A 71,598-nucleotide genomic window follows, 5' to 3' on the forward strand; every position below is an offset into this window, starting at 1 on the left:
CCAATGCTAGGGGCTTACCAACCTCCTTCCCAGGCTCCCACCATGTTCTCCTGCCCACAAGTCAGGGAGATGGCAGCGTGATTCCCTGACACCATGTCCAAAGCAGCCCCCTCCTCCTTACCTTGTTATACCATCCTGGTTTACTATTTTAGTACTTATCACTCTCTGAAAGTGTCACACTCATTTTTTTTTTTCTAGGTCATCATCTTGCCAAACTCCAAGGTCATTCTGGAGCAGTAGGCACCTGGACCCTTGTTCCCTGTTCTGTCCCCAGTGTTCCATCTCCTGGCACTTAGCAGATGCTCAGCACACACGGAATGGATACAGTTTTGCTCTTGGTATCAGCTTTATAGCTTCTAAGCCTCCGAGCCCCTCATCCTCCCAGATTAGGCCCCTCAGGAGTATGGTTACAGATCTGGAAGGAGCTGAGGGAGAGTAGAGCGAGCACTGGGGATTGGGCGGGCAGAGACTCTCTCGCTGGCCATATCCTTGGGGTTGTCACCCAAACTTTTGGGGTCTTGGTTACTTCATCTGTAAAAAGAGAGAGCTGGATTCAGTTGTCTCAAGGCTCTTTCCAGCTGGACCACCTTGTGATTCAAGTACTCTGTGTTTGTACTCGCTCCTCTGTTTTCAAACTGTTTGTTCAACTCCCTTTTATTAGGGGTTCTAGGGCTATTAAAACAGGAAGAAAAAAAAAACCCAACTAAGTAGCCTTGGGAAGTGAAGGGTAAACACAAGTGCAAATGGATTATTTTAATCCACATAACAAATTACAAGGACTGCAGGTAGTCCCCAAGGTAACTATTTAATTAAATGATCCCCAGGTTAAATATAGATAGTTTAACCCAGTCACAAATTAACAACTGAGGATGTTTTTTCCTGATATACTTTAGCCACCTAACAATGCACTCAGCTTCGACACACCTAATAATCTCTGATTTGAAATATATTTTATAAAGAGGTTTGTACAGTCTTCCTTCTCTTCGGCCTCTCTAGGAGATGGTGAGTAAACTTGGATGATTCCATTTTACTTGTGAGAAAATGAAAAATAAGATAACTTTTTATTTTATTTTATTTTTTTAAAAAGATTTTATTTATTTATTTGACAGAGAGGGAGACAGTGAGACAGGGAACACAAGCAGGGGGAGTGGGAGAGGGAGAAGCAGGCTTTCCTCTGAGCAGGGAGCCTGATGCGGGCCTCCATCCCAGGACCCTAGGACCATGACCTGAGCCGAAGGCAGATGCTTAACGACTGAGCCACCCAGGCGCCCCAGTAAGCTACCTTTTTAAAAAAATTTTATTTATTTGAGAGAGAGATAGAGATAGTGAAAGAGAGCACAAGCAGGGAGGAGAGGGAGTAGCAGATTCCCTGCTGAGCAGGAAGCCCCATGCGGGGCTCTATCCCAGGACCTGGAGATTATGCCCTGAGCCGAAGACAGACGCTTAACTGACAGAGCCACCCAGGCACCCCCCAAATAAGCTACTCTTCTGACACCATGAAAGCAGCCCCCTGCGGCCGTTTCTGGCTGCTGGCTTGTACAGATGAGCAAGGCCAGAGATGGCTAATTTTTTGGTGGTAGATATATTTGGGACTGGCCTCTGCATATTCCTCTTTCTTCCCTACATAGCGCTCTTTCTTTGTGTTTCTGGAAGAGAGTTCTTCTGTATCTTGGAGTGTTAACCCACATGCTACAAATTAAGAATTACCTCTGTGCCGAATCCGTCAACCTATAGATAGGTATTGGGTACTAATACGGTGTGAAAAGTGCTCGAATGGTTCGAAAGGACAGAAAATGTGATCCTTGTTCATAAAGAGTTTGCATTTCAGTTGGGGAGGTAAGGCGTACATTAATGAGACTGGATTTTGTGCTCTGATGGCATTCTATGCTGATACAACAAAAGACTAGCTTGAGATAATGAGGGGATAGCTCGCCTTGTGATACTGTGAATTGGGTGGTACATTTAGTGCCAACGAGTCAGAGGAGGGAGAGGCTAGCAAGGACCAGTGTCTGTCTGGAGAGATGCTAGCTTGTAGCTCCACACTGGCCTGGCTCTGGGGAGCACAGGAGGGACCCTACAACTGCTCTAAGCCATCCATCTCGAGGAACTGAATGTGAGTGGCGCCCCGTGGAGCAGTGTAGCACCGTGGCCCTGTATCAGGAAAGCTCACACTGTGGAGACCTAGACATGGTAAAAGGATGGAGAGGTCTCAAGGTCACTGTCCAAGGTTTGAGTCAGCCTTTGGGCCCATGAAAATGTACTGTGCCTTATACAATATTTCTAAATATTTCGAGCCAACAGTTAAAAATCAAGAGATTTAAAAAATAATAACCCAGTTTTCTGGCATTTCTTGAAACCTTGGTATATCTGGCCATGGAAGACTCATAGTCCCCTTTGGCATCAATTGAGGTGTCAGTCACGTGGATCTAAGCAGTGTCTTTTAAGACAGGGCTTGTGGTGTCTGGCTTGCCCCGGTCCCCACCATTCCCCCCAAGTCCCCAGGACCTCCTACACCTTTTTCTCCAATGGTAGAGAAATATTCCTCTGTACTCCCATCCCTACTAAGAGTAAGAAAAATAAAAGCCCAAGAGGGCTGTGTGTTTAAAAAAAAGGGGGGGGGGCAACAGGAAAAAGCCCAGTTCTTCCTAGAAACGAAGAACGTGCAAACCAAGGGCAGCGCTGTTGGAGGAATTCAGCCCACCGGCCTCACTCCAGTACATTCCCGCTGGGCCCTGTGCCAGGGGAGTTCGCGGCAAATACGGCCGACTGTATAACAGAGGTACCGCCTTAACAACAGTCCTAATAGCTGAGGTCTATTAAGGGCTTATAGGTGTCCGGGTTACCTCACTTAACCTTCCCAGCAGCCCTGCGATATAGGTACTGTCTCTAGCCACGTCTCAGGGTGGGGAAACAGAGAGGTTCAGCAACACGCCCAAGGTCACACAGCTTCTTGAGGGTGGAGACAGAATTTGGATACGGGTCTGCGTGACCCCGGAGCCCATTCCTGCTTCTGCTTCCTCCGTGCTGTGGGGCTCGAAGACAGATACCCCCGGCCTGGGGTGATAGATACGGGGCGCGTGCGCGCGTACACGTATGCGCCGTAGCTCAGCATCCGGAGCAGGCTTGGCAGCTGAGAGGCTCTCGCTGAGTATCTTTGAATGTGTGCGCTGGGCAGATGGCTCCGGAGTCCCCGGGGGCTGGGGCTGTTTGCGGAACTTCTTCCTCTGAGTACGACCTCCTGCTGGGGGCTCAGCTTGGGCCTTTTGCCAGATCTGGGCAGGGTAAGATAGGCGGGAGAGCCCCGCCCGCTCCACACCTTTCTGTTCCAAGACTGGCTCTTCCTCGTCTCTAAGTCTTTCCTCCTCCACCCACCTTCACCCTCCAGACCACGAGATGAGACAGTTGGTGGCTGGCAGAGTGAAGGACAAAGCAGCAACTGTTGACAAAGCCAGATGGTGAAGGAGATGGTTCTTCAAGCCACTAGGGCCCCGTGAGGGGCTGTCCTGGGCTGTTGGCGCGCAGGGGCGCTGGGGGTAGTGTCTATGCAGCTGGCTCCCTGACTGGAGTGGGGGAAGCAGTGGAAGCCGAGGTCAGAGGCTGAGGGCAGCAGTGATTCTGTGGGGAAGCCCCAGCTCAGTGCCCACTGGTCTTAGTGGCTTAGAAGTAAACCCCAAGATAAGGATCTGAGTGCTGCTAGTTAATTTGAGAGGTGATCCCAGGAAGCCCCAATAGGAGAGTGGGGAAGTGAGTCAGAGAAGGCAAGGCAGCCAATAAAGGGTTTGTTTTCAACTTAGTTATCACTGGGTTGGCTGGACCTTGATTTTGCTGGGTCCATCTAGGAACCAGTAAAGGACACATGCCTCAGAGAAGCATACCCAAGGGGGAAGGAAGCTGGGTATTCATACACCAATCTCTCAGTCATGGGTTGAGGGTCACTTGGCCCTTCTGGCCTGCTGTGGGGGGGGGGGGCAGGGGGGCTCTAGTGGCCAAAGAGAGCCCCCAGGCAGAGATTCAGGTGCTATTGTCGGCAGTTGGACAGGGATGCGCTGAAATGGGGAGGGTGAGGGGACGTGGGTGAGCACCAACCCCCCTGCCACTCTCCTTCTGTCCATGTAGATGGAGCATCATGTCTGGAGTGTGGGGTGCTTTGCAGAGGTTCTACACCTGTTCTGTATCAATTAGCTTTTGCTACATAACAGACCTCCCCCTAATTTAGTGGCTTAAAATAGCAATCGTTTATTTAACTCACAGTTGGGGGGGCGGGTGGGCAATTTGGGCTGGGCTTAGTGGGGTCATTCTGGCCTCAGCTGTGCTCACTCGTGTGTCTGTGACCAGCTGGAAGGTGGGTTGGGGGCTGGCCGGCCTGGGACCGTCTCTCATCCGCGGCAGGCTAGCTGCGGCTTGCTCTCTCGGCTGTGGCAGCACTCCAAGAGAGTGAGCGTAGGCAGGGGAGGGCTCTGGAAGCCTAGGCTGGGAACTGACACAGCATCACTTCCACCACATTCTGTGGGCCAGAGCAAGTCATCAGGCTTGCCCAGATTCAAGGGGTTGGGAAAAAGGCTCTGCCTCTCGGTGGGAGGAGCTGCAAGGTCACATTTAGGAGGATAGGAACATTTGTAGCCATTTTTACAAATGATCTATCACATGTCCCGTGCCTTTAGGCATCTTGTGGTCTGGTGGACAATCAAAACCAGTGTTTGTTCTACTCTTTTAGACATAGTAGGAGTCAGAAGCTATCTGGGTCAAGTGTGGGAACGTCTCAGTCCTATAATATCTCCTCCACTGATGCTTTCTGTTAAACATTGTCCTTTCTTTGGTCGTCTTTAAGAAAGCAATTCTTTCTGAGGGATAGCACATTAAGCCTCTACTTAGGAGGCAGAGGTTCTGTGTGGGTGGGGAAAGCAGCCATGAGCTGAGTGGCGCTGGAATCCGCGAACCGCGTTCAGGGTCTGAACCTTTCCGTGTGTTCAGGGAACGCCTGCCTTCCTGCTCCTACTGGGTGGCAGCAGAGCCCGCCCCTTCAGAAGATGCACGTGCCCTGCCTTCCCCCTCCCAGCCTCCCTTTACAGCCAGGCCATGAGCTTTGCCCATCCAACCCGCTTGCCCCCGTACTCAGAATAGGAGCTAGTGATGCGAAGACGTGGGGATCAGTAAAGCCTCCCTGGAGGCGGTGTGAGTTCCGGGGGCCAGCTCCAGCTGTGGGGCGAGGAGTGGGGTCCTGTGTCCGTGGCAGCCGTGTCCTCACTAGACAAGGCCCCGGGGTGTGTGTGAGGGGGCTGGATTCTGGCTGCCGAGTCTCAACCTTGGTTCTCTAGCTCTTCCACAGATTATGTGAAGGATGAAGTATCCTTTTAGTGAATTTCTATTTTGCGGGAATCAGCCAGACCCTATTTCTGTTGCTTGCAGATAAGAAACTCCAACTTGTATGGTGGGGGCGGAGAGGGAAAAATACAGAAAGAGCAGTGTGTTGGGGGTGGTTTGAAGGAAAGGAGAAACGGGTTCTGTGTCACCATTTTGCCTGATGAAGCCCCGTTGGGAACTGAAAAAGAAAACCAGCTAACTGTTTTTGAAAGCATGTGATAGTTCGTTCGTTTAAAAAAAAAATTCCAGAAGATAAAAGGTTTGCCCCTTTTCGAAGCCAGTTGAAAACTGACAGCTAGCCCTCTGAGAGTGAGGCGCAGATATGAGCCATAGGGAGGGTGTGTGCTTCCGGTTTGGAGCCCTGGAGCCAGACAGAGACGTCTGAGACTTGGTGGAAGGCCAGAGGGGCTAAGGGGGGGATGCGAGGCCTAGCTGTGCATCGCCGAGTGAAAGGACAGAGTAGGAAATTCATTTATTTTTCTCTGAAGAGCATCCAGAGTTGGATGGGGACACGCTGCAGCAGTGAAGTTGAGCAAAGAACACGTATTTTTTTAAGGCCTGGTACTTGCTTGGCTAATAAGCAAAATTTTTTTATAGAAAAAACATCGGTGAGTGGATCACGTAGGATATTACTGCTTCTGTTGGTTTATCAACCCTTAAGAGAAGTTTATTTTTCTTAAGATTTTATTTATTCATTTGAGACACAGAGATACAGAGAGAGAGAGAGAGAGAGAGAGAGAGCATGAGCAGGGAGAGAGGCAGAGGGACAGGGAGAAGCAGGCTTCCCGCCGAGCAGGGAGACCGATGCAGGGCTTGATCCCAGGATCCTGGGATCATGAGCTGAGCCGAAGGCAGATGCTTAACGATCTGAGCCACCCAGGCGCGCCAAGAGAAGTTTATTTCTGAGCTTGGGGAAATTTGGCAGCTATCTCAAATGTAGCTGGCATATCCAGGAGGTAGTAATTCACCTCCCCACGTAAAATGCAAAAGAAATACAGTTACAAAAGGCAAGTTAAAGAGCATCCAAACAGTGTACAATATGGCCCTGCTGTTTATCTTGAGTGGATAGTTCTTGTCAAGACGTGGCGAGCGTGGGGTGGGGAGGACAGGTGCCTAGCAGTAATATTTCTTGGGCTGCCTGGGGTCATACCACCATCTTTGGGCTACCCACCTCCCCACCATCGCACAAAGTGCCTCCCGCAGGCCCTTGGCTTTTTCTCTTCCACCACACTGCTCTTCCTGAGCTGCCGTGTAGAACCCCGTTGTGTTCCTGCAGCACCATCAGGCTCAGAAGAGAGCAAATTCAGGTGTTGTTCCGAGGGCTGGATCTACAGAACCAGAGTGGGCAGGGAGGAGAGAGACCCCAGGCCTTCACAGGGAGCAGATCCAGCCTGGAGAGCTAGACTTCCGTGTGAAGGAAGGCTGAGAGTCTCTGGCCCATCTGCGTTCACTGGTGGTGGGGGTTCGCTGAAGGGTGTGGAACACCATCGATATTAAGACATCCGATCTGCAGTGGTTGTATTGGAAGCCCCTCCTTCAACCCCAGGAAGTAGAACTGTTCTGCTTCTCCACACAGGACCAGCTGGGAGTGACCTGAGCATGCACAGTTCAAATACTCATGGCTCAGGATGAATCTGCAGTTCTCACTATGCATTCTGGGAGCCAAAGGGACTTTCTTAGCCCTTGGTGTCACTGACTGGGGATACTCAGTCAACCAGCCCATAGCCTTTGTGAACATTTATGGAGAAACTCTTTGCCTTGAAGGGCTCTCCTTCTTCCTGTTCTTCACCTCAGTCCCTGTTTTACAGGGATTTTTTACGGAAACTGAGGCTTCTAGAGATCAAATGGTTTGCCCAAGTTTACGGAGGTAGTAAGAAGTGGAAATCAAGTCATTTAATTCCAAGTGCAATGCTCCTATCTTAATACCTCACTATTAATCTCGAATTTGCTCAAATACTGCATTGAAGAGAAATGATTTAGAGTACAGATTTGTTAGTAGTCTTCCTTCAAGATGTCATACACTTTAGGAATGTTTCAGCCACATTTTGTATGGCATCACCTCTGTGAGGATTAATTTTATGTGTCAACTTGACAGGGCTAAGAGATGCTCACATAGCTGAGAAAACATGATTTCTGGGTGTGTCTGTGAGGGTGTTTCTAGAAGTGATTAGCATTTGAATTGGTAGACCCAGGAAAAAAGAGTGCCCTCACCAGTGCATCAAACAAAAAGATGGAGGAAGGGAGAATTTGCTCTTTGTTTGAGTTGGACTATCTTATCTCCTCCTGCCCTGAGACATTGGTGCTTCTGCTCTCAGACCTTCAGACTAGGGCTGGGGTTTACACCATTGGCCCCCCCCGTTCTCGGGCCTTTGGACTCAGAGCGGGACCAGAACTTACACCATAGGCTCCCCTGGTTCAGGCCCTTGGGTTTGGAACCACACCGCTGGCTCTCCTGACCTTAGGCTTGCCCGTGACAGATGGTGGGACTTCTCAGCCTCCATAATCCTGTGAGCCAATCCCTGATAATAAATCTCTTTCTCTATATCTCCATATATCCTATTGATTCTGTTTCCCTGCAGACCCTAATACAGACCTCCGTTCCCCTTCCCTATATGCTCTGCAAACACACGTTTCTCATTGCCTCCTGCCCACACGGCCTTTCCTTCTCCTGATGGGTACGGCCAGTGTCTCAGTACCCTTCCCTCGCCCCATCACTGCCTCTGGGTGGTTGGTGTACAACACAGCGGGGTGTCCAAGAGCTTGGGAAACCATGGTCAACAGGCCCATCTTCCACGGCTGTCAACTTTACTGGAAAAGTTTTGGGGGGAGAATCATAGTACAACATATATCTACCTATGCAGGAGAAAGTACGCTTTGAAGACGAGTGCTTTTTTATCTTTCAAATTAATGCAAAGAGATTCTTGCTTGCAGCAGCTGTTTCCGGAGATAGCCCTGGACCTTCTAGAGACAGCTCAGTCTCCTCAGCAGGCCATGGGGGTTATTTGCTGAAATACAACCCTCATTATCTGAAAGGCTTGTTGGGTGTCTACCATAGGCCCCAGGACAATGTACTGAGTTCTCGTGTTCCTCATGTGTTGTCAGATAACTCTTCTAGTCCATCCTGTTAGGTTACACCCATTTTGAAGCTTTTGTAGCAGTAACAGCAAGTACCTACTATGTGCCAGGAGGAGGGCTGGGACAAGGGTGAGGCGAGCAAGGCACCTAGGATATAAAACTTAAGGGCACAGCTGTTGCCAACCTTGTACTAACATGACCCCGAGAGACAGAGAGAGAGAGAGAGAGAGAGAGAGAGAGAGAGAGAGAGCCTTGTTGAATTTTACACCGCAGGCTCCTCCCCTTTCCTTGGTCCTGCCCTGACTGATTCTTCGAATCCATTTTCTCATATGTTCTGTTACAACAGCCACATTTTACGGATGGGGAAAATCTGAAGCCCATGGTGGTTAAGAAACTTGCCCGGGGATCCCACAGCTGGTTCCAGTACACTGTTGTCTGACGCTGACCTTAACCTCCTTTACTCTTCCCACCGCCCTGAGACGTAATCGGTCACCCATAGTATTGGTTCAAGAGGGCCGATGGCTAAATTTCCAGGAATTCTGTGAGTCAGCCATTAAACATGGCTCTTATTAAATAGCAAACGAGACAACCATAAGTAATTAAATAAACTCGATCCGAAGCGAATGTAATAAGTCCCCCCAGCCCATCGCTTTCTAGTTCTGGTTCCCCAGGGTCGGGAGGGAGTCCTGGCTCCACCACGTAGCAGCTGTGTGACTTGGGCTGTTCTGCGAAAGCCATGCCCTGAGGAGCCCTCCGGAGAGTGGAAGGGCAGGGAACGAGGCCCTCGCATCCAAGTCCCAGCTTCGCTCCAGCGATCGGTGTCCGTTTTCTCATCCGCAGACTGGGAGCAACGGGCAGACGAGCACATTGTCACCGATGGCAGTGTCTGCGGGATCTGTCACATGCTGTTGAACACAGAGCTCTGGAACGCTGGCTGACCACTCATTATGTGCCAACCATTGTTCTAAGCCCCTTGCTTATATTTTCTTACTAGCGTTCCAGCAACCCACTGAGATAAGGATTGTTTTTCTCCCATTTTTAGATGGGGAAATAGCCTCGGCACAATGGAGTCCCTTCCCCAAGGTCACACAGCTGGTACGTGGCAAAGGCAGGAGTCCCTCTTGGACAATCCCTGGGACCTAGGAGATGCTCAGTGAATGTTACTGATCAGCTCCCGCAGCCCCCCATCCGGGAGATGTCTTGGGCGCCAGTGCCATTTTCCCTGGCAGCCTCCAGGTCAAGTGTCAGAAAGCGTAAAGGCCCTTCAACTTTTCAGATGGTGGGTCCCAAAGCTGGCCGGACCCCCAGGCAGGCAAGGGGCAGAATCTTGCCGCTGCACCCAAACCCTCCTGTCCTCCCTGTCCGAGGGCACCTCGGCAGCTGCTGCTCTGGAGCAAAACATCCCTTCTCTTGAGGGCGGGAAGAGGCCAGCTCCTCCCTGAGCCGGCCCGGATGCCACTTCTTCCGGTCATTCTCCAGGGCGGATACATTGTGGGAATCAGCCACGCCGGCCACAAGGAAGAAAAACACCCGCTTCCCATACTCCCAGCACCAGTGGGGGGAAGCTCCAGGCTTGAGCTCCCTGAGACCTCTCCCTGGGTCCCAGCAGAAATCGGCTCCCCGCACTGGGGAGTCCGTAGCCCACAGGGCCCGAAGGGGCTGACGGCCGAGGCTGAGGAGGCAGTGGGCCCCAGTGAAGGACCTTGGCTCTGTGTACCAGGCAAGCCTGGGTTTGAATCTCGCCTCTGCCTCTTATGAGCTGGGTGTCCTCAGCTAACTTTTCTGAACTTCAGTTTTTCCTTCTGCAAAATGGGAGAATACCCAACTTATGGCGTCTTACAGAGTTGTGGTTAAAAGCCAAAGAAATGTGTACAAAGCACCTAAGACACAAATGGTGGAAGGAATGGAATACATGGGAAGTGAATGAATACTCATAGCCGCTGTGTGCCGGGCGGTGCGCTAGGCAAGGGAGGGCCCTGCAGAGGCAGAGAAACAAACCGAGAGAGAAGGTGCCGTGGTGGCAGGGTGGGGGAAGAGCAGGGAACATTAGGCCCCGTCCAGACACTCCCTGAGTTATTCCTGAGACCTACTGTGTGCCCGTGGGGATTATGGGGGATGCAGCTATGCACATAGCCCAGCCCTTCCCTCTCAGACACGACACTGACATGCACAGAAAATTAAATGACAGCACAGGTGATGAAAGCCTTAGAGACTGGGGCACCCGGCTGGCTCAGTCGGAGGAGCGTGCGATGCTTGATCTTGGAGTTGTGAGTTCGAGCCCCACGTTGGGTGTAGAGATTACTTGGGAAAATTAAATAAATGAGAAAAGCCTGAGAGACCAAGGTGCAAGGAATCAGAGAGTGAGAAATGTGGTGCTTGACCACCTGAGAGGGACGGGCAACAGGGAGGACCCTTGTTCAGACTTGCACTGGAGACCTGCAGGTGAGGGGCTTCCGGGGAGGCCTGAGTTTTTCTCCATTTGGTTTAACAAGGTGCAGGACAGAGGATGGGCCTGGCCAGAGCTTGCTTTCCTCTGCCCCAGCGGTCCTTCCCCCAGCGCCCCCTCTCTGCCTCCACTGCTTGGGCCCAGGGCTGAAGCACCATAGGAGCTGTCTCTATGGGACCTCGAAGCCAAGCTGGGAGCCTGCCTTGCTAGAGTGTCCCCACTCACGTGCCGCAGGAGCGCTGGTGCCATGCAGGGAGAGGGAGCGTGGAAGCTCAGGAAACAGAGCCAGTTCTTAAGTCCCTCGTGGGCTGGGGGGATTGGGATCGGAGCTGGCCCTTTGTCACTGATCTATTTCTCCCTCTTTGGCTTCCTCTTGTGCAACTTAGTCTCGGCTGAGTCAGGCGGACCTTCCTGGGTTGAAGAGACAGTTCCAGAAAGAGTATGGAGGCAAGTCAGAAGATGAGGCCCTCCCCAAACTTCCCAGGCGGGGCTCCTGCAAGGCCCCGGCAGGCATGGCCACCTTGCTTCCTTGGAGGCCTGGGTGTGTTCCTGCGACTCCCCTGCCCTCCCTTCGTGTGAGGTGAGTCTCTCTTACAGCACATTGTCTGCCGTGACAGCATGTTGGTGTCGGGGGACACAGCCTCTTGGTATGTGTGCCCTTATGCTTTACCAAGAGGCCGCTTTCTCCCCACCCAGTAACGATGAACCCGTAAGAAGCAATAAAGGAGACAGCATGGGGATAGCCCACTCCATGCTCCATGCCCACATGACATTAAAAAGGGATCTGTTTTTAAAATTAGGGGAGCAGATGAAAAGCCCAGTCCACTTAATCATGCGGGGTGAGGGGCCGTCCTGTCTCTGTGCTTGCCAAGCTCACACCTGTGTCGGCGGGAGCACTGTTCTGTGGCCCCTACAGGGGTGTGTTTCCCCCAAGTGCATTTTCATGTTACAGATCACATTACCCTCCGAGAAGGTGATTCTTTTTGGAAGAAATAGGCTGTTTCTCTGCTCCTTATGTGGGGGATGGGAAGGGAGGTAGTAAGGACTGGTGATTACAAGAGTGGGCTCTGGGGGCGCCTGGGTGGCTCAGTGGGTTCAGTGTCTGCCTTCAGGGTCCTGGGATCGAGCCCTGCATTGGGCTCCAGCCCCGCATTGGGCTCCCTGCTCGGTGGGGAGCCTGCTTCTCCCTCCCCCCACTTCCTGCTCCTGCTTTCTTTCGCTATCTCACTCTCTCTCAATTAAATAAATAAAATCTTTTTTTTTTTTTTTAAAGATTTTATTTATTTTTTAGAGAGCAAGCGAGAGAGAAACAGCATGAGAGGGGAGAGGGTCAGAGAGAGAAGCAGGCTCTCCGCTGAGCCGGGAGCCCAATGCGGGACTCGATCCCAGGACCCTGGGATCATGACCTGAGCCGAAGGCAGACGCTTAACCATCTGAGCCACCCAGGCGCCCTTAAATAAATAAAATCTTAAAAAAAAACCCCAAACCCCCCAAAACCAAAAAGAAACCAAGAGTGGTCTGGGAAGCTGGAAAGCCAGGTGTTTTGATCTGGACTTCGCCCTGTTACTCCTTGTATAACCTTGGGGAAGGCACTTGACCTCTTGGAGCCTCAGTAGCCTCATCATTGCAGATCCTAAGAATGAATGTCCTCGCAGAGAGCTTGTGGGCATTAGGTGAGGTCATGTGGGAGTGATGGAGCAGGAGGTCTGTGTGGGGGCCTCGGGGCCGCTTCTTGCTGTGTGTGACTCTGGAAAAAGCATCAGCCTCCTGAGGTTTGCTCACGTCTGCAGTGGGGTTTACACGTCTGACGTGTGAGTTAGTGGAGGGTCAGATGAGGTCTCTGCACGATGAGGAGCAGGAGGTAAGTGCTCAGTAAACACGGGCCTGTGACAGGCTGGTATGACGGGGTGGGGAAAGGACAGGAAGATGACATCCTTTCCCACTTGGCTCTTTCTGTGTTTCTCTTAGGAAGCCCGGTCCTGGGGCCTGGGGTGGTGAGCAGCCAGCCCCCTCCACCCCCCGGGGGGCACCCTCCCTGCTCCTTTCTTGAACGGGCCTGGCCATCAGTGGCGCTAGGTGGGTCCACGCCCTCGGCCACGACAGAACCACGCTCATTTTGCAGCTTCCTCCGTGTGGAGGCTTAAATTCAATGGCTCCGGGAGTGCGGGGCCACCTCCTCCCATGACCTGGCCATGTTTTAATTCCTAACCATCTTCACTAATCCAGAACACTTGGGATTCTCTTGTCTCCAGCAGAACCCCAAACACCTCCCACCCCCTTGTTGGTATAGTGGTTAATTAAGTGTCTGTCAGTCACAGAATCCAGAGGCAGATATCAGATGACTGTTCACTCAGCCTTTTCCCAAAAGGCCCATCTGGGCTGGTTTCTTCAGCTCAGCAACATCGGCGCTCCTCGACCACCTGTCTTCTTGGCCACTAACGGTGATGGCCCTGGGGCTGGTGAGCAGCTGTTGTCCATCTCCTGGAGCCAAGCGGGGAGCTCAGGCTGCAGTAGACAGCCATATCTGGTAGAGGCCAAAGGGAAACGGCCTGCTGATTATTGGGCTGCCGTGAAAACTTCACCCTGGAGGTCTTTCACAAACAGGATAGAGTTTCATCTTTCTGGAATGTGTTAGAGCAGCAAGGCCTACCCGACCTCTCTGCCCAGGTGAAATTCATCTTCCATGAAGGACTGGGCCCCACGTCTGAGCTGCACAGACCTACATAGACCTCCACGGATAGAACATAGAGCCCCATCCATGGTTGCTAAGGCCTTGAACGACTATCTTTCTCCAGGTATGTGTTTATTTCTTTAACTCCCTTGAAGGTGAGGATTATGTCCCACGTGATAGCCACACATCACTTAGCATGGCGCTGGATATTTCTTAAGCATCCACTGAGGCCCTGTGGTAGTTAGGCGGCTGCCCCTAAGAGGGGAGCAGAGCTTCGGAGGATGGCTCACTGCATTGGTAGGTTTTGAAGAAGCCAAGGAGGGCTGGAGTTTGGGGTGCTGCCTAAGGAAAGTGGGCTCCACAGTGGGGCAGGGCAGTGGGGCTCAGTGCTGGGGACAGCCAGAGAAGGTAGTAACCTGGGGAGAAAGGGCTGGAGCCTAAAGACAAGAAAGACAATCAACGGCCTTCAGAGCTTTGTTGAGAACCATCCCTGGAACCCCCCACATGGTGCCTCTCTTTGTGTCAGCGTGGGGTTCAGACCTGGTGACTGCTGACCTCCAGCTGGACGGGAAGGGGTGCAGGAGAAGTGCAAATGGGATGTGGTTTCAGGATAAATGGGGCCTCGGGTGGGCAGAGCCTCCAGGCCAGGAGTTTTACAGGGAGACAGGAACTCAGAATGCCCCAGACAGCAGGGCTTCCTGCAAGCCTGGGGATGTGGCCGTGCCCTGTGTCCTTAAGGAGGGATGGAGGCCTGGGGTTGACTGACCTGGGCTGACCCCTGGGGTGAAGGGGAGAATGAATAACAATGGTGGCCATAGCAATGCTTCACACACAAGTGTGGGGTTTCAGTTTTCAGAGGGCTTTTGCACCTGTTAGCTCAGGAACAGGGAGAGGGGGGAGAATTTCAGGTGCCTCTACCCCATCTATTCCAGGAGGGCCTTAACCCTGACCCTCGCATTTCTCCTCCCACTTTCTGGGACAGAGCACTTGTACTGGGATGTGCCGATCTGGAGCAGGGTGAGAGCAGGGACAGGCTCTGCACCTTGGGGCAGCCCTGCCTCCTCTCCCTTAATCCGGCCCCTCCTCCTTCCCAGAGGTGTGATCCCACACCTGGCTCACCTGGGTTCCCAGGAAGGCCAGGGAGGCGGAACCCCTCTTTCTATGTCTCCCAGAAGGGAGGAGCTCTGGGCTAGGAGCTTCTAGTACCTTATTGGCATCACAATAATCCGTTTCTTTCCTCACCTGTTCTTCCTACTGGGCACACCCCTGGCCTCTCCGTCTTGCTCTGCCAGTGGCTCTGTGGGCCTGCCGGCCCCAAGGTCAGAACCCGTTTCCCACACTGACTCAGATCTCAGCCTCCTTCCTGACAGATGGCACATGGGGCAGCCCCAATCCTGGCCTTGGTAAATGCCCCGATATTCCTCCACCAGCACACGAATCTTTCCAACTTAGGGATTCTAGCTTCAGAAACTTCACCCAGCATCTGCAGGCCCGCCCTGGGCTGGCAAGGGATGTAACAGAGTCAGAGGAAAGGTATACAGAAGCCCAGAAGACACATGTTTTTGACAAGAAACAGGGGCATGTATCAAAGAACAGGAATGGAGGGCCACAGGGGAGAACTGCCTCTTTCGGAGCGATGGGACAAAGGGGCCAACACGAGGCACTGTGAACTTCGTTGAGTGTAGGGTGAAGAAGGGGAAAGTCGGCTGGGCCCAGATGAGCAGATCTGGTCTGGCTACATGGAAAGCACAAATAAGTTTGTTGTATATGATTCTGAACTAACCAGAGTGGCAGATCAGGACATGGATGTAGTTTTTGAATGTCCAGTGGCCTCACCTAGAATTTTCAGGCTAGGACATAAAAGTGTGAGTTAGATGGTCCCACCTATTTAAAAAAATATCTTATTGCAACCCAGATCCACAAGACGTTGTCCCTTAGGAGTCACAAAAAGAAGTATGGGGTACTGTGAATGTAACAGTCAAGCATAATAAGTATTCATTCATTCATTCATTCATTCATTCATTCATTTAGAGTGTGTGAATGGGTAGGAGGGACAGACGGGGAGGGAGACAGAGAATCTTAAGCAGCCTCCACGTTCAGCACGGAGCCTGACACGGAGCCCAAAATGGGGCTCGACAGGGGGCTCGATCTCACGACCCTGAGATCATGACTTGAGCCAAAATCAAGAGTCGGGCGCTTAACTGACTGAGCCACCCAGGCGCCCCATGCATAATGAGAAGTCTTATGTGGAGGGCTGTGCCGCACAGGAAGAGTGGTAGAAGGTACTGCAGTCTGGAGAGTTTGATGTCATCCACTGGAATCAGGTGATCATTTCCCCAATGAGAGTCAGTGGGGAACTAGAAGAAAAGCATACAGTCAGCTTGGCTGGGACACAACTAGTGTGCAGAAACAGAGTCGGGGTATGTGCGGTTACGCTGTGGTAATAACCACAAAATCTGGGTGGCTCGTGATAACAAAGGTTATTTTTCATTTGTACCACATGTCTGTTGTGTGTTGGCTGTAGGTCTGCTCAGTGGTTTTCACTCCTGGGCTGATGGACAAACATTGGGACTTTTTGATCTGGGATTCTGACGGTTTCATAGCAGAGGGAAAAGAGACATGATGAATCACTTACTGATCCTCGAAACTTCTGTCTGGAAGTGACACCTGTCACTTCTGCTCATATTTCATTGGCCAATGTGAGTCATATGGCCTAGCCTAACCTCTCCTGGGAGAGCAAAGGATAATTCTCCTCTAATGAACAATAATAAATTGACCTCAAAAAAGTCCTAAAAGTCAGTTTCTGCTTTAGGCCATAACTGGGGTCCACCTCACTAATTCTTGTGAGATGTAGAGACCTCAGAATTTAGTTGTGGACAATTGTCTTAGGATGGAGTTATAGACCCGTTGCAGGAGTAGAAGCTCCCAGGAGGGACAAGTGTATTTCATTCACTGGTATATCCCAAAGGCTAAGAACACGCCCCTCAACATATCTTTATTGCCGAATGAATTATACATGGGTTCAAGACGCAATATGACCCTCCCTGCCTCAGCCAAGGAGTATCTGTGTCCCATGTACTGACTTCTTTGGGTGTGGAGATAAACACACTCAGAGAACCTGTGTCTCTCTGATGGATCCAGATGAGTTGGGGCTTCACCTTCTGCTTTGGGATGCTGTGTGTCCAGCCCAAGAGTCAGCAAACTTTTTCTGGAAAGGGCAGATATTAAATATTTCAGGCTTTGCACGCCATATCATATGGTCTCTGTCACAACTACGCAAGTCTCTTGTGGGGCAAAGCAGCCATCGACTGTATGTCAATGATCGAGGGTGGCTCTGTTCCAAGAAAACTTTATTTGCAAAGCCAGGCAATGGGCCAGAATCGGCTGGGGGCGGTAGTTCGCCTACCCCTAATCTAGCCACGAAGCTGGCTTCTCAAGCTTTGCTTTCCCCCGGGGGCGGGGGGGAGTCCTTTTCAGGACCATGTTAGAGGCATACATTTATCACTCTCATCTGCATAAAATGAAGTGCCATGAAATTGTAGTTTTGAAACGTCCTGATGTCTGGTTGGGGGTGTTTAGGGCTTCGGTTTATTTTCGTCCAGGGAGGCAGGTCCATCCCCAAACACCCTGATCTGGCCAGGTTTTGGCTCTCGCTGTGCTGTTGTAACTCCCAGGTGCTCCCCTCCCTCGGTATCCCCATCTGCCTTGCCTTTGGGGCATGCATCCACTCTCCCCATTTCACTTGCTCCAGGGACCCCCCCAGACTGCCATGGGGGGGAAGGGAAGGGCACATGGCTGGCTGAGGAGGAGGAGCTCGCCCCTCTCCTCACAGTTCAGTTGGTCTGAGAAGTACAGAAATCTATTTTCTTAGGGATGTGGCTCAGATATTTTCATTTCATGGAACCTGATGCCTCAGAATCACAGATTTTTTTTCAGGCCAGAATGCCTCTGGTATGATGTGACAGTCTGGAGGGTAATTAGCAGCCACCCCTTCTTTCTGGGTCAGTAGCAGGCTTATGTAATTAGAAGTCCGAAGACGAGATGGGGAGAAAGACTCACCCCGGCCAACAACCTTCCCCCCCGCAGCCTTCTAGCTGGTTGTCACAGAATTCTAGAGCAGGAAGAGACCTTATACCTGACGACCTCTCCTCCACCTGGCCCCAACTGGACATTTGAACATCATGAGGACCAAAATGCAACCCTCTTGTCCTAGGTATCAAAGGTGGGGCTTCAGACCCCATGGACACTCCACATCCTATCCTTCAGCTAACTTCCAGACTGCTGCCCGCCCCCGCTCCCCATCTCCTCCAACAAGATAAACACATCTGTGACCCCATCCTGAGGGGACCTGGGGGAAGGAAGGAGGGAGGAGGGAGCCTCCCCAGTGCAGACAGAGACTCGGCCTTGACTTGCGTTGTTATGATAGGACCTGCCTCTCTTCTCCAGCTGGTGGGAGCACTGACCCCAGGGAGCTCAAGTCCTGGGGGAGGAGAAGCTGGTCAGGGAGAAAAGATAAGGGACAGAGGGGAGGAGTCTGGCCAGCTCCCACCTCCTGGTTGCTGTTCCAACCAAGTTGCTGAGCTGGAGAAAGAAAACTGATAACAGATAAGGATGCTTGCTTTCCTGTGGCCTTGTTTACCTAAGCTTGGGTTCTTGCTGGTCCCTGGGGGTGGGGTGAAAGAGCTTTGTGGGTGGAAGGCAGTGCGGGGTTCCTGGACTGAGACTTGCTTTCAGCTGCCTGAGGTCTGGGTGGCATACAGATCTTCTCTTACCTCCCAGCCCCATCCCAGACTTCCTGTAAGAAGCCAGCTAGACAATGGCTTGACCTGAAATACGAGGCTCTCCACACTTGGAGTAGGGCCTTTCACCCCAAAAGCAGTGGGCTTGGTGACTCTGCCTCTCACCTGGCCTCCTGGGTGTCTGAGCACCTCGGTAAAGATCTCCAGCCCCAGGAAGCCTTATGGTAACCTGCTTGAGCTAATCCAAATATTCCCTACCTTGTTTTTTCTGCACTGCATTCCTCAGCCATCCTGAAGAAATGGAGTCTGAACTGAACTATTATCTGAGGAGCTGAAAACCATCAAAGAGCAGTTGCTATGTGCTAGGGAATAGGCACAGAGTAATGAAAAAAATAGACACAGTCCATGCCCTCATGGAGATTCAAAGCAGTTAAGTGATTCTGTGAAGCATGGGCTAAGGCAGGATGTGCTATGGAAGCACCTAGAAGACACCTAACCTTCCTGATGGTTGGGAGAGACTTTCTGAAGGTGAGTAGGATTGTCTCGACAACTGAGAGAGATACAGGGAAAGAGCATCCCAGGCGAGGAAACACTGCAGATGGAAGCACTGGGGGGAAGAGAAAGAAAGTGGGGTATTTGGGGGGTGGGGGGAGAAAATAGTAGTGTTTTGTGAGACCCAGAGTGAAAAGAAGCAGTAGTGAGAGATGGGGCTGCGGAGATTGGCAAGGCTGGGTCATGGCGGGCAGGGAGAAGGAAGAAGGGGGACCTGGAGGGAGGAAAAGAATGGGAGCAATGGCGGACTGGTTGGGGTGGGAGGTGGAACGACTCCAGGAGACCTTCCTCTACAGAGAAATGAGAACCACAGTCATTTCTGAGATACTCTTAGCTGGTAACCCCTGGGGCTGAGCCCTCGCCAGCCTCAGGGGGCTGCCTTCCTGTGTCAGTGCTCCCCAAATGCTTGTGGGGTTGGGGCTGCCTCCCGTGGGTTCCTCTTGGTCTCAGCCTCATTTGTGGTAGGCATCTTTCTGGTCCCTCCGCCCAGCCCTGGTGGTGTGACATGACCCCAGGCTGGCAATTTTGTCCTGAGTGGTCAGCATCTCCGAAGCAGCTCACCCAGGTAGGACCTAATTCCTTTGAAGCTGCTCACCATCTCCATCTTGCCCTCAGGGCAGCAGTTAGAAGGATCCAGAATACCTTGCTAACTGAGCTGAAATACGAGGCTCAAAGCTCGTATGTGTGTGAGTCACCCCCAAGACCCGTCAGCAACTCATCCATTTGCCTGTCACCCCCAAGACCCGTCAGCAACTCATCCACTTGCCCCGTACTCATCCCTTCCTTCCTTCCCTTCCCTTCAGTGGTTATTGGGTGCTTATTGACTCTCTGGACCTAGTACACACTAGGTACCTTCATTGGCTCGAGCTCTATTCTCAGTCCAGGAAGTCCCAGAGCCGGTAACATTAAGTTTAGTGGGTCAGGGTACAGGCTCCAGCTTCAGACCATGGGGGTTCCAATTTTCTAACCACCTCCGTGACCTGGAGGAAATCACTCTTACACCTCAGTTTCCTGATCTGTAAAGCAGGTAACAATAGGACCTACTGCACAGGCTGTTGGTGGATTAAAGGAGAGATTCCTGTATAAGGTTTTGAGCACAGTAAGTCACTGAATATTAGTTACTACTGTTTATATACATCAGCTGCTTACTTTGGAACCGGAAATTGTTAGGAGGGAATCTTTTTGGAGTTTTTTTACTGAGATGGTAACACAACAAAATTAAAGCTATCTATGCTAACAGCAACTATTTTTATATTCACTTCCAGTATTTATCATGAGATAATAATACGAATAAATCCAGAAGTCCATAGAACTTTAGACTTTCTTTTCTTTTCATCTACTCTAGTAAACTTGCTATATATAGACTCAGGAAATGACCGTGGTGTATGCAATCCACCCCCATATCCATGCCGAGATATAAGAATGCTGGCTTTACACTCCTTCCACCTTGTGTGATTGTGGATAGCATCTTGGAACCTGTTTCTCCTCATCTGTTCGATGGAGATGATAATGCCCTCTCTGGGTTATGGGAAGTAGCACTAACATGGGCAAAATGTCCAACACATAACAGAGGACTAATAAATGGTAGTTCCTGCCCCTTCCTCTGATGTAGTGTGGGGTTCAGAAAATGGGAGGTACCTAGGGGTTGTTGCCCCCAGGCTGTCCCAAGCCCCCTCGGGCCTTCCCGTAGGAAGCCCCCAACCTACCTGAGAGGACTGGAAACTCTGCTTTAAAGAAGTCAAGGGGGTCAGCCAGCTTCTAGTTGTCTCTCTTCAGGGAAGGGCCGGGCCATGCCAGCTTCCTCAGCTGGCCCAGGGGAGGGGACCTGGGAGTGGGAGAAGGCAAGGCGGAAACACTTTCCTGGGAGCCCTTGGGGGCTCTGTCCTCTGTGGTCAGTGTGGCCTGACAGCTGTTGGGAAGAAGAACGGTGGCACGTGCTGGTGGGTGAGCTGGGGATCGCAGTGTTCCGAAAGAGCTGATGGAACAAGCCAGGCACAATGAGAGAGAAGCTTCGATGACTGGGGTTTTGCGGCTCATTCAATCAGGCTGATGGGAGCAACCTGGCTGAGTCACCTAAATCCCCCTCTACTTCCCCCCACAAAGGGCCTTTCTCAGACACCAGGAGAATATTATGTTAATAATGAATAATTTTATGGGGAGCCTGGGTGGCTCGGTTGGCTGAGTGTCCAACTCTTGATTTTGGCTCTGGTCATGATCTCAGGGTTGTGAGATCGAGCCCCGTGTCGGGCTTTGCGCTGGGTGTGGAGCCTGCTTACGATTTTCTCTCTCTCCCTCTGCCCCTGCTCCCCGCTAAAAAAATGAATAATTTTTTGTTTGTACAACATTTTAGAAATCACAGCATTCTTTTACATCCATTTTCTAATTTCAGTCTCACAAAGAGGCGGGAAGGGAGGTAATAATCCTCGTTGACAGATGAGAAAACTGAGGCTCAAGGGGGCTAAGAAACTTGACCAAGTGTACACAGTTCCTGAGCTGGGATGTCAAGCCAGGCCTTCTAGTGCCACGGTACCCACAACTGGACGATGAGCAGGCGTTCTCCAGGCAACTAGTGATGGGTCACTCAAATAATTTAGAACTTTCTTCCTTAAAATTTTTAAAAGATGATGGTACTGTCTGGCTCTTATTCCTGTTCAGATTCATCGGCTTCTCTTCGGGCTTGGGAACTGAGCCCCATGGGAAAAGCTCCCTGGGGACAGAGCTCTACAGTCCTGCCCAGCTGGAGGGTTTGTGGCAGCCAGCCCTGCAGAAGGAGTTCAGAGTTGCTTGTTAATAGGTGACTAATTGAGGTTACAAAATCACGCTGTCTGGACATCAGCTGTCACCAATAGGATTAGGAGCCTCTTATCCATTTAGTCTGTCTCTAAGACATGACACTAACAAACAGTGTGAATGGGGGCCTTGGGAAGCCCCATTCTCCTCTCTGGGCCTCCGTATCCTCATCTGTAAATGGATAAACCTTGCTCTCCCCTCACCCCCACCTGCCATCCCAATTACCTTAATTTGATTTTCTGTGTGCAGGTTGGTGGCACAAACATTTCTTGAATTCCTGGAAACCAGTCTGGCTCTGCTATTACCAAAAGGTGGCCCTGGACCTGTCACTTAGCCTCTCTGGGTCATGGTTTCCTCCTATAGGAAAGACTGATGGTGGCTCTTTGGGGTCCTTCCAGTTCTAGTGTTCTCTACGGAGGCCATTCACCAGTGGTGGGCTGGGAAGCCTGCGAGGAAAGTAAGCCTAGGGGCTTGCCTGGATGGGCCCGAATGACGGGACCGAGTGGGTGGGCAGTGGGTCATAGAAGCCAGTGGAGGGAAAGGAGTCGGGAGAGAGGGCCTGGAAGGTCAGAGTTAGGAGCTGGGGCTGTGAAGAGGGACTCAGAATACCTGGCTAACCCCTCAGGCCTTGCTCATCCTGCTGGGCTACCTTAAAGGAGGCTCTAAGGCCCAGATACAGGCTGGGGAAATCCTGTAAGGAGGCTGGAGCCAGCTACCGTGAGACAGGCCTCTTTTCCTCTGCAGGCCTGTCTGACCTGCTCTCGGCTGAGCCGATCTGTCTGAGGCAGGCAAGGAGAAGAGAAATCCCTCAGCTGGAGCTTACTGTGGAGGCCAGCATGGCCAGGGCCAGGCTAGCACAGGGTTAAAACCAAGCTCTCTAAGCAAACAGTATCTTCGCTATCTGGTGTTTGGATCCCAGCATGGAGGAAAGGCGGAGTCCATAGGAGGCCACCGCTGTTATCTTGAGGCAGGGCGGTTCAGGGGGAGGGGGAGGGGAAGGGGGAGGCAGGCAGGCCTGCAGATCACTGTTCATTCCAGCTCTCGGGGCTCTTTCCCATGAGGACCACTGCCCTTCTTTAAACAAGTGCCCTGCAGCCACCTCTAGTCCAGAGAGACCTAGATTCCTTTTTCTCTCGGACCAGGGTGCAGAGCAGAGGGGTCTTGTGGGACCTGAGTTTAAGTTCTGGCTACCCCCTCCCGGCAAACTCAATCTCCCCTCTGTGATGCAGTGGCTTCATCTTTTCTAGAAGGAGAAGGGTCCCTTTGGCCACCCCTCTCCCTCTGGCTCATGAGGGTATCATGAGGATACAAGAGGTCCTGTTGGTCACAGAGCTGTGGGTCCTTAGTGAGGCCCTAGGAAAATATGGAGGTATGAGGTTCAAGAAGAGCCCGATGGCGTTATTACTCATTGGGTCCTGGCCACCATGCTGGTCCCAGGTGGGATGTGGTTAGCCAGGCTCAGACAGAGCAGGAAGCCAAGTGCACTTCCTTTTTTTTCTTAGTACAACTCAGCCCTTGGAGTCAGCTGATTCCCCTTGCGTGGCAGCCGGGAGAGAGTGAGCGTGTTGGTTTCTGCACGGGAGCCCCTGAGTCTTCTTGGAAAATGACACATGTCTACAACCAGCCTTGCAGGCCATGAGCAGCTGAAAAATGGGACTGCAGGGCCATTGGCCCTGAGCGGTCAGCACCCTCTGTGATGAAAGGGTAAGAGGTGGGGACTTGTGTGAGGTGTCTCCTATCAGCTGGAGACAGGTGTCTGAACCCCGGCGGAGTCTGAAGGCAGATCCCTGGGGGCTGCACCCCAGCTGCGTGACCTTTGTCACACAAAAAAGTTCTCTGCCTCAGGTTTCACATCTATAAAACCAGCACTATAATAATAATAATACATGCCTTATAGGATTGTTGCAAGAATTAAACATGATCGAGAATGTTAGTGGTCCTGGTGGAAGCTTTAGCACGTTGAAAATGCTCAGTAACTGTTAGAGAAGGGAGAGAAGACAAAGTGGAGGGCAAGAGGAGTGGGCAGATGATCTTTCCTAACCTTTCGATGCCGTGAACTTGGGGTAGAAGTCCAGTGGAGACCCAAAGACACTAGTCTATGGGGGGAGCGTTCTGGCCCAGGCAATGGCATTCTTTGGATAAAGTTATTTGGATTAAAGGGACAGAGGATGTAGAATAGGGACAGGTTCTCACAGGCATCCGCCCTCCTTCCCTCAGAGCCTACAAACAGTTCATCACTGAAATGCTCAGAGCCCAAAGGCCTTTGGAGGCAAGTATGGGGAGAGAGGGCAGGTTCTGTGGTCAGAGCCTAAGGCCGGGCACGGGGACTTCTGTTCTCCCGGAAGCTGCTTGTTACATCAACTGGAACAAATTTCTTAACCAGTCATCCCTGGGCAAAGGGTGAGGCAAATAGGTCTTGCTGCTTCTGAGCTGGGTGACCTTGAGCATGTCATTTGACCTCTCAGCCAGGGTTGCTCATCTGTGACGGGGATCATAGTCGAGCCTCCTTAGGAATGCTGGTGAGGATGGAAATGAGATCACCATGTGCACTGGTCCTGCCTGGTGAATGGAAGGAGTGGTTGTAAGCGGCAGCTTCCGCTCATGTCAAGGGGCAGGGCTGGCCACCACCTGGAGTGAGTAGGAGGAGATTCTAGGATCTTCTCCATCTCAAACACGGCCTCTGAGGAGCTTAGGTTAAAGGTACGTAGGGCCACCAGTTCAGAGGGCAAGGCTGAACAACAGGCAGGAAGGTTCTCAGTCAAAGTCTCCAATAACTTTGTGGGGCCACCTTAAGAGAAATTGGTTTGGAGTTTCAATTCTGAAGACTGGGCACGTCCTACCCTCTTCCTAACAGAAGGAACAAATGAGAATTAATTAGTAAACGTGGCTGTCAAACGTGGTCGGTGTTGTTGTTAACTTAATATGTTTGTTTAAAAGGGGAGGCAGCCTACTCTCGCCTGGGTGTGTGAGCTGCCAGCCAGCCAGGTTTGATGGGAAACCCTGTAGATTGTTTCCACATGCGACTTTACAGCAGAAATAATTAGTTGCAGTGGTGGAAGGCCTTGGAGGCAAGGACCGAGGGGTTCGGATGATGGATTTTGCAGTCCTTCATATAAAGCGCAGAGGCAGTCCCTCAGGGAAGTTTTGTACCAGGGAGAGGGCGCTCTGGGCCAGCAGGCCGGGTGAGCAAAGGTGTGGGGCGGGTGGGGGTAGAAGACGGTGCGGAAAGGCTTGCTGGTAATGAACAACCTGAGTTTTCTAAAATGTGTTGGCGTGTGAGGGTCGGCAGACGGCATCTCTTCTCTGAACGCCACTTTAGTTGACTCTGGCTTTGGCTTTATTTATCTACTTCACTGCTCCTTCTTTCTGTATGCTGGGTTCCCAAACATCTTAGTCCTGTCTCCCAAGGCAGAATGGGGTAGCGGCCGAAAGCAAGGGCTCTGGAACCAGACTGCTTGGATTTAAATCCTGGCTCTATTACTTACTAGCTGTGTGACTTTGGGCAAGTTACTTAACCTCTCTGTGTCTCAGTTTCTTTCATCTTTGGAATGGGCGTGATGATATTTTATCAACTTGATTGTGGGGACTGAATAAGTTAACGTTTGCAAAGCTTTTAGACCAATGCCTACCTAGCACATGGTAAATGCTACATAAAGGCTAGTTAAACAAATGAATGGGTTCTCATTGCCCTGATCCAGCAGCAGAGTGGGCTGCTTTAGGTTGCCCGTATATTTATATTATTTCCTCTCCCCCAAGCCGTTTCAACACACAGTCTAAAAACAGTACGTTTTCCATGCTTTTGACGTTTCATTGCATGGCTCTTTCTGACCCCTTGGCAGCTTGCAAGCTACCTTACCCTGAGCCCACCATGACTCTGTGCACCAATTTTCCTCATTGGGATCCCCAAGTCTTGCCAGCTGCTGTGTCCTTTGTCCTTTGCAAGGTGATTCCTCATCAGGGAGGGTGCACCCGGCCTCTGTCTACACCCACCCTCCCTGTGCATCTGCCTTCCAGGGTTGGGCATTGCCTTGAACCCAGCAGAGCACTGTTCTTGTGGCATGGGAGACACGGGTGTGTTGGGGCACTGCAGTGTCCATTTTGGGTTCTGTCTGGAGTCCTCAGAGTACCGTGGATAACTGCCGCGCTGGTTTGCCATGGGGCCAGGCCAGAGTCTTGTATGCATCAATGAAGGATATTTTATTGACCGTCTGCTCGGTTTTTGCCTACTTTGTTTGGTGTGCCTAACTCAATATTTTCAGTAGTAAAGATAGAACACTGTGGAAAAGAATGCTGGAAAATAAAAGCTAGTATAAACCACAAATATAGATAAGTAATCAGCAACTATTTCTCCCTGAAACTGAGCAGACTGTGTGGTTAAATGTGTGTATAGGCGTGTTGTGTGTCTATTGAGAACCTTTAAAATGTTCACGTCTTTCAAAATAATATCACCTCTGGGAAACCATCCTCAGGAAACGCTAGGAAATTTACAAAATGTTTTATGCACAAAGATGTTCTTCATGTAGTTATTTATAAAAGGAAAAATTGCAAATAGCCAAAATGTCCAGCATTTGGGGTAAGGTGATATAAAACTATGGTTATACCAGTTCCAGTGGTTTTCAAATTTGTGTAGCTTTATGAGTTGCTTGAGAAACCTATTAGGATGAGGATTCCCAGCCTCCACCCCTAGAGATTGATTTAATGGGTCTGGGATAAGATCCAGAAATCTGCATTTTTAACATACCCCATATAATTCCGAGGCAGATGTTCTGCAGTTCACATTTGAGAAAACTGATCAACGTAATGGGATATTTTGCAGTTATTTAAAATGATGTTTATAGAGAGATTGTAATAACATGGAGGAATGCTTTAAAATAAAAAAGTATGTAAGATTGTATATATAACTCTGCATCCAATTATGAAATAAAGCTATGTAAAACAAAGCAAAAATGTATAAAAATGTAAACAGAGGCAGTCTCAGGGTGGTGGGGTTATGGCGATGTTCTTCTTTTTTCGTTTTTTATATTTTCCAAAATTTCTAAAACTGAGTATTATTTTTATCATAAACCCCGTCAAACCTATATGTTTAAAACAGAAGTTGTTCTTTTTGCAACAAATGAAGAGGCTCCCCATTTTGGGGGATTCATACTCTGCGGGGTTTCATTTTGTCTGTAAATAGACCAAGGACCCTGAAGCAAAGCAATGCTGGGTTCTTCATCCTCTGAGGGGCCCAGACCCTTCTTGGAAGCGCTCACCGCCAGGCTTCAGCTACAGACGTTAATAAACTTCTAGAGTTATCCAGCACACATTTGTTCCCCCCCACCCCCCAAGTCATTGTTAAGAGCCTCCATCTAGCCTCCATCTTTAGATGGGGGCGCCTGGGTGGCTCAGATGGCTAAATGTCTGCCTTCGGCTCAGGTCATGATCCCAGGGTCCTGGGATCGAGCCCCATGTCCAGCTCCTGGCTCAGTGGGGCCTTGCTTCTCCCTCTCCCTCTGCCTCTCCCCCTGCTCATTCTCTCTCTCTCTCTGTATCTCTGTGTCTCGAATGAATAAATAAAATCTTTAAAAAAAAAAAAGAACTTCCATCTAAAGAATTCTTTTTTTTTTTTTTAAAGATTTTATTTATTTATTTGACAGAGAGAGACACAGTGAGAGAGGGAATACAAGCAGGGGGAGTGGGAGAGGGAGAAGCAGGCTTCCCGCGGAGCAGGGAGCCCGACGCGGGGCTCGATCCCAGGACCCTGGGATCATGACCTGAGCTGAAGGCAGATGCTTAACGACTGAGTCACCCAGGTGCCCCCATCTAAAGAATTCTTAGCATGGGATGGTACGGCGGGTTATTTTGGGGAGCTGGACCATTTCAGTGAAGGTGTCTTGAGAAAATTTTCGATGAGATTGCGGTTTGTGCAGGATGGTGACGTCCTCTCTCAGGGAGGTGGAGATAGAGAAAGCACAGCTGTTTTCTGAGAGATGCATGCATCAGTGTGCTAACGCTTCAGTAAGGAAGTACCACAGACCAGGCGGCTTAAACCGTAGAAATTTCTTGTCTTGGTCCTGAGGTTAGAAGTCCGAGATTGAGGGTCAGCAGGGTTGCTTCCTTCTGAGGGCCCCAGGGAAGGATCTGTTCTGGGCCTTTCTCCTGGGCTTATAGATGTCTGGGTCATCCCCCCTCTCCCCCTCCTCACCCCCCCCCCCATCTTCACATCCAGCTCCTTTCGGGAGCTTTCTTCCGTTCATGTTTGTGTTCAAATTCCCTCTTCTTAGAAGGACACCAATCATATTGGATTAGAATCTACTCTCATGACCTCATTTTAATTGAATTACCTCTTTAAAGACCCTATCTCCAAATATGGTCACATTTTGAGGTGGGGGGCCTGCTTACCAGAACTTCAATATATGAATTTGAGGCTGGGGAGACACACGGTTCAGCCCAGAGGAAAGTTTTACAGAGCTAACAGATGGTAGAAGGCAGACTTCATTTCAAGAGCCCAAATGGGTCCCCGACAAGTCAGATTGAACCGTTGGAATGTGTCCTGTAGCTTGAAAATGGAAAGTTGGAGGCAATGTGAGCTGTTTTTTTACTGAGCGCCGGCCGGAGAGAGGCCGCTTGGGCCCGGGCTTGCCACATGTCTGGTGCTGGTGATAGGTATGTGCCCCAGCTTAACCTGCTTCTCTCCCTGTCCGGTTGTTGGACTTTCCAGTCGTGTGACGCGGGGGGAATTGGTGCAGGAGCTTCTCCAAGCCTCCCCTGTAGAAACGGGAATTAAAAATTCCTGTCCTGTCCTATCTCCCAGGCTGTCGGAGATAAGGTAAGGAAGGTGCTGTATACACTGCGAAGCTCGTTCTGTCCCACCCCCCCCCCCCCCCCCCCCGCCCCCCCCTTCCCCCCCCCCCCCCCCCCCCCCCGGCAGGCAGTGCAGGGGCCATCCTGTCTCCCTGGCAGCCGGTGGGCACGAGTCTGTGTCTGAAGGCTTTGGGTTCACTCGTGCTCAGAAACAGCGTTCCAGAAGGTGAGGGAGCCTTGACTCTGTGCCGTACGTTTGTTGATGAAGCACCATCATAAGGGCCCTAGTCAAAGGCCTCTGGACATTGTTATAAATAAATAAATAAATAAAACCACCTTATTATGAAGGTCACATATGTTCCTTACATGAACATTTATAAATTGGATATAGAAAAACAACAAATAAAAGCTCCCCCCATTTCCTACCATTCTACCTCCTTCCTACCATCCGGAGACACGCCCTCGGCCCCTGCCCCCATGACTTAATATCTTCCTGTGTTTCCTATGCTTATACAAATATGTGTATACATACTTTTAAAAAAATGATAATTTGGTTCGTATTGTTTGAAAACGTGTGTTTCCAACTTAATGACTAACTGTGGCCTTCTTTTCCATGTCTTCTCAGGGAGATGGATCTTGAAACTTAGTGCTGCATAGTATACCATAAAATGGATATATTCCTTCATTAATGGACATTTAAGTTATTTCCAGTTTTAAAAAACATGATAAAAACGACTGCGGTGAGTACCTGTGAGCACTTGTGTGAATGGACCTCTGTAGGATGAAATTCTGGACATGAAGTAACTGACTCAAAGGGGATATTTACACATTTAAAACATCCATAAGTTTTGTAAATTGCTCTACAAAAAAAAAAAAAAGATTGTATCAATTTACACTTTCTCCAACAGTTTCTGAGCAACTGTATTTCCCCATATTCTTGCCAACAATGGACGTTATGTTCTTTTTTTGCTGTGCATTCTCTAGAATGTCAAGGATGCCTATTTTTTTGAGACTGTGTTCTTTCAATATCTTCCCAGAGGTACTCAAAATCATGATCACAAGGCCTACTGGAGAGAAGCAGCTGGGTCCAAGACCACTAGGATTTGTCAACAATTTATTTCTCAAGGAGCCCTCTGAGCACTGGGAGCTTATCTGAGGGGATTTTCTACCTGAACCCAGTTATTGCACAGACCCACAGAGAAGCTCATGTCTTGTCTTTCTTTTCATGTGAGAGAGGAGAAAAGAAATGAAGGCGAGTTTGAGCATCCAACCGGACCCACTGACCTTGAAACAGTTCTCTAGCTATCTGTCTATCTCATCTGATTGGTTTTTCTGCTTCCCTAAATAGTGCTTATAAGGGGTGCCCCTATGAAACGCTTAGTCAATCAACTCCTTATCAGCAGGGAAGGCTGGCCTTGCCTAAGCTCATTCACCCCTGATCTTGTGAGGACACAGCAGACGCTGGCTTCTGCCCAACCCAGGAGGCAGGCCGAGTGCCTCTTAGGGTACCAGTGAGCCTGAGGCCCCAAAGCAATGAGAAAAAAAAAATGCAGCTCTGATAAAGTTATGCAGAATATTGTGTTTGGAAACACATAGAAAGAAGCGATTTTTATTTCTGAATAGAGGCAAGTTTTTCATAGTGTTTTTATCTCGAATCCCACCGCAGATGGTGCCATATGTTTAGGGCTTAAGAATCAGTCTGAATCGATTCCTCTGGCATTTTCTCCCACCCCCAAGTCATGGCAGATTAAGCGTGCTCTGAGGCTCTGGGATTTTCCAGTCTTTCATGGAGGCCCTGCCTGCTGGGATTCTTGAGATGGGGCTTCATTTCAGTGATGTGTTCAGAATCACTACATCACAGGGCAGTGGTGGGGATTTCACTAAAAAGCATGTGAAGGCACCTGACAGGGTCGGTACTCAAGCGATGTTAATTTCCTCCCCTCGTTAGAAGCTTGTTCCATCTGAATCATGGGATTGACAGGGCGGGACTTTAAAGACTTTAAGAAGTCCTTTATTGCTTTAGACACAAAGTTCTAGGAAAAAAAAAAAGGGAGAGGTGTGAAATTGGCATTTTGCTACCTTTCGTTGAGGCTATAGCCTATACTGGGCCCACCGTAGGGTCCTCATACGTAGTTTTTCATTGAGTTGAGTTGAATTGAATCGAATCATGCTTGTCTTCTCTCTATCCAAGGTGAAATGTGTGTGATTCACGGAGCAAAAGCTTTCCTCCTTCCTAGAGCTTCTTAATTTCTGCATTTTCATGACCTATGGAAGACTTATCTTTCATGTTGGAGGGAGGGAAGTCAAACTGTGCATTTCCACAATGTGCTAAGCATGGTGCTTCATGTTATCTTCCCAACAGCTCTAGGAGTATTGTTATTTTCTAACAGAAGAGCCAGAGTTCCAGGCATTTCTTTCCAGGGTCACATAGGTGATCAGAGGCAGGGCCAGGACTCAATGGCAGGTCCGCTGGACCGCATTTCGCTCACCGCCTCCTTGGCATCAGGCTGGCCGGAGTGAGTCCACGTCAGGAATGTCAGCCCATTATTGAGTTTTAGGTCCAAGTATACAGAGAACCCCAGCTCCCATGCCTTACCGGTTAGCTGGAATGTCAGGTGCCTCAGAAGCACCACAGCTGTGGGATAAAGCTGTGTCATCCAGGGCCCAGGAGCTGGGCACAGGGGGACAGAGAGGACTCCATAGGGGTCTTGGTGAGGCGAGTTTGCAGCCTCCTCCACATCCCAGGCCTTTCAGTGTGTCCTGATCAAGACCCTTCCGTAGCCCCTTTCTAAGGAGAGACTCACCCCTTCACTAAGCCCCAAGGGACCACAGTGGCCACTTAGAACCCATCCATTCATGTGTTCTGTCATTCATTCCTTCGTCTAGTGACTGTTCATTGAAGCCCCTCCTGCCCCCACCCCCACCCCATCACTCTGGGTGCTGGGGATAAAGCAGTAACAAAGGAAGACACTCTCCTTGCTTTCCAGACACTAACGGGGCAGCAGTGAGATAGCTAAAGTCAACAGATACAGAGGAAATGCATGGATCACACTTTTATAAGTGTGACAAGGAGAAGAAAGGGCCCAGAAATCTAGAAATAACATTTACACTGAGACCTAAAGGGTGAGCTGAATTTGGCCAGGCAAAGGGGTGGACAGAGCATTTATATAAACCCACCAGGCTTGTTTTAGTGCTTTATAAATACTTACTTAATCCTCCTAACAATCCTATGAATGGGTGCTATTATTATCCTCATTTTACAGATGAAGAGCCTCAGGCACAGAGAGGTTAAATGACTTGTCCAAGGTCACCCACCTAGGAAAGATCAGAGCCAGGGTGGATGCTCATCAGCACGTGGATGGTTCTCAAAACAGGGATGGGATGGGGTCTCACTGGGTGTAAGCACAGCCCTAGAGAAAGAGAAGACTTAGATGGAGTGTGGAGTTAAGGAAGACCTAGCCCAGTGGACTGAAAACAGTAGTTAGGAAGTTGGGATCAGAGGCAGGCAGGTGGGGGGCATGGAAGGAAGTATTTCTGTGAGGAGGGAGCCTTTACCTGGCCAAATGCTGCTGACCGGTGGGGGGATGGGGACTGAGAAGTAGCTGGTAGGTACCGTTGTAACCCTTGGCAAGAGGAGAATGGTGGGAGCAAAGCCCAATGGTAAAGGTTCAAGAAAAAAGGGGAGGAGAGGAGGTAGTGACCATGAAAATCAATAATTATTTAGAGGCATTTTACTCTAAAAGGAAGATGACAAATAGGGTGGTCCTCCAAGAGAGACCTAGTCCCCAAAGCTCTTTTTTCTTTTTCTAAGATGGAGGTAGTGTAACACGTGTGTGCATGGGGCCGGGCTAGCGCACCCAGTAAACGGTACCGCTGCTGGGGAACACGGGGGAGATGGAGTCCAGGCAGAGCGCAGGGCTGGCCCTGGGGTCTCTGCAGGTGGGCTGACAGCCACTGCCCCCTGCAGCCTTCCTGAGAGTCTACGGCAGCTGCCCTCGGAACAGCATGGTTCTGTCCCTGGGTGTCACCAGTCTTTAGCTGATGGTGCAGGCTGAGGGGAGAAGAGCTGATGGTGGGGGTGCGGGTCAGCCTAGGCTGTATGCTTGCGGCGCTGGGAGCTGAGTGAGTAGGAGAGCGTTAGTTGCACCAACTAAGGGGAGTTTCCTTGAAGACTTGTGTGGCCCTTGCTTTTCAGGGGCCCTGGAAATCCCTGCTGTCACGTGATGGACTTGGGGGACACATAGCATCAGCTTATTGGACCAACAAGATAGCAGTGAACCAACAAGATAGCCGTGAACCAATTCCAGCAAGTTTTACTGTAGAGTTTCTAATGCATAAAATTGGCCAATCGGTGCCCTGGGGTGATGAACTCTTCTTCAGGGTCTGAACTTAAGAAATGCCTAGCCCACAGGAAGCCCTGCGGGTTCCATCCCAGCACCCCAGCGTATACCTTCTCAGCCTGGCTGCGTCTGACAGAGAAATACACAAGACAAAAAGAGGGGAGGAACTACATTGGGAGAGCTTTGAATGCAAAATCAGGGGATTCCCCATTAGGGAAAAATTCCTCTGGTTAAAAAAAAAAAAAAAGAATTGGGTAAATGAGGCAGAAACACGGCACCGTAAGACACCCGGCACACCACAGGCCTGCTTACTTCATTAACCACTTTCTCATGTTTAAAAAAAAAAAAAAAAAGAGTCTCAAAAATAATACATAGGTAGATAGCCCCCGCTCTCTGCCCAGGAGAACGTGTGTCAATTTCTCTTTTCCCCGATTTATTGTAGGTTGTATTGTAAGTCGTCTTCCTACAAAGTAATAAAATGTAAATGTGGGTTTTAGGTATGCTAATGTTTCCGGCTGGCTGAGCAAGAATTCCCAGCCAGTTACGGGGCGAGGGGCCTACAAGGAAGCTGTGGGAACCGAGTGGGAGGTGGGGAGTAGAAGGGAAAACAGAAGTTCCCCATTGTTTCAGTTTGAGAAAACCAGGATTTAGGAAACGGTGTGATTTGATGTGAGCAGGAGACATCAGAAGGGAATATATCCATTAACCATCCAGAGGCAAGTTGGCTTTCAAAGGGCTGAAAGCAGTGAGCACAGCCCCTTCGGAAAGTCTCTCCAACCACACAGTAGGAGAAAAGGAGGAAGGACCTGCTTCACCTCTGGGCAGATGCTGGTGCTCTGCCTCTGGGAGGCTGAGCTTGACTCCTCCTGAAGCCCACCTCTGCGGAACCGGGCCGAAAGGGGCCCTCCGGGTCACTGGGATAAGGTCCCATGATTGCCCCAGCAGAACGTTGGGAGGCCTTCCGTGGGCTCATTTTCTTTTTTTGTTTTAAGTTTTAATTTTAATTCCAGTTAACATCCGGTGTTCTATCAGTTTCAGGTGTACACTAGAGTGATCATGAACTCATTTTCTTTCAAATCAGTCCTCCAGCTTATAGTGGAAATGGGTGGTGGGGGAGGATTCATGTACAGAAACTGGTTAAATCCACGTTGATTTGGTAAACTAAGAAGTACCTGTAGCTCCAGGGTGGAATCCATCTGGAAAGACGGCACAAAAGCACGTGACTTGGGTTTCTCATTTCTGAATGGAAAATCCAACATTTACTATAATTTGAAGGCAGGCTGGGCCCCTCAGGGACTCCAGGCCAGCTGGGGAGACCCCAGGATGGAGGCGCAGAGGGCCGGCGAGGGGTGTGTGAGGATGCTTGGGGGCTGCTTAGGGGGCCAGACTGTAAAGAGAGGTTGGAAATCTACGATTGGCAAGCTGGAATTTAATAATAGCTGAGAGCTTCCGAGAGCTTCAGGGAACGTGATCTGATTCAAAGAGGTCTTGAGGCAAGTAGAGAGGCTGAAGCAGGGGGAGTCTGAGAAGGAGCTTCAAACTCTGTTTCAGAGATAATGGGCCGGAGGGACCGATGCTGGGGAAGGGTCGTCCAATTGGTGGAGAGCCGCAGAGAGGACAAGGAGTAGTTATCAGGTGAGGTGAGTTAAATGCGGATATAGGCTGGGCAGCAACATGTGCATTTATAACTGTCGCCAGTTCCTGAGGGCCTACTATGTGCTTCCAGACTGTGGCCTCCCCATGTATCCCCAGAACCTAGCACAGTGCCCATACCTAGATGACACTCATTCATTATTTGTCTGATGAATGCATGGATGAAGAAATAATAACAACTAAAATGTCTTGAAGTCACTGTGGAAAACAGAGCGGTGGTTCCTCCAGAAAAGTAAACATGAAGTTACCATATGATCCAGCAATTCCACTCCCGGGTATGTACTCCAAAGACTTGAAGTGGGGATTTGAGCAGATCTTGATATCCTTACACCACGTCCTCTCTTCTAGTGCCAAGACAAGACCAAGAGAATCAGAGTAGTCAGCAGAGTTCATGCAGGCACATGTATTAAGCACTGGCTGTATACTCAACTCTGGACTCATTATTAAGAAGATCAGATAAGTAGAAACACTATTCTTGCCCTCAAAGATGACTTAGTTATGTGGGACTATGCAGCAGATACCGATCTCAAAGGATCTCGGACTGGACAGCACCAACCCCGTGGGCTATGAGATACAGAGGGAGCAACTCAGGGTCGGGGTGAGATAGTGGAAGACTGCTGGGGCCAGGGCTTCCTGGGAAGGAGTCATCCAGCACATATTACGTTATGACAGAAAAACCCAAATGTGTAAATATAAACAATATTAGTACAAAGTCACAATCCCAAAACTGCAAGGCTGAGATTCAAAGATCTCAAAAAAAAGTTCTTGTTTTTTTTTTTTTTAAAGATTTTATTTATTTATTTGAGAGAGAAGGCACGCACGCGAGCTCAGGTTGGGGGGAGGGGCAGAGGGAGAGGGAGAAGCAGACTCCCCGCTGAGCAGGGCTCCATCCCAGGACCACTGACTGAATCATGACCTGAGCCAAAGGCAGATGCTCAACGGACTGAGCCACCCAGGCACCCTCCCTTCCCCCCAAAAAAGTTTTATTTTGTTTTTTTTTGTTGTTATTATTTTGGACCAAATCTTATCTGGCAGCAAAACTTGACCTGAACTGGAGAGGCTCTTTACTGTTCTTACTTAAACCCCTCCGAGTGAATGCTGGTGTGTTCACTGCAGAATCCTGAATGTGCCTGATGGTGGGCACTGCTCCAGGGCCCAGCGAGGGCAGTATGTTAGAGATGGTTATGCACCATGACTTCCTAAAAGAAGAAGAGAAAACAAGTGAAATAAGTGAGACAAGGAAAGACAAATACGTATGATCTTACTTACTTGTGGAATCTAAAAAAACAAAGCACCAAAAAACAAACCAAACTCATAGATGCAGAGAACAGACTGGTGGTTGCCAGAGGTAGGGGTTCAGGGGTAGGCAGAATGGGGGAAGGTGGCCAAAAGATACAAACTTCCAGTTATAAGATAAACAAATCCTGGGAATATAAGGTACAGCAAGGTAATGATCCTTAACAATACTATACTATACCTTTGAAAGTTGCCAAGAGAACAGATCTTAAAAGCTCTCATCACAAGAAAAAAAATTGTAATTATGTGTGGAGATGAATGTTAACTGAACTTACTGTAGCAATCATTTCACAATATGTACATCTATCAAATGATTAAATTGTATATCTAAAACTAATACAATGTTATATGTCAATTCTATCTCAATTAAAAAAAAAAGAAAAATGATCTTTGGACCAAGAGTTTGGATGAAGGATTGATAACCTATATTCATCACATGTCAGACCATGTGACCCAGGCATTTTGCTGAATGCTTTCCCCACATTACCTCACTTTATCCTTACAACAGCCCTACGAGACAGGTCCTATTATTATCGTCATTTTGCAGATGAGAAAACCGAAACCAGAGAAAGTAAATAGCTTGCTCAAGGTCACAAATTTGTAAGTGATCGGGCCTGGTTGGAAGCTAAGGTTCTTAGTTTCCAGTAGCATCTCGGTATGGCCTTGGTGGGAAGAATTTCAGAAGCAAGGTGAAGATGGACCAGATTATGGAGGCCCAAGGAGGAAAAAGCTGGAGGGGAAAGGGGACCCCAGGATTGGTTATCCATCTGGGTGTTGATAAGGAGGGGAGTACAGGTGAGGGTCTGAAGTGACATTCAGATCAGGTAGGCCCAGGTAGATAGCCAGGGTTGGGGGCTGTAGAGTGATTGGACCTCTTAGGGGAGTCTGGGCTCCCTGTGGTTGAGGCTGCAGTTTGGAGAGCACAGGACCCCCGAAAGCCTGGGTCCCCAACCTTGGCTTTAACTTGTCACCTACTCCCAGACATAAGGGGCCACCCTTAGGCCTGCAGCCATTCCACTTTCTGTTGAAAGAGGAAGCAATCCTAGAAGATCCCCTTTACCCACTCTCTGTGGTGTGAAGAAGAGGAACCTGGATCTGATTTGGATTTTTTGAAGAAATCTTGCTTTAATGTAGACCTATCCAACTTCTTCATTTGCTGTCCTAACAAAGACTGTGGTTGCTGTGCCTCCTCAGGGACTGGCCAAGGGGACTCTCTCAGCCAGGGACCCCTGAGGGTGGAGTTTCCCAGCCCTGGTTCCGTGACTCCTTGGGATGCCTCTAGTTATCTCCAGGGCTACTGGAACCTTCTTAAGTCAAAATTTAAATATTGAAAAAAAATTACTGCAAAGATAGACCTATGAAAAGAAATAAACCTATATAAACCTAACCAGTATTTCCTTGGAGAGGGGAGGGGAGAGAGAGTTATAATTTTTTCTTAAAGATGCCAGTATTCTAGAGGTGCCTGGCTGGCTCAGTTGGTGGAGCATGCAACTCTTGATCTCAAAGTTGTGAGTTTGAGCCCCAGATTGGGCATGGAGCCTACTTAAAATAAAAAATAAGAAATAAAAAAAGATGCCAGTATTCTAAAAACTGTCATCCATTCTTTTTTTGTTTTTTTACGATTTTATTTATTTATTTATTTGAGAGAGCACGAGCGAGCGCAGGAGCAGGGAGGGGGTGGGAGGAGGAGAGGAGGAGGGAGAAGGAGGAGGGGAAAGAATCCCAAGCAGACTCTGTGCTGAGCTCAGAGCCTGAGGCAGGGCTCCATCTCACAACCCTGAGATCATGACCTGAGCTGAAACTGAGTCTGATGCTTAACAGACTGAGCCACCCAGGCATGCCAAAACTGTCATTTATTTGAAAAAATGGCTCCAACAATTTCCTCACTGTATGACTTTGGACATGTCTCTTAAAGTCCTAATAAGGTAGGGCTAAAGATGGTCCTGCCAAGGTTGCTGGGAGGATTAAGCGAGATGGGGTCCATGAACGTGCTTTGTAAATTATAAGGTATTACACAAAGGCGAGAGATTAATGCGGCTGGGTCATCCCCCCAGAGCAGAAAATCCTTCCATCTTACCTGCATAGATTCTCCTTTCCTGATGGAGGAGGGATCTGATAGGCATCATTCAGAGTTACTCAATCCATACTTCCTTTATCTAGGCCTCGATTTCCATATTAATCAGGCTAAGCCAGACCATGCTGCAGTGACAAAGAAACATCCACGTTTCAATGGCTTAGCACAATCAAACTTTATTTCTTGCTTTGATGAGCATGCATAGAACCTCTTCCATCTTGTCGCCATGTTGTCAGAGCCTGTGAGCTGTAAGTTCACAATGGCAGGGAGAGGGAGGGATGGAGGAGACACATCATCTCTTTACTGTTTGGGTCCAGAAGTGACACCTGTCACATATAGTCTATTGGCTATAATTCATCACACGATCCCTACCTCCCTGCAAGGAAGACTGAGGAATGCAGGGGAGTGAACGCAAATGGACTCTGTCACGGTTTCCTCATCTCTCAAGTGGGAGGGTTGGACAACAGGATCTCAGAGCAGGCATCACCCAGCTCTGGCCTTCTGGGATTATGTGAGCCAGACCCCTAGAAGTTGATGACCTGTGGTGAGTGTTAGTGCCCTGGGCTACTGCACACAAGCTTCCACAGAAGAACTGTATACCACCCTCCAAAAAGTCAATTTCACTTTCCTCACTGTCTCCCAGACCCATCTCTGCTACTCCTCCACGCAGTCCCAGATTCTGCAGCCTGTGCGGCAGGAAGGCCTACAAGCTGCCCCACGGCAGTGAACATGTTTTGCTTTCTGAAGAAATGGGGCCTGCCTTGAAGCAGGACATTGACGAAGAGCTGATAGCCAGGCTGCTGACAGGTTGGGACCCTCTGGAATCACTGGGCCCTGGGATTCCCTTTCCCTCTAGCGTCTCTAGAGGGACTTGGGAATAACTCTAAAGACCTCCTCCATTTGCTTTCTCCAGTTTCCCTCTTGATCTGTGTACTTCCCACTCTCCTTCCCAGTCTGGTGGGATCTGCCCTGCTCTTAGCTGAGATGATTACAGATGGTCTGTGTGCACGGTGAAGGAGCCTGGCTGGCTCAGTCGGTGAAGATTGTGATTCTTGATTTTGGGGTTGTGAGTTCGAGCCCACACTGGGTGTAGAGATTAGTTAAAAAAAAAAATCTAAAAGGCGTGGTGATCACTAGAAGCTTGCATGGGTTCACCAGGAACGAACCTTGGTCCCCTTCCCTTTTCTGATACAATGTCTGAGTTGTCAGATCAGGAATGGGCCATAGAAATATTTTTAAGTTTCAGCACAGGCATGCCATAAACTCCCATGCATTCTCAGGAGAGGAACTGAAGGTGCTCAGCTGAACCCATGTGATAGCATCATGTCACATGCTGCTGGTCTGACTCTGTGCACGTCCCAGTTGCGATCACTGGGATTCTGCCTTTTCCAGGAGACTCAGTATCCACCTTGAATCTCTGCTTTATTATAGGGTTCTTATCGTGGTAGCCTGGCCTATGTTCCTCTCTGCAGGAATGTCAGAGGTTTTGGAATATTGCTTCTCCTCGATTACTTATCACCGTTGAGTAGCCTGCTGGCTAGACTGTGGGCCCTGGCTTGGTGAGAGAGTATGGACTCTAAGTACTTCTGTAGCTGGGTGTAGGCTTCCAGTGCTGCTGCGTCTGTACTCAAGTTCTTTGACATTACTTCCATCCGGAGGCGGGATCTGTGCTCCTCCCCTTGAATCTGATAGTCTTGTGAGGGCTTTGATCAGTAGAGTATGGAAAAAGGGATACTCTGTGACTTCCAAGGTGTGGTTCATAAAAGGTCCCACAGCTTCTGCCTGCTTCTCTTAGAATACTTGCTCTTGGAGATCAGCTGCCATGCCATGAGACACCCAAGCCACATGGAGAAGCCACATGTAGGTCTACGTGGAGCAGCTGTAGCTGAGTCCAGCCTGTGGGTCATCCCAACGCTGGTACAAGACGTGTGAACAAAGAAACCTGCCTTCCTTCCTTGGTATATAAGTCGCTTTGATTTTTTATTGATATTTTGTTTAATTTATTAGAAACATTAAACATTTTTAATTTAAGTATAGTTGACATATGATATATTACTTTCAGGTGTACAACATAGTGATCTGACAATTATATACATTATGAAATGCTTACCATGATCAGTGTAGCTACCATGCAAAGTTATTACAATATTATTGACTATATTCTCTATGCTGTACTTTCTTCTGTGTGACCTACTTATTTGATAACTGGAAGTTTGTACCTTTTAATCCCCTTCACCTATTTCTCTCATCCCCCTACCCTCCCAAAGAAACCTTTAGATAACTCTAGCCCCCAACTGTTCAGGTCACCCTCCCTCCCCCTGTAGTTGACTTTTCCCAGCTGGAGCCCTAGACATGGAGCCGAGAAAAGCCATCTCTGATATGTTCTGTCCAAATTCCTGACTCACAGGATCTGTGAGCATAATAAAATGGTTGGCGTCTTATATCACCAAGTTTGAGGTGGTTTGCTCCATAGCAAACTGGAAAACCACCGTGTCCTTCTGCCATTAGCATGAAGATGAGCGGATCATCATCAGCTTCTAGGAGGGAAGTCTCTGGTAGTGGGCTGCAGGACCCCTTCCTATCCAATCTCTTTAATGGTGACTTACAGGGAGCCACGACAGCAGGAGTGATAAAAACCACAGAAGGATCATTTGAAAATTGTGAGCATCGCACATTGAGATATGCAGGCAGGACACCGGGGGCTGGGGTCAGCATCCTGAAAGATCTCAACTGGCTAAAATGAACCTAAACCCTGCACTTACATTTTATTTATTTATTTTATTATTTTATTTTTTTTTAAAGATTTTATTTATTTATTTGACAGAGAGAGACACAGCAAGAGAGGGAACACAAGCAGGGGGAGTAGAAGAGGGAGAAGCAGGCTTCCCACAGAGCAGGGAGCCCGATGCGGGTCTCGATCCCAGGACCTTGAGATCATGACCTGAGCTGAAGGCAGATGCCCAACGACTGAGTCACCCAGGCGCCCCCTGCACTTACATTTTAAAATCCAAATGTATACATAGAGGGTGGATCAGGGGTTAGCTGGGTGAATGGAGGGTTGACGATCCAGGGTAAGAGGGAACACTTGGAGTAACTGAGGGGGGGGGGGTCCTGTGGGTGGAGCACAGGAGGGAGTGATTCAAGATGACACTGGTAAGCGGGGAGGGTCATGTCAGAGAAGGTCTCAAGGGCTATGGCAGGAAAGTTGTAAAAGGTGCTGGACCCTGGGGTGGGTTTACCCCATACCTTACCCTGCGGAACTCAGAAGTCTAATGGATCTGTCCTGTTAGAATCTTGCATTGCCAATCCTCCTTGCAGATCCTAAAATGGTACAGAATTGGTTAAGCTAAGCTAACTTCTAAGTATACAAAGCAGGAACCCAAGGACAAAAATGGCTGGGCTTCACAGGAATGTATTCTGTTCAGATTCTTTAGGGGCCCCCCCACCATCCAGTCCACTTACAGACTGGACACACAGCACGTTGGAGTGACCCCTTGGGGGGATGGCTAGGCCGGGGGTCCTCCTGACCCCTTCCCTTGGCAAACCCTGGCAGTGCTCATGCATTAGATTGCTGTGGGTCCCCATCTCACTTCACGATGCTGCTGAAAAGGCTGGGGTAGGGAGGACCCGGGATGGGGATGAATTCCTGGGGCCACTGTGTCTAAGCATGCTGGGATATGAGCACTGTGGCACATAGGCAGGGTCTGGTCTGGGTGCAGGGCCTGGGAAGGGTGAGGACCCTGCCAGTGTACGACCTCTGGGTGGCTCGACAGAGGAGGGATAACATGGGTGCAAGTGGAGCATGGCCTCTAGCTCCCTGTCAGAGCTTATTAAGAGGCCATGTCGTAGCCAGGCTTGATCCTCCTCCAGGCCTGCATGTCAGGGCTGTAGAAAAAAAGAGGCTGCTGAGCAGGCAGTGACTGTGTCTGGAAGGCGAGGCCCCCTCTAGATTGCCTTCTGAGCCTCATGGGTTTGGGCAGTGAAGATGCTTTTGGGGACACCAAGCAAGGAGCAGAAGGGCCTTTTCTGTCCCTTGAAATTTAGGATGGAGAGGCCCATCCTGAGATTGCCAACTTACTTGGCCACCTGTGCAAGGCTCTTCAAAGCCAGCCTGTGCCCATGGCCTGGGGCTCACCCGTCACCAGCGCTGGGGGCCTGGGCTCTGCAGGGCAGGCAGAAGAGAGATGAGGGTGACCGCTCTCTGAGCAGGTGATTATGCCAGACTGACTTTTCACAGAACCACCTTAGTTTAATTCTCCTAGTGATCCTCTGGAACCGGTATTATTCCCATTTTGTAGATAAGGAAGCTCAAACTCTGAGAGGTTAATGAGCAGGTCATATTGTTTGTTAGGGGCAGAACTGGGACACAAACCCACGTCTGCCTGACCCTAAACTCAGGACCCACTGCCACCTTTGAAAGGCCACCTTTCAAAGTCATGGACCAGCAAGTGGAGACCCCCTGGGAACACGAAGCTGTTGAGGGGTCGTCCTGACGAGTAAGGGCCCCGGGAATAACCACATGGGAGATGCGAGCTGCGGCATGATGGCCCAGCCGAGTTCTACCTTGCCTTGCCTTCCCTACGTCCCACCCATGCCCTGCTGAGGGGCGCAGGCTCTGTGGACACCATCTGACCAGCTCTCAGGCCTCACCTGACTGGGACTGGGCAGAGAGTGCCTCCGGATCCCCAAGACTGCATCCTCGGGGCTCAGCTTCCAGGCTGGCCGGGGTTGGAGGAGGGCAGGAAGTGAGGCTCTCCGTCTGGGACGTCAGGCGTGGGAAGAGGGCAGCCAGGTCTGACAGGACTGAGGTGGGCACTGAGGAAACACTGAGGTGGAGGGGCAGCCTGGGGGGGTTTCCTCACGATTAGCGCGGCCCCGGGCATCGGCTTTTGTGGCACAGAGTCCCGCAGTGAGGGGCCACCTGAAGTTGTGTCTGGCAGCGGAGGGGCCATGCTGGTGGCAAAGGTCCGGGGACTCTCTGGGACATGGAGGCCTGACAGTTCTCTCTTCGCAACATCATTATCTTCTCTGTCAAACAGACTGTTTTAAGTTTTACAGGGACCTTGCTGGATATGGTACCTGAGCGCAAAATCTCCTGGGGTGGACAGAAGGTTGAGGAAGACTTGAGACGGGCAGAGGATTTCAAAATAACTCTGGGTTTGGGTGAAAATTCTGGGTATGGAGTTGGATGGGAGAGAGACATGGAAGCTGGCTGGGAAGAAACTCTGAGGTATTCCAGTCAGAAACACCTCAGGGCTCTCGCTCTCTCTCCCTGTGCAGAAAGCATCCGAAAGCTCCCTACCTACTGATAGGGTAAGAATTCTGGAATACTTTGTTGGGTGAAAAAGCCTGGAGCACAATACCATGTATATATGCTCTTATGTTACCTGAGTGGAAAAAAAAAAAAAAAAAGAATGTAAAGGGCAATTATCTGTAATCATATTTGCTTGTAACTACACAAGCAAAATATGTAAGAAATGAATAAAGATAAGGATGTGGGCATAAAAACTGGACAGATGAGGGACAGGATAGGAGTGAGGCATGACCTATCACCTTCTATGCCTTTACTTCTTTTTTTCTTTTTTCTTTTTTTAGAGAGGGAGAGAGAGAGGGGGAGGAAGGGCAGAGGGAGAGGGAGAGAGAGAATCTTAAGCAGACACCACACCCAGTGCAGAGCCAGACTTGAGGCTCCATCTCACGACCCTAAGATCATGACCTGAGCCGAAATCAAGAGTCGGACGCTTGACCAACTGAGACACCAGGCGCCCCTCTATGTTTTTATTTCTGACCATGTGATTATATTACCTATCCAAAAAATAAAATAAGATGTCCTTTTTCACTGTTGACAAAAACTCCAACCAACCCAAACCCTCTAACTCTTAGGTGCTCTCTGGGTCATTGGCTACCATCTTCTCCCCCTCCTCCCCGCTCCATTTTTGCTAACGTTCTCATTGCTTCCTTTGCCTGTTTTTTTTTTTTTATCTGAGCCTAATTCCAGACCTCCTGCTTTAAAGCAGAACAAACAAAGCTTTCCAAGCCTAAAATCTCTGTGGAACTGTCCTTGACTAGATGTAAACGTTGATGGTAATTGGTCTCCTTTATTCCTTCAGGATTCAGCCTCTGAAATCTGATTGCCCGACTCTCCTGGAGAAGGTGAGGCTGTCCCTGGCCATGGTAACCTGCCCCACACTCCAGTCATCTCCAGGACGTTCTTGACCATTCCACGTGGACACTCCTGTCTGGGCCTGTCCACCTGCGCTCAGCAGCTGTAGAAATGCACCTCTGCCAATTTCTGTCGAATGACCAGGGCTGGCCAACTTTACACTTCTCCAGTGATCTCTCGGTTCTTTCCTTGCCAGGCTAAATAATCTTGTTTCCCATAACTAATTTTACAACCCAGTCATTACGCTTCTTTTGAAATCACTCTGAGCATCTCTCAATTTCTCGAGCCTCTGTTACATAACAAGAGGCTAAGCCCTAAGTACACAGAGACCAGTGAAAAGATCGCCGTGTGGCTTCCCTGCTTTCTTGCTTGGGTCCCTGTTGAACACTCAGGCAAGTCTCTTAGATGTTGTTTTTTGCAGTTTACAGAGCACCACCATCCCCTCGACCTCAGTCCATCAGGTCTCTTTAGTGTCTTATTATTTCCACTGATTCAGGGTAAGCTTGGCCCACTGTGGTCTTTATTTAGATCATCTCTATTATACCTGTGGGTAGATCCTGTAAGCAGGCCTTGGCACGGCTTTATTTGTGGGTTTCCTTTTAAAAGGTCACTGTGAAACAGGAAATGTGACTAAGAAAATCTTCTTCTTCCATGAAACCCTCTTCATTAACTGGAAAAAGGCACCCGTTCCCTCTCCCCCAATACTTACTCATGGCCCAAATAGACACATTTCAAAAGAACACATAGTTCCCAAAACACTGAAAAGTGCACCGTAAGGCTCACGTGTGAGGCGAGTGGTTATTTGTCAGGTTGGCGCTGTCTGGGGCCGTCCTCATGCCGACACGTGCTGACTGTCCCCGTTCTTCATAATGTCTGAGGACGGATGGGAGCCTGGGAGGGCCGGGAGGCCTCGTGGCTGACTGAGGAGGGGCGTGCAGCTTAGGAGCCAGAACAGTTGGGGGTGCTCCCCTGGATAAAGGCCGAGGCAGATGGGACCCCGTGTCTCCTGGCCCTGCAGCCACATTTACCCACTTAAACCACACGCCCATCTCCTTTAGCTTCTGGAAGGGCCCCCTGCATCTTTCTTCCTGTCTAGAAGCCAGGTGATGCTGCAGTGGGGGGACACGGGCTTGCCAGGAGGGGCCCTGGGCACACAGTTCAGGCCTCCTGATGGGGCTTCCTTGAGGAGGCCGTCGTGGCTGTCCTTGGGATCACCTGCTTTGCAACCTCGCTTCGCTTTCCTCAGCCATACATTAGAAAAACAATCGTATAGCTTATGAGGAGATGAAAATACATTAAAACACAGAAGGCGTCCAGGACAGTCTTGGTCTGCCACCCCTCTGTAATGTTAGTTATTAGTCTGATGGGTTGGTTAGATTTCCTTTCTATTCGAGTGAAGGATTTGGCACCAACTGTGGGCTTTGTTGTGAAAATGGCCGCATTGAGGTCTTATCCTTGGCTAGTCCTTCAATGGCCAGTAGTTTGTCTTAAGAAGAGCTGAAAAAGGGTGCCTGGGTGGCTCAGTTGGTTAAGCGACTGCCTTCGGCTCAGGTCATGATCCTGGAGTCCCGGGATCGAGTCCCACATCGGGCAGGGAGTCTGCTTCTCCCTCTGACCCTCCCCCCTCTCATGCTCTCTGTCTCTCATTCTCTCTGTCTCAAATAAAAAAAAAAAGAGCTGAAAAAAAAAAGAAAAATACGGATGGTCCAAATGCACAGTCAATACTGCTGGGGGCTGGGGGGGGTGGTGCCTATCCAGACAGGCTGTGTGGCAGGGAGCCCAGGTCTGAGATGGCCTGGTTCAGGCCTGTGAGCAGCATCCGCTCCTCAAAGACATTGAGTGAGTGGTGTGGTGGGCCCTGGCGCCATCCCGGGGTGGCCACAGATCTTGTTATGGAGATTACAGACTGAGGTGCAGGATCTGGGGCTCCATGTACTTGGACCTGACGCACACAGGGAGTGTGGGAGGATGTGCGGGGAGTCTTGGCCAGGCTTAGGGGCGCAGGGTCTCAGCTTGACTCACCCCTGCATCTGCTGCTCTCACTCCCAAGGCCTTTGTGTGCTGGGAAATTCCTGGGGGATGGCTAAACCCCACCTCTATCAGGCCTGAGACTCTTCCTGAGCAGCGAGTTGCTTCATTCTGCCTAACAGCTTCCTGAAAATGTAGTCTTGCTACACTGGAGGAAAGCTAGGTCACCGACAATGTGGGACCCTGAGTCAGCAGGATTTAACAGGGGAAGCCAGCGCCGTCGCTGCATGTGTGAAGGTAACAAGGCTGAAGTTTTAATAAAATTGTTATTTCTGTTGCATGTGTCTATGCATTAGGCACCAGTCTGCATTCCTCCAATGTCAGCATGAACCTTTTGACTCTGTCTTCTTGCCCAACAGCCGACACAGCAGGGTCAGGGACACTCCGTTGGGGAGTGAAGTAGGTGTGGCCCAGGTACAGAGACACCCTTTGCAGACCCCCCACTGCGTCTAGCCAACGCGTAGGCCTGGCTTGGGTCCTGCTGTGTAATCAGAGCCTTTTCTTTTCTCAACTACTTTTGGTGGCTAAGATGAGCTATGCCTTTTCGAATGTACCTGGATGCATCTTAGTTGGCTTGCTGTAAGTGGAGGGGGTTGATGAGCTCTTAGAAATTTGCTCTGATGTCAATTATATCTCAGTGGAACTGGGACCCCCTGCCCCCATGTGGCACAAAGCTGGTATTCAATAAATACAAGTAATTATGACCCCATCCCCAAGAAAAAGAAAAAAAATGTGCTCTGTTTCTAAAGGGGATCAAAATAAGCCTAAAATTCTTTTATGGATCCCTACTTGGGATCCATTCCATATTAAAACAAAATGACAATGGGCCAAATTTTCATTGATTTTGAACTGATTTGCCATGACGCTAAATTCCTGAGTAAAAAGAATTTTTGGTAAACTTCAAAGTGGGACTGCTAGGTGTTTCCCATTTATTAACCTAGTGTTTAAAGGCATCATGTCCTGATTTTCCTTTTTTTCACTTTCTCTGAGGTCCCTCACTTTCCTCCCATGAGTTCCTTATGCAGATCTGGGGAGAGGGAGCAGAGAGAGAAAATCAGGAGTTGGTTTGGGAGTTTGAAATGGGAAAGAGTAGACATTTCCAGTTCCCAATATCCCTCTAGTCCTGAATGTTTTCTGAATTCTTGGCTGCTTCCGTGGCCTTGAAATTGTGCTTGCTTCTGCCCTAGCCCCGGGGCCTTGGTCGAGGCACCCCCTCTCCCAGCCTCCTGGGCATGGGCTGGGGGGCACCATGTGTGTGCAGGGGTGGGAGCCTCACACCCTAATGGGGCTGAGCTGGCCATAACGCCTGTCTCTCCCAATTAGTTCCCCAAAGGGAACAAAGCCTTATTTCTTTCCTCTCTCAGTTCCCAGGCACTGACTGGGGAAAAACAATCCTTGGCAGCTCAGGGGTTAAAAATAAAACACAGCAAGGGGGAAAACAAGCCGGGCAGCTGCAGCGGCTCCTCACAGCCCACTCCAGGCTAAACAGAGGCCCCAGCAACTCCTTGGAGACTTGAACCCTGGGCGATGGAATTTTCCCTTGCATGGAGGCTATTGTCCTCTGGAAAGGGCCAGGGCCAGAGGAGGGCCTGGGGAGCACTGATCTCCCCGAGCTCGCAGCCAGGAAGCTCCTGAGAGCCCAAGGGCTCTGTCCCAACCAGCTGGGGTTGGGTGAAAAGGCACTGGGGGTGCATCCACCCCTCCCCCTTTGAGAAAAAGGGGGGGTCCAGTGGGGGCTTCCAAAGGCCTGGGCACCAGTTGTTACCCCACTCCTCAGCCTCAACCAGCCAGTCACTGGGTTGGAATAAAAGGCTTGGTTCCCTTGGCAACGGCAGGGTCTATGGTCTTTCACAGAGTACACGATGGGCTTGGGGGTAGGGGTTGGGGGGGGGCGGCATGGGGGGAAGTGAGGGGAAGGGGGGGATGGGCAGCCTATTTACCAGCGTTGTTTGAGGGAAGCTTTTGTAGGTGCTGGCCTGGGAAATGCAGGATACCCGAAGTGTGGGGGATGCTCTTAACTGCTTCCCAGTTTCAAGCCACAGTTGGTGGTCCATGGTGGGAACAGGACTGTGTAGGCCTCACATTGACTTCCTGGATGGCTCAGGAGAGTCAAGTCGAGCCTACCTTTATAGGTACCAAGGTCTGGCCCTGTTTTATGACTGGAGACCCCTGGAAGTGTTGATAGATGCTTGAGCCCATAGAGAGCTATTTGTGAAGCCGAGATTAGAATAGCAGGCGCCTGTCTCCTGGGTCTGATCTCGATGGACCAGACAAAGCTATTTTTAATATCAAGCAAGAGAGTTGCTGAAATAATGACAAAGTGCAGAGCCTGGGCTGATTTTGTCTCAAGCACTAGACTTTGTGAAAGGAGTTAAAAAATCTATTCACATACCGAACAGATGCGTTTAGCCTCAGTGAAAACAAGTGATAAGGGCCAGGAGACCTTGACCCAGGGTTTTGGGATTAGAGGTCCCAGCGTGTTGTCACTAGCACAGAGGGGTACGGGACTCTTGGCGTAACCTGCTCTGGGGTTTTCTATGGTGAGGGCTTGAAACCTGGCAGTGGCAGATAAAGTACCTTTTGCAGTGTCTTTCAAAGGGGGGGCATCTACCAAACAGAACAAGAGAATCAGTAAGTTGATATGGTGGCTTAAGAAGAGAGAGGACTAGTGTAAATCAGCACATTGTTCAGGAGTCTTAAAATGATTTTCTTTTAAAAAATGAGAAACAAAACAAAACAAAAAACCCACCCAGATTCCTCTCTGGTGTAGCCAGGCAGGTCTTAGAGACAATGAAGACTAGGTTAATGGTTGCTTCTAGTGGAAATCTTGCTTACTTCTTCTGCTTTTGCCTGAGGATTTGGGGGTGAGGAGGGGCCAGGGGAGAGGGGACCGAGTTGCCCTGAAAGAGTGGCCAGCGTCATCATCAGTGAAGTACTTCCTCACGCACACCAGGGTCAGTTCCTTCGCATCTGAACTCCAGTGGGTGGGTCTTCTCTGAAAGACACAATTTGAGGAAACCTAGAGGGTGGATCCTAAGATGAGGAAACACCTGGGTGGCAGGTTCTCCATAAGGAAACAATCCTGAGATACCACTGCGGCTGCTTTGCTTGCATGACCTGTGGCCAATCAGACGGCCGCCTGTTTTAATCATCACCATCAAAATAATAATAATAATAATAAAAAGGAATCACTTATCCCCTAATTAATTTACTTACCAGCTGGTGGATTGGCAGAGAATAAGTCTGAGCAACGCGGAATAATGACCCATTTAGAAAGTATACAGAGAATGGGAACCCAAAGAAGAGAGACTACCATGGGCTTAACCACATCTGTGTAGTCGTTCAAGTACATGCAGTCTCATTTAAGTTTAATGACAATTCAGTGAAGTTGGTATGATTGTTATTCCCATTTTGTAGATGAGAAGACTGATGCCTGCGTAGGTTAATTCACTTGAGCAAGATCCCATAGCTGAAGGTAGAGAGAACTGGGTTTTGAATCCTATCTGATGATCTTAGATCCACATAACAGCCACTTTCAGATATGAAATCTCACTTGATTCTCAAAACCACTTATTAAGGTGGGAGATTATTTCTGTTTATAGCCTCAGAAGCTGAAGGTCATGGAGTTTAAGTGACTTGACCTAATCACAAGACCAGTATGTGGTAAAGCTGTGACCGCTCTGGGGCTTTTCCCACAGTGGCATGTGGCCCGGTCTCAAGTTCCATTCTTCATGCGTCTAAGAAGATTTCAACGTCCGCCATTCGCTCATTCATTTATTCATGCAGTCATTCAGCTAATATCTGCTAAGTACCTGTCACAGACAAGGCATCGAGGGGAGCAGAGAACGAATTAGATTTTTAAAAAGTCCCTGGGAGTGAAAGGATTTTGTGACCTCGCTGTCCTGTGGCTCTCAATGGAAATCTTCCCACATCAGTGCGCTAACTGATGTGTCTCATTCAATAAGCCGATACATTTACACCGGGAGAACGAAAACAGTAGGAACTCCTGAATCACAAACAATGCGGGGACACCTTGTTCCTTTAAATGGACATGGTCATTCAGCAAGCTTTGGCCAGACTCACGGTGGCAAGGGAGTGAAGAAGTAGAGGGCGTGGCCAAGGCTGGGGTGGGGGGCGCCACATTTGCGCAGCCCCCCAGCCGCGTGAGCATTCCTGTCTCCATGACTCCATGGTGAGGGGCCCCTCCCAGGGACAAACTTCCTCCCCCTATCTGATGTCACGGGCTAGCTCCTTCCTGGACAGAACCTAAACTTAACATGGGCCGAGTCGGGCCGTATGCTGGGCATAGTCCCTACTTACCCATCTGCACAGGATTCCTTTTTAAAGATGATTTCTCACACACAGCTACCACGGGGCAGCCCCCCCTCCCCAAGTGACCGAAGTCACCATAATACGTCAAGGGAGATCAGAAGCTCTTAAAGACAAGCGGGACGTGGTTGTTGCCTCTGAAGAGCACGCAGTTTCAGGCGGGCCCATAAACAAAATTTCATCCCGTCCACATGGCCCAACATTTATTCATTCATCTGGGTCAAGGTGCGGGTTTTATTAGAGCACAGGGTGGAGGGAAGCTAAGGAGTTTTTACGAGGAAAACAGAGATGATAAAAGAATGGGGGTAGGGTGGGGAGGGGAAAACAGGCCTCTGAAGAGAAAGGGTTGGTTCAGGTATTCACTCAACACTTACATACATTGAGTGCTTTCCCTGGGTCCTGGTCCTGCTCATGTTTACCTCGTGCCCAGTGCTTAGTAGGATCCTGTGAATCGAGGGCAGGACTGGGTTGTACAGGCTCTCTCAGAATTAGGGGTTGACCTCTGAGAAGGTAGGGACTGGACAGAGAGGAACATGAACACCAGCGTTCTAATGCTGACCTCCACCTCCCTCTGCAAGGCCTGGGGTTTGGTGCTGAGAGGCACCCGGGACACATTGATGGGGGAGACCCACTTGCCCTCCGTGACAGGAAATAGTCTAAATTTTGGAGGCTTGATTAGGAAACCCTTCACATTCTTTTGGTAAACATTGATGACCCTGTTATTCATAAATGAGACCCCAACTTTTTTTTTTTATCTTTCACATTTTGCTAGCAATTTACTTAATTTTATTGCCCACAATCTCTGTCTCTTTTTCCTTCTGCCTAGCTCCCCCTCTCAAAAAGGACTGCTGGATTTAGCATATCAAAATACAGGATACCCAGTTAAGCTGTAATTTCAGATAAACCACAAATACATTTTTTAGTGTAAGTATGTCCCAAAGAATGCATGGGATATACTTACACTAAATAATTATTTGTGGTTTATCTGAAATTAGAATTTAACTTAGGTGGCTTATATTTTATCTCATGACACCAACCCCCCCCCCCCTTCCATACTTGAACCTCTTTGGATTTATTTATTTGGATTTTTATTACCTGTCAGCATGTAGCATATCTCAGGGCAAAGAGTTTCCAGGTTCGTTTTCTTCTGTGTGAAGCAGTGTCATGAGCTGTCTTCACCTCTCTTCACTAATTGTCCCCTTCCCTGATATTTCAGAAAAATGGTGTATTTCTGTGGAGTTTATTTTCTTTTAATCTATGGGGGTCCACATTCACATTTGGCTTTCCAAGCAGGAAAGTGCTAGGCACATCAGACGTTTTCCCATGACCAACTTATATATTCCTCCCATTTGGGGGGATCACCTTTCCTCGGGTCTCTGTTAGAGACTTCAGAATGGATAACATTAAATTGTACCACGAATCCAGATATGAAGACCCAAGGGGATTAAGTATCAGCAGGCTGAGAGTCAAGATTCTTTGAGGTTTTCCCAGTTTCCTTCCTGATAATGCCCACATTAGCCAAGAGCCAAATGTTTCTTGAGCCCATAGAAGGTTGATAGGGGCTATAAGGCAGTGCAGGTCCATTCGATAGAGTCTTTGAAGTCTGTATATTTTGGCTTTTTCTATTGTGTGTGTTGTATGTGTTATATGTGCGTGTGTATTGTGTGTGTGGGGTGTGTATGTGTGTGTGTGTGAGTCTGATAACAACCTAGTAAAACAACGGCAAGAGTGGAGAAGGAAATAGAGGTAAGAAAGACGATACTGTGGTCCTGTTAGTGCTTTCAACACAAGAAACTCCACAATGGAGACGGTGACTGTGTTCAGAGGCTTAAATTATGATTCTTCTCTCTCTTCTGCTTTCTAAACCATGCAATATAATTCTCTAATTTTTTTTTTAAGATTTTATTTTTGGGGTGCCTGGGTGGCTCAGTCGGTTGAGTGTCGACTCTTGGTTTCAACTCAAGTCACGATCTCAGGGTTGTGGGATCGAGCCCCGTGTTGGGCTCTGCTCTCATCAGGGAGTCTGCTTGAGATTCTCTCTCTCCCTCTCCCTCTGCCCCTCCCCACCCCCTGCTCGCATGTTCCCTCTTTCTCTCAAATACTTGAATAAATAAATACATAAATAAGATTTTATTTTTAAGTAATCTCTACACCCAACATGGGGCTTGAACTCACAAACCCGAGATGGAGAATCATATGCTCTACTGATTGAACCAACCAGGTGCCCCTATAGTTCTCTAATTTAAAAATAAAACTGGGCGCCTGGTTGGCTCAGTCAGTGGAGCATGCGACTCTTGATCTTGGGGTTGTGAGTTCGAGCCCCATGTTGGGTGTAGAGATGACTTAGAAAAAAAACAATCTTTAAAAAAAACCAAAAACCCAAAATTTGAAACTGTGCTTAAATTGTCAGTTTTTTAAAAGTGCAAGGTCTTGCTATTAAAATACCATCGACTATAAAAAGAAAACATGGCATTATAAAATTGTCAAAACATGTAAATGCTTTATAACTTTCCATATTATTTTCTGAGTAACTTTTCCATGATCCCATGATGAAATGGTAGTGTTGCTGGAACCGCAACTCATGTCTGCCTGGCTGAAAACCCAGGCCCTTCCATTGGATCGTAGTAGAAATATACTAGTTGGATCTTGTAGGAGCGTGTCTGTTCAGAATCTCAGGGGTAAATCTCCAGTAAAATAGACATGGATCCAAAAAAAAAAAAAAAAAAAAGGAATCTCAGGGGTAAAAATCACATGGATTTCAGCACTTTATTACTAAGTTATTTCTCTATACTTTGAAAGCTTACCCTGCCTACCTACACAATAACTGATTTTCATTATTGATTCTTTTTTTTTTTAAGATTTTATTTATTTCACAGAGAGAGATGGCTAGAGCAGGAACACAAGCAGAGGGAGTGGGAGAGGGAGAAGCAGGTTTCCCGCTGAGCAGGGAGCCCGATGTGGGACTCGATCCCAGGACTCTGGGATCATGACCTGAGCTGAAGGCAGACGCTTAACGACTGAGCCACCCAGGAGCCCCTTCATTATTGATTCTTCTGCACAAAATTTATAGGGCTTAGGAATGAGTCAGCAATGAAAAGTCAATTATAATAATAGCTACTGTTTCTTGGATGCCACGCACCAGGTGCTGTGATGACATTTTCATTCGTTTCACTAATTTAATCCTTGCAATCATTCGGAGGTCAGTTCTAACCCCATTTTATAGGTGAGGAAATGGAGATTCAGAGAGTAAGAGCCTACAGCTGTAAATCTGGAGGCTGAGATTCAGAATGAAGAGCCTGGTGAAGTGCAATAGTGTTTCATTGTATGCCAATCCTTTAAAAATTCCATCACCCTTACGGAGGGTGGTAACTCTATGCATCAGAAAAGGAGAGTACTTTCCTCCCATCCTCCTTCTCTAAGCTGTGGGTAAATAGTTCCCATCTTAATAAGATCCTTAGAAGAAGAGAATGAGAGAGAACAGCTCAGATGGAATAACAGTCCACCGAGTCGACTTAACCCTTTGGATGCCTACAATTAAACTCAGAGGCATTTACTTTCTGAAGGAGCAACAACTCTGACACCTTTCTGAATACCCTGTTAAACTGCCCCTTTCCTTGGAGATTGTGTTGTGAAGGTTTCAGAGAAAATCTGCTTCTTCATTTCTTCCCAGGCCTCGGGAGGCTCATTTTCCATATTAAACAAAGCATCATACATTCCTGAGAACGCCTCTCCCACAGACTTGTTTTGCCAACCAGGAGGGAAGATGGGAGGCCAGTAGAATGGGCTGCATGAGAACCCAAGAGGATCTAAGAGAGCCCTTTCCAAAACACTGGTTGATTATTTCCAGCTCCCTGTCAAGCTGGGCTTCTCAGAGAGCAGCATTTATCAAAGGGGAGACACCCGGTTCTCTAATTACCTTCCCCCGTGTCAGAGGTGTGTTCTGAGCCTTTATCACCCTGATGGTGACCTGTTAATGTCCATGATTCTGGCCAAAGGTTTGTTTATGTGTTTCCCTGAATAGGTTGAGCATTTATCAACCATTATTGGTATTTCATAACTCTTCCTCTTGGTGTTGTAATTAGAATTCTTTTGCATTCTCGAATTTTGACATATGATTGTTTTTGTATGGGATACTTTGGTTTCAAAACCATGCAGTTTTCCCCTTGTGTGTTTGTATGGGCATGCAAAAAAGGAGCTCAGGAGACAGGATTCTCCTAAGGCTTTCAATCACAATGCTTTCTTTCCAGGAAGCCCCATTTGGCACTGTTTTGGTAATGGATTTTATCATTAAGTTATGGGTTTCTCTGCCTTTATATCTCCATGGCAGGAATTACTTCCCATTTTATACAGGCAAGGAGAGATTATTGCCTAAAATCTTCGTGATTTTGCTTCCTCCCCAGAATAGCACTTTTATCGTTATGTAGCAAGAATATCTACCCAGATTTATTTGGTAAAGATTCTATTCAAAGGTCTGGGTACTGATTAACGCTGCTTGGCCCACTGAACAATGGGTGTAACCTGGGTTTGATAAACCAAATAAGACCTTTGTCTTGTTTTGCTGGCTGGCAAAATTGCCTGTACCATAAAATCCTTCAGCCTCCAAGGGGAGGCCAGGATTCTTCTGCCATGACCTGGTTTTTATTTCCTGTCCCTGATGGGCAGTTGAATCAAGGGCGGCACGCGCTGATAGAAAGGCCTTGAGGACGTGTGGGTGTCTATAACACACTTGTGCACATGCTCACAAATATACCACCAGCTGGGATCCTCGTTGTGGGGGATGGGATGGTGAAGCCTCCAGTTGAACATGGAATGTTGTTTGTGTCCAACTCTTGCTCCAAAGCATCCACATCCTTTTCCTCACCTGCACTGGTCTGGGCCACTTTGCTCAGGTGGATGAAACAAAGGCCTAAGGAAATTCCAGCTCCAGTAGTTTCCTGAAAGAGCTCCTCTGGTATCCTCTTTGATGTCTGGAGGATAGTGAGTTTGAGTATGAGACTAGACTAGCACGAACCCACCCCTCTCTTGGGAAAACCGCTTGGGTTTGTTCCAGAATGGGGTCAACAGTGTCATGCTTATTTCCTAAAAATAGCCCAACTTGCTAAAAACTTTTTTTTTTTTAAATGGAATCCTACTATACCATGGTGTAGGTCTCACAGCTCTCAGAATCCTCCCTGTACCTTCGGATGAATCCCCGAGAGTGGGTTCCTTGCCCCAATTCCTGACATGGATCTGGTCTTCAAGATGAGAGAAAGAAATATTAGGAAAGCCCCACTCCAGCAAATTTGATGCCTGTCCATTAGAATGCATTACTTGGAGGAACTGAGGATGCTTAGCTTGGGGGGGTGGGTGGGTACTCTCAAGGGGGATCAGGCTTATAGCTTTAAAATACTCAAAGGGCTGCCATGGAGAAGAGGAAATAGACTTATTTAAGGGTGGAAAGGTGGAAGTTTCCAGAAGGAGTATTTTGGTTTGATGTAAGAACAATTGTCTAACAGTCATCCAGCAATGAAGGGAAAGCTTTCTTGAAGGTGCAGAGAAAGGGTCTAGTCTCAAGACCCTGCATACAGAGGACAGCAGGGATGTTGTAATGTAAATTCCAGAAGTACATGAGGTTTAACTGATGACCTCCAACGTTCCTTCCAGCTCTAAGATTATATGATTCTATATCTGTAATTTTCCATTTCCCTATTAAGAAAAAATTTTCCACATTCAAATTTTTTTTAGTATTTGATAAAGGTTGTAGGATGATTTCTGCTCTATTTGCTCTAACGTGGGGCTTACCCTTTGCTCCATGGCTTGACAAGACATAAACACATCAGTGCTGTTTGTTGGACAGAGATGGGAGTTTACTGCTGGGTGGGAAGGTGCTGGTTACATGGGGCCTGGAGTGGAGAAGTTGGGAACTCCATATCTTGTCTCCTACCCAGAAATTCCTCCACCCAAAGGATATCTTACCTCAGTCTTGGATGGTGGACACAGCTGAAGTGGTCTGGAGCCTGACTGCTCCTTAAACCTACTACCTCAGCAGTTCCTCTTGCATTCTTCCAACCCCCTGTCAATTCCATATCCTTCTCATGGACCCTGTATAATATGGATATCTTCAGGAATCCTCAGAAGCTCTTACCTAACTTGAGGACAGAGTGAACTTTCCTTGAAAGCTGACTCTCTTTTCAAGTGCTCCCTCCACTGAGCTATCGTAAAAAATAAAAACCTTCTATTTAAAAAAAAACAAAGAGAAACACTAGCCTAAACACCCATTAAGTACTAGATTATAACTTTGACTTTAACTTTTAAGTGGAATGTTCTTTTGTTTAAACAAAGTTAAATTTTTGCCTTGAAGCAAAGATTGACTGGGTGATTTTTTTTTTTTCTTACAGTTACTTTAAGAACACCCTTTCTCTCTCTTTTGGGTTAAGGGTATGTTGCAAGGAGAGTTCTAGGAGTTGAAAGTAAAATCTGATAATTCGAAAATGAATAAACGCATACTAACTGACTTTATATCAGTGTTCACTTCTATTAGTAGAGTGTGTCAATGATCTGAGATATGAAGACCTCACCCTTGATGGAATCCCCTGGGGGACCCAATGCTCAGCTCTTCCAGCAATCAGCAAGGAGAGGTAAGCATTAGCTATCAGATCCCTTTAGCTAAATTTCAAACTAAAGGCAATGAACAAAGATGTTCAAAGGTGTTCAATTAGTCACCGGAGGGATATGAATCAAAGAGACCCTGAGATACCATTACACATCTATCAGAATGGCTGAAACTTAAAAAGAATGAGATACTCAAGTGCTGGGGAGGATGTAGAGCAACTTGCAAACTCATGCACTGCTGGTGGGAGTGTAAATTGGTACAACCCCTTTGGGAAACAGCTCGGCAATATCTGGTAAAGCTAGAATGCCCATGATCCAGCAATCCCATTCCTAGGGATATACCTAAGAGAAAGGAGTTCATGTTAGCAAAAGATATGTGTACAAGACTGCTTTTGCAGTTTTATTCATAGCACCCCCAAATGGGGACCCACCACAAATGTCCACCAATAGGAGAATGGATAAATAGATTGCAATGGAATCCAACACGGAAATAAAAAAAAAAACAAAAAAACAGCTGAAATGACTGACACCACAACATTTTTTGAATGAAAGAAACCAGACCCCAAAGAGTATTTCATTTAAAGAAAGTTCAAGAACAGGAAAAGGAATCTATGATGATGCAGAACTATGATGACTGTGGTAGGGGGTAGGAAAGGGGAGGTGGGATGAAGGACATGTTCTGTATCTCAATCTGGGTGGTGATTTCATAGGTGTATGCATTTGCAAAAATCCATCAAGCTGATAATTTAAGATTAGTGCAGTTCAAATCACAGTGAGATACCACTTCATTCACAACCACTCGGAAAACAAAAAAGACAATAACAAGTGTTTTGTTAGTGAGGATGAGCAGGAATTGGAGCCCTTGTAGATGGCTGGTGGGATTGTGAAGTGGTTTTTTATAAACATTTTTTTTTTTAAGATTTTATTTATTTATTTGAGAGAGAGAGAATGAGAGACAGAGAGCATGAGAGGGAGGAGGGTCAGAGGGAAAAGCAGACTCCCTGCCGAGCAGGGAGCCCGATGCGGGACTCGATCCCGAGACTCCAGGATCATGACCTGAGCCGAAGGCAGTCGCTTAACCAACTGAGCCACCCAGGCGCCCCAGTGAAGTGGTTTTTTAGAAAACAGTTTGGCAGCTCTTCATAAAGTTCAGCACAGAACTACCCTATGGCCAGCAATTCCACTCCTACGAATATATTCAAGAGAATTGAAAACATCCGTCTGCACAAATATCTGGATGTGAATGTTCATTGCAGCTTTACTCACACTCACCGAAAAGTGATAAGCACGCAAATGTCCATCAACTGATGAATGGATAAACAAAATGTGGTGTATCTACCCAGTGAAATGTTCTTCAGCAATAGAGAGGAATGAAGTATTGATACCTGCTCCAACACGGATGAATCCTGGAAACATGCGAAGTGAAAGAGGCTGGTCACAAAGGGCCATATGTTGAATGATTCCATTCACGTGAGATGTCTGGGATGGTAGACAGGAAGTAGATTAATGGTTACCCGCGTGGGAGCTGACGCAAGGAGGAGGGACTACTAATGAGTACAGGGTTTATTTCTGGGGGAATGAAAATGTTCTCAAACAGTGGTGATGGTTTGCACAATTCTGTGAATATGGTAGAAACCACTGAGCCGTACACTTTAGAAGGGTGGCTCAGTGGGTTGAGCGTCTGACACTTGGCTTCACCTCTAGTGGGTAGTGATCTAGGGGTTGTGAGATTGAGCCTGCGTCAGGCTCCGTGCTCAGTGGGGAGCCTGCTGGAGATTCTCTCTCTCTCTCCTTCTCCCTCTGCCCCCCCCCCACTCGTGCAGGCTCTCTCTCTCAAATGAATAAATAAATCTGTCTAAAAAAGGGTGAATTTTATGGTATGTGAATTACATTTCAATAAAATTGCTTTTTTAAAAAAAGATTAGTGCACTTTGTGTGTATTTACACTCGAAAGAGAGAGAGAAGAGTAAATGGATTCTTCAACTGAAAACAACAGGGAAAGACATGTGAGTTAAGGAAAGAGAGAAGAGATCTGATTTGCTTGAACATCTTCCCAAAGTGCCAAGTACTTTATGTAGAGCATTTCATTTAGTTGTCACAGGAGTCCTATTACACGGGCATTTCCACATGAAAGATGAGGAAACTCTCTTCTTCAGTAACTTGCTAAAGTTTCCAAAGCCAGGAATTGGGGTCCACGGCTGTTTCTTTTCCCCCTCTTCCACCCCTCAGGTGCCTTCCTCCAAGGGCTAGCATTGGCCTGGGAGCTGATTTTGTCTGGAATATTCATGTGGCAGAAGAGGACCCTGAGACCTAGGGATGTGGTGTGGCTTGTACTAGATCCCACGGCCAGCCTGACGCAGAGCTGAGTTACACCCTGAGGTACCAGTGTAGGATTCTTTTGTTAATGGTTGATAAAATTAGTAGCACTGTACTAAGCCCCTAATTAAATAGCTCTGTTTGGTCCAGTCATCTCAGAGAGCAATCTGGAAGGGCTCAGTGTAGTGAAGGTATGTCCACCTGGAGCCGAGAACCCCCTACTGGGATTCTCAGAGCATTTCTTGCATGGGGCATCAGAATATTCACTTCAGCCTTGTTTGTGGCAGGTTAGTGATCCATTGCCAAGGGAATGGGTAAGTTAACTGTGGCAGGCAAATACTATGGACTATTCCCAGCTTTTAGAAGCAGGGAACTACAGGCACATTCCATAATATGACAGTTTTCCTAGAGCTGGGGAAAAAAAAGCAGGCAACCAAATGCTCTTTAGCACATACTGTTCATAAATTAAAAACACAACTCTCCACAAAATAATACTATATATTTTGTAAGGATATATACGTAACAAAGGCCATCTAGAAACACATCTGTGTAGTGACCTTTGGGGAGAGGGCAATGCAGTGGGCATGGTGATGCCTTGAGTAGAATAGCATGATTAGCTCAATTCTTTATCCCTGAGGCCTTGGAATTTTTTTTTTTTGAAATAGCATCAGATATTTTATGGAGACAGAAAATTTGTCTCCTTTATTTAACTGACAGAGGCCAGAGTTCACCTGGAAGTGTCTAAATCAAAATCTACAAACAACACCTTTCAAAGTAAGGAGAAATTCCAAAGAGAGTGGTCCCTGGCTGGGTGGTGTTCCTTCTGCAGATGCTGCTGGCCTTTCAAGGACAGCTCACAGGGGGCTCTTTACTCCTTTCCACTCTGACATTCATGACACACATCTTCTTGAAGGCAGACAACCACACTGTCTTCCTCAGAAAGCCCACTGGCCTGGAAATGGGTTCTAGGTGAGGAAAATGAAGGCACAGAATGGGAACATGATTCAGCTAAGGCAGGTATTATGGAGCTGAGTTATAGCCAAAATTTGTATGTTGAAGTCCTAATCTCTCTGTACCTCAGAAAGTGACTATTTTTGGAGACAGGGCCTTTAAAGAGGTAATTAAGTTAAAATGAGGCCATTAGGGAGGGCCCTAATCCAATCTGACTGGTGTGTTTATAGGAAAAGGAAATTGGACCCACAGACCCAGGGGGTGGGGGTGGGGGACATGTGCAGAGAAAAGGGCTTGTGAGGACATAGTGACAAGACAGCCATTTGCAAGCCAAAGAGATAGTGCTCAGAAGAGATGAAACCTACCAAGACCTTGATCTTGGACTTCTAGCCCCCAGAACTGTGAGAAAATCAATTTCCATGGTTTAAGCCACTCAGATCATTGTCCACTGCGAATAATTTCTTTACAAGTGCCACAGGCCTGAGTAAGTACATAAATATGTTTAATTCTATGAGATTTTATGGCAGCCCTAGCAAACGAATACAGTAGGAATCGACAGAGCTGAGACGTAGCCTCAAGAGGTTAAAAACAAGTCTTGGTCCTCTGCCCCCTGATTAGTTAAATTGTCCTCGAGGTCTTGTCTTAGCAAAACTCTGGGGAAGTTTTCCCATTAAAGACACCCCCGAAGATGTGTCCGCCTGGAGCCCAGAACCCCCTCCTGGGATTCTCACTGAGCCTGGGAGGCTCAGTTGGTCTAGCTTTTGAGTCTTGATCTCAGCGCATGTCTTGATCTCAGGGTTGTGAGTTCAAGCCCCATGTTGGGCTCAATGCTGACTACTTTAAAAAACAAAACAAAACCCCATCTTTTGGGAATTGGAAGAGATAACTAAGGTGGATCTCTGGGAAGAACAAGAAGAATTCAATGAACTCACCCAGTCCCAGCACCCTACAGTTAGGGAAGCCTTGAGCAGTTGGCCGACTGACACCTGGGACAGGGCACCTGGCAATCATGGGGCCCCAGGTGAGGGGGAGTCACCATATCTGGGGAGAGACATTCAGCTGGAAGTGCCTCTCAACTGCCAATAATTCCTTTACAAGTGCCACAGGCCTGAGTAAATATGTACTTCTCATGAGCTTTTTTTAAAGACTGTTCACTCAAACAGCCCATTGTAGGTTTTTAAAAAGCCCAAGTTCCTTCTGATATCAGACCAGAGATTATTGTTCCTATATCAAAGGACCAGTGAAGGTTAACAAAGTTCAGGAATGGAGGGGCTGAGTCTGGTCAATCCACAGGCTGGGGAGCTATGGTACGCCCTAGGAAAATGTCCCAGTGGGGAGTAGAGAATAAAGGTTACTTCCTGTACTCTTGAATTTTAGTGAGGTTGAGGCAAAGCAATACCCGGTGCTCTTGATAGAATTCATAGTGGCCACGTTCTCACTCCTCAGTGTCACCGGTCTCCTAGGAGCCAAGGAGTTTTACTGGTAAAGGAGAATAGACACTGTGTGCCTGTGTATTTGGGGGGATACCTTGTAGCAGCAATTTGGGGTGTAGGGATGTGGTGGGAAGGTAGGGGTAAAAATAGGCAGGAAAAGGGGGAGGAGGGATAGCTCAAGTTCCATTGGCTCCCCTGAAAGTTTTGACAACCTCCTAAAACTTGGGCTTTTTTTCAACCAGCAGCAGGCAACCTTGGGGCCTGCCTTAGAGCCTTGTTAATGATCACAGGCAACACTGTTCCCACGCTCTTACCCTATTGGTCCATGACAGACCAAGCCAAGTCCTATAGGATTTAAGGCAGCCCAAGCCTGCCTGGGCCATTTGTCCTTGTTTGCTTGGTTGGTCCAGTCGAAATACCTGTTGAAGAAGGTGTCTCCGTTTATCTTGGCTCAAGGAGGTTGCCTACTTCCCATACCCATATTCAAGGCACTGTGGCTGGAACCCAGCTAGATAGATAGTCCTGGGGCTTCATATTCTACATCTACCACTTACATGGTATGAGACCTTGGCAAACTACATAATACGTGAGTCTCAGTTAGCCCAACCATAAAATGGGAGAATCATTTTGATTCCATAGGGTTGCCGAGAGGAATAAGTGAAATAAAAATATAAAATGCTCCTGGCACAGGGTGGGCATTTAAAAATATTAATTTCTATCCTTTCACTCAAAGGAAGTTTGTATCATCCATCCATCCATCCATTCATTCATTCAACAAAAGCTTATTTATCTATTTATTAGAAATTTTTTGGGGGACGCCTGGGTGGCTCAGTCAGTTAAGCGTCTGCCTTCAGCTCAGGTCATGATCCCAGGGTCTTGGGGTTGAGTCCCACATCGGGCTCCCTGCTCGGCAGGAAGCCTGCTTCTCCCTCTGCCTGCCGCCCCCCTTGCTTGTGCTCACTTGCTCTCTCGCTGACAAATAAATAAATAAAATCTTAAAAAAAAAAAAGTTGTGTTTAAAAAAAATTTTTTTTAAGCAGGCTCCACACCCAACATGAGGCTCCAACTCATAACCCCCAAATCAAGAGTCACACGCTCTACCAACTGAGCCAGTCAGCACCCGTGCTCAACAAAGTTTTATCGAGTGCCAACTAAAAGCCAGCAACTGATGCCCCCTGCACTTCGGCAACATGGTGGCCCAGATATCCCTGCCCTTATGAAGCATTTAGTCCAGTGGGTAAAAGGCAAAGTGGAATCAGGTGTCAAGGAAATTGTGGCATCATGTTTTCTCAGCCTCGTTCTCCGATGTCTTGTCACTTGGCCATGGGGCTAGACATGAGCATGATGCTCAAGGGGAATTCTGTGAACCAACCTTGAGAACAAGAGACCGTGGTGACTCACAACAGGTTAGTTTCCGTCAGCGGCACACAAAGGGCTGGGGACGAGGTCAGGGAGCTCAGCAGCTGTCTCAACAATCAGCACCATCTCCTACTTATGTGGGACTCCTCTCCCCTTGCAAGCTAAGTGTTTTCCGGGCATTACTCAGTGAATTCGCACAGCTTCCTCAGGTGGCAGGAGGGGCGGAGGTTATTAGAGATGAAGCACGCATGGCGAAAAGATAAGTGCCTTGCCTGAAGTCACACAGCCGGCAGAGGCGCTGGATCCAGAATTGGGTTGCCCAACTTGGAGCCCATTGGCTCACACTCTGACCGTCAGGGCCATGAGGTCAGGAGGCTGTGTGCGGCTGTGGGAGGCGGGGCTGATGGGGGTAGGACAGCCTTCCCGCTTGCTGGTACAGTCTTCACATAAGGGTTCTAATTCTGCGCTGTATTCTGTTCAGGTGGCTCTGAGTGTTCAATTTAGGGATGTCCCAGTGTCCGGCTCTTCCTTGTCCCTTGATACCGTCCTTGGGATGTTAACACAGTGGGACCCTAGAGGCAACCTCGCCCAATCCCTTTGTGGCACATATGAGAAACTGAGGCCCAGAGAGAAGAAATGACTTGCCCACGGTCCCACAGATGGCAAGTGGCTGGGCTAGGTCTGGAACTCAGCTCCCTGCCACCACCAGCTGCCTTCCCCGCTCTGCCACGGGGAGGGCTCCCAGCAGTGGCCTGGCTTTACGATCCCGACCCTCCCTGTTCTCATCTGCCGCTCCTGACATCCCACGTTGGGGCTCCTCCCAGCAGAGCGCCTCCTTGGGATTTCTCGGAGCCCTGTCTGCCTTGAGAGCTGTCTTGAGTACTAGCCACAGACTGGATGCCTGGAACTCGCAGCGAATCCTGGAGCGTCCAAGGAAGGGAGCCAGAAGCTGCTGCCATACTTGCTCTTGCACCAGCGCTTCTGAATTACCTTTCTCGCTTGAGTGCCGAGTGCACTTAGCCCATGTGGGAATATTTTCCGATGACAGTAACTTCTTCTCCGCCAGAGATAACATCTGTGTTTGTAAACTGTTTTACCTACCAAGCCTGCCACTTTCTTCCACCGCACGGTCACACACCTCGGGGGCCTCCTGTGCTTCCGTCAGCGGCTGCCATCTTGCACAAAGCTGTCTGTGGCCTCTATCCGCTGACCATCCTGCCTCTCCCATCGTTGGCCTTCTGGAGTCTTGTGGGCCAGCCAGACAAATTACACTCTGCTTCACCCTACAGGGTCCCCACACTTGAAGCCTTCTGTACAAATGTGGGTAGATGGCCGTGGGTGGGAATGATCTACTTTTTATGCTTGGATTTTGATGTCACCTTAGCGCTTTTGGGGGGTTTTTTGATCCTCTCTCTCTCTCTCTCAGGGTCCTGGGAGCAGGGAGGCTTAAACTTTGTAGATCCCTGTGGCCTAGTTTCTTGGTACACTCACACGGACCTCCCAGACACTCCTGCCGCCGGGACGCTACTGCCGAGGACTGTTGCTGATGGACCTCCCTCCCTGCCTCCCCATTTCCCCCCAGTACAGCTGGCCTGATCCCTGCCGTTCTGTAGGGGCTCACTGCGGAGGTCCCACGGCTCTGGTTCACAGGAAGGCAGGAAGGGAGAGAGGAAAGGTCCAGGTGCAGTGAGGTGAGAGATCCCTGATTCTATTATGAAATGAGTCCCCTGTGGCCCAAAGGCGATGCCGTCTAGTGACACAGCCCTAAGATTCTACAAGCACTGATGGGAGGCCTTCCCATGGAGCTGTGATAGAGCGCTCAGCATGTTCTTCTTGGTCATGAGAAATTGGCTTTGGGTATCCGCTTCGTGTACTACCTGCCCCCGTGGGGTTATCTAGCGCCTCTCTTCCTGATGCTGCAAGCATTCTACATCTATCTCGTCCGTGTGCACACTCTGAGAAGTGGTATTATTACCACCATCTTGCAGATAGGGAAACGGGGGCTCAGAGCAGGTGTGGCGCATGCGTCGAGTGAGGCTGAGAACACAAGTCTGACCCCAGCTTGCAGGTCATACTGTATCCTGTCCTGTCCACATTCACACCTAAACCCAAACGGCAGGAAAAAATGGCTTCAGAAGGAAAATAGTGTTAGTCATTTATCTGATGGTAAACGTAATTTTTGTTGACTGTAAAAAATTCCGATGGTCACCAAATTTGGGATGTAGATTCCTCAGATGGGGAAGAAGGGGGAGGGATGAGTGGCATAAGGATTGTCTGGGGGCTTCAGTTGTAATAGTAAGGCTTTCTGGTTTGGGTTTTTTGTTTTTGTTTTTGTTTTTTTTGGTTGGTGAGTGCATGGATGTTATATTTTTCTTGATTTCCTTACTGTATATCTTAAATACTGCACACTAAACTCAAATCACTCAAGACAATCTCCAGAGCATTAGATTATTGTTGAAAATGAAGGAATTTAAACTACTATTTCTAATACCTGGGGCATTAAGGACTGAAAGGATTGTTTAAGGAACCAGAAAGGGGTGTACTTCCAGTGAGAATGGAGGAAAGCACTTTGGCAGAGAAACAATCATGGAATTCATTATTATGAAGTCAAAAATTACATCAGGCATTCTGCAAATAGTTAATGGGAGCCTATATGTGTCAAGCACTGGGTTAGGCCCTAAAAAATAGACACATTCCTGTTCTCCTGGAGCTTTCATCCTAATGAGAAACAAAGGTAAACATAGGTCAGTAGTCAGCAAAATCATTGTACAAACTGGGCTGACGACAATAAGAAGGGGTTTAAGTAGAGCTAACATTGCAGGGGAGAAGGCCCCTTGGAAGAGAGGAGCCCCCAGTGGACCCATCTCTTGGTCCCAAAAGGTTCCTCTGTCATCTCCTACTGCACAGATTTGAGGAGCTGCACAGCAAACTCGGGGAACGAGGCGAGCGTGGAGACAGAGCCGGTATGAGGAGCACCAAGGAGGCCTCGAAGCCCCAAACGCGACCAGTCTGGTGCTGGTTCCACCCTGGGTGCGCCCAGAGCATGTGCATTATACTCTAATGAGGGGTTGGGCCAATGGTGGTGTGTTTCTTTCTTTTTTTTAATGAGGTGCTGCTTTGCATAGATAAATACTATGATTGTGATGTGGGAACCAAATGGCAGATCATTATGCAAAAAGCACCGGCAGAGGTGAAATTATGAAACCAGTTCTGCTTGAGGCCTGCTGCCTGAGCGTGGGAACTAGGAGGTGTATGACTGTCTGCGCCTCAACCTGGGCCAACTGGATGGAGGCCGCCCTCTCCAGCTCATCTGACAGCTGGGCCAGGGCAGGAAGCACTCCTCTTCACTGTGTACCACAGATTCAGAATCCCAGGAGAGGGAAGCAGAAAGGGGAAGGCAGGTGGCTCCCCCACTGTTGGTGGGACCAAAGCTCTGCCTTTAACTGATTCCTGATTGTGGTAAGACAAGAGTGGGGGCTGTGGGTGTCCCGCATGAAGCTCCAAGATATCCTAGGCCTGGGAGGAGGCAGAGGATAGGGAAAGGAAGAATGACCTTGGTTCTGAGTGTACAAGCTGGCTTTCCAGGGTGGGTAGCTGGGTCTCAGAAGAGGAGGTGAACACCTGCAGGGAGATGCTACTTGGGCAGTCAGAGAGGAAAACTCCAGCAGCCTGGAGAGAGGCAGAGAAGACAGCCGAGGAGGGAGACCCAGGGTTCCAGCATCCAGACAGAGGATGCTCCCGTGATGCCTCAGGGAACGGGGACTCAGGAGCTGCCGGAGTGGTCAATCAGCTAATAAACATAGTGCACACAGTTTATGCTTTGGTGCGCCCATCCGTCTGCCTTTTGTCAGGCTCAGAAAACCTGCTGAGGGTGAGCATTGTTGACAGCTTCCAAGAGGTCAGATCCAGGAGATATATAAAGCCAAGGTCAGCAATGCCAGGGAGGAAGACACAGCCTCCTGCATCCCAGGTGTTCGCTGTAGTGAAGGCTGCTGTGAGAGCGCCCCCTACAGAGCACATCAAGGAGAGGCAGCCCGGGGAAGAGGGAGCCCAAGGGTTTATCAAGCTGGGCAAAAGCCATCAATTCTTTTACTCAATCAAGAACTATTTATTGAGCAACTCATGTTTCCATGGAAGTGAAATCAGAATAAGCTCCTTATGTTACACATCTGGAGAGCAACCAGAGTTTTCCATGGTTCTTCAGCACACTGTTACAACATCAGCTCTAAAGAGGAAGTGAGACTGGCTAATGGTCTTCATTACATCCAGATCTCCCTTCCTACTTCTACTGGCAGAGCAGCTGGAGAGAGGGCAGCATGGGAACTGGGGGAGGTGGTTCCACCTTTCCCAAGGTCTTGGGACTCAGTGGGACGCCTCTGGATATTCCCTAGACATGTTGGGTGATGTGGCAAGGAGTGTTAATGATGCAATTCAATTATGCCAGGCTGTTAATGAGCTAAGTGCTGTATCTTTATTATGCATCAAATACTGGAAGACATTAAGTACTTACAGTGTCCCAGGGCTTCCTGATACAGAAGATCATAATTCTGTAAGAAGCTTGGAATCCCTACTTGTCCACCTTCTTCAATGACCTGATCTTAAATTGATCCGTAAAACTAACTATGACTCTTATTCCTAGGGTTCCAAGAGAGTGAATTAATGGGGCATTACAATATTCATGTTTCATGTCATCCCAGGAATGGTCTTTGGACCTTGTTCTACTCTGTTCTCATTGTCAATGCCCACCACACTACTGGTTCCAGTTCTGGGAATGAGTTCTAAGGAAATTATTCAACAGAAGCAAAAAACTGCATGTTCCACGATGCTTGCTGTTGTTAAAAATGGGAAACAACTTAGCACATAGGAGATATGAAATGTTAGAAAGCTAGTTGAGGAGATGATAGCAAATCTGTAAATGGTACAAGATACAACCATTAGAAATGGTAATAAGAATGCCTTTGCAGAATGGGGGGAAATATTTCTTATTCGGCAGTAAATGGAAAAGGTAGAATATAAACAAGTATGTATATTTTGGCAATCTGTAAGGTATGCATTGATATTGAAGGCTATTTGCAAAAGAGATAATTGTATTACAATGGTGGAATGCTGGGGATTTTATTATTTTACAAAATTAGTGTTAATGTTAAATGTAATTTAAATGCACTCTAAAAGAAAAAAATGCTACTTTAAAATATCATAGTAACCCTTCAATGATTAGCCATTTTCCCTCTGACCCTAAAATTGATTCTCAAAGTGAGGCGTGGGGTGACCTTGACATCATTTTCAACACGTTGATCGGGCCCTGCCTCACCTGGGACCAGAATCCCCTGCAACAGTAATCCAAGAATGAGAAGTTCAGCCAGGCTGTGAAATGATTCTAATGCCCATTCATGTTTGAGAACCACTGTTGTAGAAGTTCTCAGAATCAAATTGTGAACAAATGACAAGAGGGAGAAATTGATTTTCTTTCCTGAGAAGCAGACCAAATTTTTCAACTTAGCAAACTTATTTTAAACTTGTTTTAAACAGTAATCTTCCAAAATATATTCAATGAATATATTCTCCATGAACATCTGATTGCATTCTGCCTGAATATGTTGGGAACTATGCATTCAGAATATATTCTTATTTGATTCAATATATTCCTCATGAATATATTTCTTGCAAAATATTTTCATTAAATAACATACTTAAAAGAAAATATTTCATAAGAAGGATATATTTATATGAAAATTAAGTCATTCTAGGTCTCTGAGTTTTTGAAAAATGGAATATTCCTTAAATTGCTGTTAAGAAAAAAAATATTCATTGAGAATATTCAAGAAGTTTTTGTGAAATTAGTAAATTTAGTGAATTCAGAGTTGTCATTCAGCAAATTGATCCTTTGAGGGATTCAACTTTTGTTGAATTGACCTAGAGTCCTCTCGAAAAGCCCAAGGGACTCTGGGCTACGCTGAGGTTCAGGAGCAGATGAAGGTCTAGGAGGCTAAGGTTGGGTCAGCAGGCTGAGTAAGGATCTGGGTGTGGGAGGCGTCTCCTAAGAGGTCCTGATACTCACCCTGAGAGTCCTGAGGAGGCCAATGGTAGCTCTTCCTCTTTCCACATCCAGTGGGGGCTGGAGCCTGCCGACTGTTTCATCACAGGGAGAAAGCAGCCCTTAACCACTGTTAGAGATGTTAAGACCCATTCTATGGAGTTTCAGAAAGGAAGGTAATGGTTTGCAATGCAATTGGAGAAGTGGGGACAGATTACATTCTTAGAGGGAGCCACCGTATGTCTTACACCCCTCACCTAAGGGGGGACTTCCCCACAGGAATCTACTTTCTGCGCTGGGTGACCTTCCTCTGTGACTCTGTCGTAGTTTGTTGCTTACGCAAATTTGCACATGGCCACCATTTTGGGTTTCACCCTGACAGCCTAGTGGCTATTGAAAGAGCCCTCAAAAGGGGCCTGTGCTGATGCCAATGGCCACAGAGAGTCTTAGATAATCCCTGACAACATCAGCTCACATCTGTTGGTGCTTTCCATATGAGAGTCGGTGACTTTCCAACTTGCGTGCACAGTCTCACTTAGTCTTCACTACACTGAGATCCAGTGATGCTAACTCGTTCCTTGAGGCCTCACAGCACTGTGCAGTTGACCTGAACTTTGACACCAGGTAGGTCAGCTCCAGAGCTTCTGCCTCCTTTGGTTAGAGAGAAACACTCAGTTTTATTACCCGAAATCTGTCTGCTGCCAGTGTAGTCTTGAGGACAAATATTCTAAAGAGAAAATAGGGAAGTGAAGGAAGAGGTATTCTCATAGGTGGCCAGCTGTGAGCTTGTTACAGTTACAGTTTTTTAGACTGGGCCAAATGGACTCCGGGTCTTGGGACCAACAGCAGATGAAAGCTAGGGATTCTCTATTCAATAAAAAAGGAATCGATCTGCAATACAGGTCCTGAGGAACTCCTCTGAGTGTCATAGCCCAAGGGAGATACAAAGCACCTGACAAGGGCTTGTGCTTGTTTTGTTGGGTTGCTCAAGAAAATACAAGATTGTCCAGTTAAATTTGGATTTCAGATAAACAACAAATAAATTTTTAGTATAAGTATGTTCCAAATATTATAGGGGATATACTTATCCTAGTGAATTTTGTTGTTTATTTAAAATTAAAATTTCACTGGGAGTCTTGTATTTCTATTTGCTAAATCTGGCAACCCAATTTCTTGGGGGAAATAGCTCACAACCCAGGCAGTGTGTTTAATAAAGACAGAGCGAGAAGTACAGATAATGGGGCCTTTGGAGAAGGGAGAGTTCTGGATGTAAATCCAAGGAGGTAATGCGGTCTTCTGGGCAACAGACTTAGTGGAAGGAGATTTGTGATGGGAAGGCTTCCTGGAAGAGCTGGTTCCTAAGGAGAGGAGGGAAGGATCCAGAAGGGTAGAGAGGTGGGAAGCCACCTCTCTGCAACACACACACACACACACACACACACACACCCCACTGTTGCTTATTCGGCTTATATAGGTTTCCACAGAAAATGAACTCCTGTTTTAACCTCAGATAATATTTATTAGGGATGCAATTTCAGCCTTGCATTCTATTATTTTGCCTCCAGCCAGTCCCTTAAAGATCCATTCCATTGCCAAAGCTGACCCTTCTTCTGTGGGTCCTCCTGCAGCTAAGACAACCCCTATTTCTTGTAAAATGTTTTGAGATCCTCCAAAGAAAAGCACTTCGGCAGCACATGAGATTGCTGCTACGTGACCAGCTCATCCCTTGCTTTGGCCCTGGCGCCAAGCCAATCCTGAAAAGCCCACTCAGCTGTTCCAGGTTTTCCCAGAAGAGCTACCTGGGCAAGAAAGGAGAGGCCCAGACATGTTGGAGATGGCAACTGTTCCAGCCCTTTCCTGGGACTGGGTGGGACGGGACAGATCCACAGGGGCAGGGCAGGAGGGAGGAGGCTCCTCCAGCAGGGGCAGGGACCTGGGTCCCTGGCTCTATCTGATCTTCTCCCTACCCTGGGGTGATTGAGGGCTGGGCTTATAGCAAGGGTGACTTTCCAGAATGGCCTGGAGGACAGGTGTGGCCCCAGGGAGGAGGGAGAACATTAAGCCATCCCCCCCACCCCCCAGCATGGGATCAGTACTCAGTGAATGCGAGGTGTTCAAACCCTAACTCAAACACACCATTTCCTGCCTGCTGCCCGCAGGTCTTAGGCCAGGTGACTGCTGCCTCTTCCTCCCAGGGGCAGAGTGGGTGTGTGTCTTCCCTGGGGGACTGACCAAGGCCAAGGTGTACTTGGGCTCATGTCTCCTGCAGTAACAACAGCTAGCTTGCTCACGCCTGGATGGCTTCACCTTGGCATCAAGGTGACCCGAACTTCAGGGGTGAGAATGGGGGCGGGGGGGAGGCAACGTGCAAACTGCCTGTTCATCCTCATCGCGCCAGCCACTTTCCCATGGGAAAGACTCACAGGCTCACTTTACCCTCACACCTCATTGCCCAAGAGCTAAACTGTGATGCCCATTAGGGGTCCTACCCCAGCCCCACAGACCGGCAGCCTTTCCCCATTCTTTCGGCAGCCCTGGCCTCTGCATGGACTGTGTACCCTTTCCCTGAATGTCCTTCTTCCATCAACTTCTCTGTCTGGAGAACTCCTTAGGG

At 48.4% G+C, this 71,598-nt stretch overlaps 1 long non-coding RNA gene across 1 annotated transcript; it reads left to right on the forward strand.

Annotated features, from left to right (window-relative positions):
- Positions 1-13,416: 13,416 nt before the first annotated feature.
- On the forward strand, positions 13,417-29,664 carry LOC118002317. Its single transcript, XR_004677017.1, has 3 exons — positions 13,417-13,677; positions 29,043-29,157; positions 29,455-29,664. It is a non-coding gene; the product is annotated as an uncharacterized LOC118002317 (long non-coding RNA).
- Positions 29,665-71,598: the final 41,934 nt, after the last annotated feature.

This window comes from Mirounga leonina, unplaced genomic scaffold, assembly GCF_011800145.1.
Source record: "Mirounga leonina isolate KUSES-001 unplaced genomic scaffold, KU_Mleo_1.0 Mir_82, whole genome shotgun sequence".
Taxonomy (NCBI): Eukaryota; Metazoa; Chordata; class Mammalia; order Carnivora; family Phocidae; genus Mirounga; species Mirounga leonina.